Raw genomic sequence first — 72,089 nt, forward strand, 5'->3', positions numbered from 1 at the left:
TGCTTGACAGTCACACACACTTCTTGAGTATCTCTATGCTCTGTTGCACAATGCCTGTGGTGGGACTGCAATATACATTTTTCTCAGCCAAAGAGCAGGTACGAAATAGACGCCATCAGTGAAAGTGTCCTTTGGAAAGAACCATTTACAGCATGAATTTAACCACTGCAAGCTTCAGTCACTTACAGAATATATGTAGCTTGGGCATCAGTAATGTGTGAGGCCCTCTTCCACAGACCAGGCACAACTCAACATCAAGCACCAAACAAAGAACATGTCCAGCACAACAGAATCAGAGCAAGCTTCCTTCCCTTACAAAACATGACATAACATGCCCTATTATGGGTATCAGTAGAGCCAACCTTCCTCACACAAAGAATGAAACAGTGGGTCAAGCATGTATGTATGACAGAACTGGTAACACAAGGAAAGCAATAGTGCAAGCTTCCCTCATTATCATATAAGTTGCAGTGTGGATACCTACAGTGTAGTCCTCACTGCCTCAAGGAGCAAGTCCAGCATGGCCATCATCAGTGCAAGCATCTCCCTTTCAAAGAATAAGCACAGCAAGGGCATGACACCTTCAACCTTCCTATGATGAAGGAACATGCAAAGCATTGACATCACCAATGAAAGCTTCATACCCTCACAGAATATGCATAGAATTAGCACCAGGGGAGCAAGCTGCCCTCCTTTACAGAAGGGTGGAGCACAGGCATCAGCAGTGCAGGCTTTGCTTGCTACAACCACAGGGACTCCATGGAGGGAAGCGGGGCACAAGTTCCTCCCTCTCTGACCATGTTTTACATCTTCCCGCACTAAGCACCTCAAGGGCATCAACTGAGCAAGACTCCCTCACTATGACAAAAGGTACACCTTGGGCATCAACATTGCAGTGTTCACCTCATGATAGAGTGGGCCCAGCATGTCAATCAGAAATGTGTGTTTCCCTCTGTTAAAGAAAATGTGTGACATTAGCGTCACCAGTGCAAACTTCCTCTGATAATAGAACATGTCCTGCATGGACATCACCAGTGGAAGCTTCCCTTGATAATTGAACATATGCTGCCTGGACATCACCAGTGCAAGCTTCCCTTGATAATTGAACATATGCTGCCTGGACATCACCAGTGCAAGCTTCCCTTGATAATTGAACATATGCTGCCTGGACATCACCAGTGGAAGCTTGCCTTGATAACTGAAAATATGCAGCATGAGCAACACCAATGCAAGCTTCCATCCCTCACAGACTATGTTGGGCATCAGCATTGCAGTGTTCACCTATTGATAGAGTGGCCCAGCATGTCAATCAGAAATGTGTGTTTCCCTCTGTTAAAGAAAATGTGTGACATTAGCGTCACCAGTGCAAACTTCCTCTGATAATAGAACATGTCCTGCATGGACATCACCAGTGCAAGCTTCCCTTGATAATTGAACATATGCTGCCTGGACATCACCAGTGCAAGCTTCCCTTGATAATTGAACATATGCTGCCTGGACATCACCAGTGGAAGCTTGCCTTGATAACTGAACATATGCAGCATGAGCAACACCAATGCAAGCTTCCCTCCCTCACAGACTATGTATAGCATGGTCTTCAAAAGTGTGAGTTGTCCTCCCACAGAGAACAGACATAACAAATGAATAGACGTGCATGCTTTACCCCCCACAGAGCAGATGCACTATGGGAATCAGTAATGCAAGCTTCCCTAATACAAAGAAGAAGTTCTTCTTGGACATCAGAAGCGCAAGCTTTACTCCCTGACATAACAGGTAATGCATGGACACCAATAGTGCAAGCTTCCCACACTAATGCAAAAGGTATATCACAAACATTAACAGGGTAAGATTCACTCCCTCAGAGTGCTAGAATGGACATGTGTGATGCAAGATTCCTTTTCTCACAGAACCTGATTCTTACAGACATCAGAAATGCACATTTTCTCCTGTTCAGATAAGTACAGCATGACAGCAGGAGTGTCAGTGTCATTCCCTCACAGAACAGGATTCATATAGACATCAGAAGTGCACATTTCCTCGTGCTCAGAGAGGTACAGCATGGCAGCGGGAGTGGCAGCAACATTCCCTCACATAACAGGTGCAGCATTGACATTAGATATGTAAGGTGCCTCCATTACCAAAACAGGTGCACAAGGGACATTAGTAGTGAGCATCTAGTGGCATCTAGTGATCTTTCTGCCCCCCGGGGGGCAGATTGGGGGCTACTACCCCCATCTGCACCACAGGGGGGCAGAAAGACACTAATTGTGCAGGGGGGTGGGGGCATTGGCATTCCCATATTGGGAAGCCCCCACCCCTAATTTATGGGTTAAGAAAATCCCTGGTTCTAGTGGGCTTTCTGCCCCCCCCTGGGATGCTGATTAGAGCTGGAGCCCCCATCTGCCCCCGGGGGGGGGGGCAAAAAGACTGAATTAACCCTAATATTTATGGGGGAGCAAAGACTCTTGCCAAAGGGGTCGCTCCCCCCTACCTGGTGCCTATTGGATGGATCCCTTCTCCCGTCTTTCTAGGTGCTCAGGGGGCTGAGATAGCTCCCTGAGCACATAGAAAGTTAACTGAAATGAGCCTCAATGCTCATTTTAGTTTCTGTTTCTGTACAAGAAGCTGAACGGATTGGTGCTGGTATCGTGAGCGACAACCTGGCCAATCTGGGTCTCAAACAACTTGTTGACACCCCCACCCATATAGCCGGACATACGCTCAACCCAATCTTCACCTCCAGTAAGCACATCTCCTTCGATCACACCACAGCTCTCCACTGGACGGACCACAGCTGTGTTCACTTCAACTACAAAACCACCTCGACCCACAACCCCCCACAACCTATTCCACGAAGAAACTGGAACAAAATCACCACCGACCAACTCCTCACATCGCTCAATCAAAACCCTCCCGCCCTCTCATCGGACCCAAACCAAGCGGCCACCAAACTCAAACAATGGATCACTCACAGCGCTGACGAACTAGCACCCTTGAAAAACCACCAAACCAAACAGGGTAGCAAAAAAGCCCCCTGGTTCAACAAGGACCTTAAGAAATCCAGGAAACTATGCAGTACTCTCGAGAAAACATGGAGAAAAAACCCAACCACTGACAACCTGACCACCTTCAAGACAGCCACCCGCAAACACCACCAACTGATCCGATCCACCAAGAAGTCAGCATTCAAGGATCGACTTGACAACAACGCCCAAAACAGCAAGGAACTATTCAACATCGTCAAAGAATTTACCAACCCCACCACAGCCTCAAACGACATTACTCCCTCCCAAGAGCTCTGCGACTCCTTATCCTCTTTCTTCTATAACAAAATCGCCGACTTACATAACAGCTTTGAGAACATTTCCAAAGAACAGTCCACTCCACCCACCTCCGAACCTAAAACGCCCTCTAACATCCTTAACGCTGGATCCCAATCACCACTGAAGACAGCATCCGCCTAATGAACTCCTTCCATTCAGGCTCGCCAACCGACCCCTGTCCCCACCACATCTTCAACAAAGCAGATTCCATCATCGCACCCCATCTCCGTGATGTCATCAACTGCTCCTTCAACTCCGCTACCTTCCCAGAAAGCTGGAAACACGCCGAACTCAACGCCCTCTTGAAGAAACCCACAGCGGACTCCTCTGAACTCAAGAACTACCGCCCCATCTCCCTCCTCACATTCCCTGGCAAAGTCATTGAGAAAGCCGTCAATAGACAGCTCGCCCCCTTCCTTGAATCCAACAACTCCCTCGACCCCTCACAGTCCGGCTTTCGAGACAAACACAGCACCGAAACCGCCCTAAGTGCAGCGACAGACGACATCCGAACACTACTGTACAACAGAGAAACAGTTGCCCTCATCCTACTCGACCTCTCCGCCGCCTTCGACACGGTCTGTCATAGCACCATCATACAACGCCTCAGCAACATCGGCATACAAGGAAAAGCCTTAGACTGGATCATCTCGTTCCTCGCCGGGAGAACCCAGAGAGTCCGACTCCCCCCCATTCAAATCAGAGGCCACCGAAGTCATCTACGGAGTACCACAAGGATCATCACTCAGTCCCACCCTCTTCAACGTTTACATGAGTCCCCTCGCATCCATCGCGCGACAACACAACCTCAACATCATCTCTTACGCTGATGACACCCAGCTGATCCTTTCCCTTACCAAAGACCCTAACACCGTCAAAACCAATCTTCATGAAGGCATGAAAGAAGTAGCCGAATGGATGAAAAACAGCCGCCTAAAACTTAACTCAGACAAAACGGAAGTTCTCATCCTAGGATCATGCCCCTCTGCCTGGGAAGACTCATGGTGGCCATCGGCCCTGGGCACGGCACCCATACCCACAGACCATGCATGTAACCTAGGCTTCATCCTAGACTCCTCCCTCTCGATGACCAGACAAGTCAACGCCGTCTCATCCTCTTGCTTTAACGTACTTCGTATGCTCAAAAAAATCTTTAGTTGGATCCCCACCGAAACAAGAAAGACTGTCACCCACGCTTTGGTCACTAGCCGACTGGACTATGGAAACACCCTCTACGCCGGAAACACTTCCAAATTACAGAAAAAACTCCAACGCATTCAAAACGCATCAGCCAGACTCATATTGGACATCCGACGTCAAGCTCACATTAACGGTCACCTGAAAGACCTCCACTGGCTTCCCGTCAACAAGAGAATATCGTTCCGTCTCCTCACCCACGCACACAAGGCCCTCTACAAACTAGGACCCGAATGCCTCAACACACGACTGTATTTCTACACACCTACCCACCAACTAAGATCTTCCAATCAAGCCCTCGCTGCAATTCCACGCATCCAAAAATCCACCATGGGAGGAAGATCCTTCTCCTACTTGGCAGCCAAAACCTGGAATTCTCTCCCCACTCACCTCCGCCTTACCCAGAACCACATTTCCTTCAGGAAGGAACTTAAAACCTGGCTATTCGATAAATAATTCACCCCCTTCCCCCAAGTGCCTTGAGACCCTCTGGGTGAGTAGTGCGCTATATTAATTCCTGTACTTGAACTTGAACTTGAACATCTTCATTTCACAGAAACAACACAGACAGCCTCGGGAGCTGAGGAAGTCCTTTCCCAGCTCCCGAGGTTGTCAGGGGGCAAAAGGTCATCCCTCTGGTGCCTGCACCAGAGGGATTTCCCGTGTCATGTGCGAGGACAGCCGGAAGCCGCCCTGCGCACACAAGCACCGTGGCGCAGGATGTCTCCCGGCCGTCCCACGCATGGAAGGGGTTAAGGGAGCCAGTGTGAATAAAAGCTCCAAGATGGTTTCCAAAATTCCCATTGCAAGACAGGGTATGTGCAAAAAAGATGTGAAAGGAAATAAAACAGTTGAAAATAGTTTGTCTTCTAACAAAAGCTTCACCCTAGTCACTGAGAAACGCCAGAAATGACCAGAATACATCATAAGAAGGCTAAAAGGGTTTAATGTCATGTGTAAGGAGCAATGGCTACAGCACCCCTATCAACGTTCTCTGAAGCCTTTAAATATTTGGACACTAAAAATTAGTAGACAAGTACATGGATCCAGAGTGCATTTCATTTTGTAAATTAGCATAATGCAAATTCAGTTAACCGATTTGAGATGCATCTCTTTTCATTTAATTTCTCCTAATTTTGAACAATTAAAAAATGCCCACTAAGTGGTCCATTTCCTTGGGTCTCATAGTGCTGGACTGCCCCATGGGAGAGAGGTCAGGCCTCCCGGGTTGTGTCCGGTCAGTATATTACAATAGTATTTTCATGTATAAAACAGATCGGAAAAGCAAAAAATCTCCATATAGCTTCTAGACCTATAACAATATAGACCAAAATATCCGTACCTCATCAGCTAAGTAAAATCTCTCAGTTTGAAAGTGCACAACATATAAAAACAAATGGTGGAAGCAGAGGTCTTCAAATTGAGATGAGGCTTCCCTGGTGGATCTCAGTTTAAAATAGGGGGTATCAGCCTCAGCAATGGCTGGGATTAATTCACGCATTCTATCCTTCCCATTTTTAGCTACTTTAGTGAGTTGCCCTAAGAGGGACGGGTATCCTCAGACGTGGGTCCTGTGCTCACGTTGTTAATGGAACCAAGCTATACCTGGCTGATGATCCCTAACTACGGCGGCCACTGTCTTGGGTTGCTTGTGTTCCGGTTCAGGGAGGACATGGCCTGGTAGATTGGCCTGGTCTGTTCCTACTGGAGCAGGGTCCAGACTGATTTGCATATGGCTGGGTCCAAACTGAGGTAGCAAGGTGTGAAAATAATGGAGTGGGATGCAGCCTGCGGAATTACCAGTTGATGTGATTAATTCAGGCATTCCATCCATCAATGTTTGTAGACTTTTTGTAGAGAGCAAAATACAGCTACAATTTGGGAGCATGGGACCCATAACCCCACAAGGCCCAACTCCCACTGCGCTTACTGCACTATTGATATCTCTGCCTTTCAGAGGCACCTCTTGCCCTGGGCTTTGCAGCTATGGACCAGTGCTGAAAGGCCAAAAGCAGCAGGCTTTCTTCCTTATGCCTCCCAGCACTGGATCACGGCAAGTAGGCCTAGGGGAGTATGGACTTTTCCTGACCTTTGCAGATCTGTACCATGGCTGTGCGGTGCATGAGAGAAGGGACCAGTGGTATAGTAATGTAGCCATGGGCCCTAATGCAAGAAAATGATGCTGGTCAGTAAAGCGCAGCCATAATCTGGGTGCATTGGTCCCAGAACATCCATGATCCCGGGTGCACTGTACCTGCTGCACCACTGACAGCTATATCCCTGAGAGAGGCCCCCAAAGAGCCTCACAGCCATAGTCCAGCTCTGCTAAGCACGTGGACTGGTGCCTCCTCCCCTTTGTGTCTAATCAGGGTGGACTTTAATGCCCATTAGAGGGGGGACCTCTCCCATGCCTCACTGATGTGGAACATGGCTGCAATACTCATATAAGAGAGACAAGTAGCACAGCAATGGTGCTATGAGTGCTGGTGCAAAGTGAACGCACCTCCTCACTCTTGCCCACTGGCTGCACAGTAAAATAAAGCCATAATTTGCGAATATTGAGCACGTAATACCCCTGGGCCCAGTGCCACTGCAACCGCTACACTACTGATGGTGATGTCGCTAGCCAATGGCTATGCCAGGGCAGAAAGGGAATGAGTTAGCCCCTCAAATTGCATGCAACATGAAATCACAGGAATTGGCATCACAGGGCATGGACCTTGACATCAACGTATGCACAGAGCCATGGTGCAGACTTGTGAGACAGTTTAAACGGGCCCTATGGGAGGGGCCACATGAGGTGCCCTTCCCCACCTCCTGGGTTTCTAATCCAAGAGGATTAGGGAAGAGAGCCCACATACCTGTGAACCTCGCAGAAGCATAGGGATCACATCAAGGTGCAGGGGAGAGATGCCCTCTTCATGCCCTGGCAATGCTACAACATGGCTACAAGGCACAGGGTCGGGACCTCCACTCTCCTAGGCCTTGCAACCATGTTCTACTGCTGTGCGGCCCCGGAAAGGGATCCAGGATAGGGGAACCCTCTACCATTGGCCTCATAACAATAGAGTAGCACTGCAAGAAGCAGGGATGTTCCCTTCCATGGACCACCTCACCCTGACCCGCAGCTGTGAGACGCATGGGATTGTTGTCCCATCCACCAGCCACACAGCCATGATGTAGTGCTGCAAAGCCCCTGGGATGTGGCCCCACTGCCCAGGACTTCACATCCATTGTCTGGTGCTGCAAGACCTCGAGAAGGAGAGTCCTCTTCCCCGGGCTTCACAGCCATGGTTCCCAGTCATAGCTGCAAGCCCCAAGTAGGGACTTCACAGGAGAATGTATGCTTTGGAGAAACACTGTACATGTGGAGACACATTTTGAGTGCAGATACTTGGAAAAAAGTTTATTGGGGAGGAGAGGAACCAAGAGTCACTTAGCAGATTGTGTGGGTTTCATTCTAAATCTCCCCTCTAAAACAGGTCATGTTAAAAGATAACTCAGCTGGAGATTAAGGGCTATATGTACAATGAAATGGCAGAGGGAGGCGTTAGCCTTCCTGGCTTAACGCCTCTCTCCGCCACTTCTGAAACGCAAGGCTGCACCATATTTACAAGAATGTGGTACAGCCTTGCATTTCCCCCTGTCGTGGCACTAAGTTTAGTAACTTAGCGCCAATGCAGGCACCCTTGCACCATAGTTCAAGGGTGTCTGCATACAGGGGAGGATTGTTTACGTGTAGGAAGGAGACCCTTCCTGCACATAAACAATCCTAAAATGCCATTCAGTCACTTTCATGTGTGCTGCTTTATGCAGCACACATGAAAGTGACAAAATGCGTTTTTTTAGTTTGTTTATGTACAGAAAGGGACACATTCCTGTACATGAACAAACCATGGTATTTTGCTTGTTCCATGTGTGCTGCACGCTGCAGCACACACGGAAAAAGTAAAATGAGCATTGCATCTCTCCCTGTTTCGCCAATTTAAGAACCATTTTTTACCTGGTCTTATTTTTGGTGATGCCCTATGTATGCCACCCTTGTCCATAGGGGGCAGTGTCAAAATAAATGGGTGTTGCGGTGGAACGCCAACTGCAACACCTACTGCCTACCCCTTTCATGCTAACCATAGCGAGCGGGAAAGGGGGCCTTATCAGCAAGGTAGCATCAAGCCATGTTAAGTGGCTTAACGCTGATTGTAAATAAGACGCAGCCCCTATCGACACCACAACATCAATATAGGTGGCGTTGTGGTGGTGATAGAGGTTGTTACATATGCCCCTGAGTTTCTAGAGTGTGATTACTCTTTATGATATGTTTGAGTTCTAATCCTTTTACCACCTATTGGAGTAAGCCTTGACTGCTCACAATTGCAAATTTCGAGCGAGAAGTTTAGAAAAGTCACAATATTAAATCAGTATCTACAAAGCATACTGTCCAGTAAGTACCCACTGCCACAGGACCTGGTCTAACCAGAAAGTTTTAACTAAAGAACTAGTATGTTTGGCATCTAATCACCATGTTTTAAAGCTGAACATGGCCGGAAAGAGAGTGGCAATTTCCTTGGAGAGGCAGCCCCTAACCTTTTCCATCAGACTCACTGACAGCCCCGTGTAGTCTAGTGGACTAGTTGGAGAAATGGAACTAGGAGGCGCTTTTTTCAATCCTTGCCTCCCATTTGGCCACATTTTGTGCTCTTGGGCAATAACTTTTCTGAATTTATTGCCAGGGCCACTGGGATTATGCGATTGATTGGCTGCTGCATTTTCTCATAATTATAGATTTACCACCTAAACCATCATCTGCTGCTTAATCTGCAGGTTTTAATAAAAAAACAAATTGTTTCTAGCTCAAAAGGTTCAAAGGTTCCTATTAACACAACAACACGTGTTGCCTTGCAGCAGAATATCCTTTAAAAATATGGACTGGTTACCTTTCAATGTCTTATTACTAAAATGTAATGTTAAACTGGTACTTATTAAGTGCAACCAATGCCCATGCAGTGTTCAGTGAAAAAAATCACCAAATATTGAAATATTAATATCAAAAATGTGCTGAATTACGCCGCATAATATGCCAATTTTGGTGCATGATTTACTCATCCCTCCCGCACAATTTGACCCTACTCTACCATATTATTCCAATGGCCCTTCTTCTTACTCTGCAGCTCCCTTTTTGGCAAGATTGGGAGTACATTGATTCAATGTGAAAACTGGTAGTCACCGAGATTTTTGAAAATGTACTGAATAATTCCAGAGAGAAGGGAGGTGCCCAGTCATAAGTACTAGTCATCTAAATGCAGTACAGTGGTAACTATATAGTCTTTTCAACAAGTAGCAGTGTACTGCTGTCCTGGGTCTACTAATTTAACAAACTGTTTGATCTTGGGCATATAACACAATCCGTGTGCCTCATCCACTGATCTGACAATACAGCAGCACTTTGAAACAGGATTAATGTGAGAAATAGCCACCAAAGGGGTACTCCCTGGCTCTGGCACAGCTTGAGGTCCAGTTAGAACCACACGTCCATAAAGAGCTGAGCTTTCATGTAGCATCTGCCTGCCACCCTCTGTCTAACCAGAATGTGGCGTTCTGGCTGGAGCTGCCGACTTTATCTGGGGAACCAGGTTCCAGTCTTGGCATCAGCTCAATATCCTATGATTCTGGGCAAATCACGTAGTCTCTGTATGCATAAGAAAAGAAAAGAATGTGTCCTTGTATAATGTAACTGGTTCTCATGTTAAACACTCCAATACCTTCAGGTTGCGTTTGTGCAATATAACATTTAAAAAAATGCTTTTCATCCCTCATTCAAGGTTTTCTGTCCTGTTCTGTTCTGTTTCATGTCCCGGCTGGTACCAAATCACCTAAAACTGTTATTTTTAGGCCTCATCTGTACATATTCAAAACTTCAAATATAAACAGAAAACACATTTAATTGTGCTCTAGAGCTGCACCCATCCCTGAGTAATAATTCAGGTCAACTAAGACAGAAACGACTTGTTATAAATAATACAGATGCTTATGCTTAAAGTGGTAGTTATTAGTTTGTCCCGGCCTTTGCAAACTCCTAAAACAGCAACGAATGGCTTGGATTTTTCTCCTGTGAGGTGACAACCCAATTTGCATCCCAATATTTGAAGCTGATCCTGATACTGCATGGTGCAGGGCCCCTCCTGTGCAGCAACGGCCCTCCCAGACACTGACAAGCATCTCTTCCAAAGCTCATTAGGGCTGAAGTAGTGAGAGCTGCTTGTCATTCTGAAAGGACTTCTCCTGTTCCTATCAGCGCACCACATGCCTGCGAGGCAGGGCTGGACAGGGATCGCAAATCAGCCCTGGCAATTAAGTTCGACCACCCTCCGGGGGGAGGGGAGGGTGCTGGCCGAAACTCCGCTGCTGCTTGGGCTTTTGTTATAAGGGGCTGATTACAAAAACGGTCCCCACTAACAAAAATGACCCCCCCGTCCAAAACCGGCCCCCACCATTCCGGTACAAAGGGGAAAATGCCGGTGCCCGCTACGGCCAGTCCGGCCCAGCTTTGGGGCCAGGAGACAAGTGCCCCTCCCCATGGCCTAGCAGCGTTGGAGCATAGGTGCAAGGCCCCCATATTGGTGGACTGAGTGCAGGGCCCTGGGCCATTGCCCATGCCTATCGCCATCCCTGAGCAGATGATATTTGTCATAAAAGGTTCAGTATTGTAATTCTGTCACACTTTTATTTTGTATTTATATGGTTGAGTGTTAAGTTCTAGACAGCTCTAAGCATGGGCTTTGTTTTAACATTGGCAGGTTCCTTGTCAACTGTTCATTTCCACCCCAATTGGGATAGTTCCTTTGCTCTCAAACCTCGTTTTTAACCATGTAAATCAGACAGTAACAGTTAGAGGTGCATGGTGTAGGCATAATGGTGCCTCTCTGTCCCAGAATATATGTAGCTTGGGCATCAGTAATGTGTGAGGCCCTCTTCCACAGACCAGGAACAACTCAACATCAAGCACCAAACAAAGAACATGTCCAGCACAACAGAATCAGAGCAAGCTTCCTTCCCTTACATAACATGACATAACATGCCCTATTATGGGTATCAGTAGAGCCAACCTTCCTCACACAAAGAACGAATCAGTGGGTCAAGCATGTATGTATGACAGAACTGGTAACACAAGGAAAGCAATAGTGCAAGCTTCCCTCATTATCATATAAGTTGCAGTCTGGATACCTACAGTGTAGTCCTCACTGCATCAAGGAGCAAGTCCAGCATGGCCATCATCAGTGCAAGCGTCTCCCTTTCAAAGAATAAGCACAGTAAGGGCATGACACCTTCAACCTTCCTATGATGAAGGAACATGCACAGCATTGACATCACCAATGAAAGCTTCATACCCTCACAGAATATGCATAGAATTAGCACCAGGGGAGCAAGCTGCCCTCCTTTACAGAAGGGTGGAGCACAGGCATCAGCAGTGCAGGCTATGCTTGCTACAACCACAGGGACTCCATGGAGGGAAGCGGGGCACAAGTTCCTCCCTCTCTGACCATGTTTTACATCTTCCCACACTAAGCACCTCAAGGGCATCAACTGAGCAAGACTCCCTCACTATGACAAAAGGTACACCTTGGCCATCAGCATTGCAGTGTTCACCTCATGATAGAGTGGGCCCAGCATGACAATCAGAAATGTGTGTTTCCCTCTGTTAAAGAACATGTGTGACATTAGCGTCACCAGTGCAAACTTCCTCTGATAATAGAACATGTCCTGCATGGACATCACCAGTGCAAGCTTCCCTTGATAATTGAACATATGCTGCCTGGACATCACCAGTGGAAGCTTCCCTCCCTCAGAGACTATGTATAGCATGGTCTTCATAGGTGTGAATTGTCCTCCCGCAGAGAACCGACATAACAAATGAATAGAAGTGCATGCTTTACCCCCCACAGAGCAGATGCACTATGGGAATCAGTAATGCAAGCTTCTATAATACATAGAACAAGTTCTTCTTGGACATCATAAGCTCAAGCTTTACTCCCTGACATAACAGGTAATGCATGGACACCAATAGTGCAAGCTTCCCACACTAATGCAAAAGGTATATCACAAACATTAAAAGGGTAAGATTCTCTCCCTCAGAATGCTAGAATGGACCTGTGTGATGCAAGATTCCTTTTCTCACAGAACCTGATTTTTATAGACATCAGAAGTGCACATTTTTTCCTACTCAGAGACGTACAGCATGACAGCAGGAGTGGCAGCGACATTCCCTCACAGATCAGGATTCATATGGACATTTCCTCGTGCTCAGGCCTTGGCTCAGCAAAGGTCGGCTGGACAGACACTCTTCTTGTTCAGGTCAGGCAGCCATGAGTAAGACATGCACTTAAGGAGCATGCTCCTGGCTGCCTGATGTGAACTGTGCCAGGCTGATAATTTCACAGCCCTGTGGGCGTGCCCTCTTCAGCCTGGTTCCTCAAGGACTTTCCCTCTTGTCAGGTGGGGGAGCGTCCCTGATTGCTTCCGACCTGGGCGCTTCAGTTTTAAGCCCTGAAGTGCCCAGGGCTGAGTGTTAATCGGGAAGGCATCAGTCCCAACCCTCTTGGGACCTCTGAGGCATTCCTCTCCACAGTGACCGTAAGTTTTATGTTTTTTTTAAATGTTTGGTGCATGCATGCCTGTATGTTTGTATAAATAGATGTATATAAGTGTTGCGAATGGTTGTGAATGTGTGTTTGAATGCATGGGTGTGAGTTAGTGTGTATGTGTGTGTGGGTGGCCCCCCACCCTCCTTCCTGGTAAAGTTACCAGCCGCCAGCGTATTTACATGGTATTGTTACATAAAATGGATCTACATGGAATGGATTTAGTTAAGCAGAGATTTTCCTGAAAATCAAGCATAGATCCAACCTTCTTGGATCTAAGTTGGACATCACTGCCATGATAAATGTATGAGCCGTGACCTGTGGAAGGCGAGGCTTTCAGTTTCAGTGGGTAAAAAAAGTTATTTTAGGCGACCATTGCTTTTATCGTTATTATTTCTCTTGATGACAGGGAATAAGTAAAGTGATACCACAGCAGTACCCATTTACTACTATTAAATGTCTTTGTGAATTGGCCTTAAAATGTTTAACTCCCTATTAGTAAAAGTGCAAAGAGAGTACAGTCTTGTCTATCTGTACTAATTGTATCAATTGATTCAGAAGTTTTGGGGCTAATAGACAAAGGCATGAGAGCAGCCACGGTCCGTGCAGGTAACAACGATAAGGCGGTGGGGCTGGGTTGGGGGGATTTCGAGGGACGATGCTGCTGGATAATTAAATAAATAATACATTTTCCCTCGGCATCGTCCCTCAAAATCCCCCCTTACCTGGTCCCACTACTGTTACCTGCACGGACCGCGGCTGCATGAGAGTACGCAAAAGAATACTACATGGAAACACTTTCACATACTTCACGATTCTTTTGTTCTTTCTGCTTTCTTTGATTGAAAGCCAGTGCAAAATCTTTGTTAGTGGTGAGGATAAAACATTGGACACAGTTGCTGTTGGTGAGCTCTATGTGGGGGTCCGACTCGGACCCCCACATAGAGCGGAACTCTGAGCTACTGACAAGGTAGTCTTTTTAATGGCCAAGAAAAAGATCTAAAGGGACAGCAAAACTACGTACCATCCCATTAGGTAATTCTCGTGAAGGTCAATAGCGAGGTACTCACCAACAGCAACTTACTCTATCCCAAACTTTAAGAAGCTGGGACCTCGCGATATCCGCAGATGGCAATTGTGGCCTAACTACTAAAAAATCAAATGGTCTTCAGTATAACCAATTTAACTTTGGATACTGATATGCAGTGGGGACGATAAATGTTGTATAAAAGCCAAACAGAATATACAACTGGCAGCAGCAAGTCAACGAGCCCCCAGTTGAAGTCTATTTTTTCTATCAGAAATTGATAATTGATCATAACTAGTGACCCTCTACAAAATTCTAGGGGCAATCGTATTTACTCCTTGGTATGGACATATAATCACTTGTCTTGATAAAGGTGGCAATAATAAGGAGACACCACCGAAACGCGTTGACACAACAAACTGTATAATTCAAGCCTCCAACAACATAATTGATATGCTGAGGTGGTAGCGATACCACACTGGTGTTATCAGATCGGAGCAAGAATATACAAATTGTATCCAACAATTTTATGTTGCACTGGTTCTGTCTGTTTCTAATTGTGCAGGTCGCAATTAATTGTACTGTTTTATTGTGTTTTAGATTAGGGATCTAGGTCAGTCATCCCTATTGTGTTTTTTAATTATTCAAAATAAATACATTTTTAACTTTTCTCATGCTTTTGTTGTATGTACTTGTGACTTTGTAAGGTTAATATTTCAAACCTGTGTTTAGTTCTGCCTTAAGGGAAATTCTTCTCTTACCACAGGGATCAGGGACATGATCCAGGGTCATTGTGGGTGTGCAGTGTGCTACACATCATTGTGCATGTGTGCCATTGTGCCCACATCCCCCGTCCCCCCAGTCCCTGGTCGTTACTCATACTGTTGTTGTTGTGTTAGGTCCTCCCGAGCTGTGTCTGGACTCCCGACTCTTTGCACCGTCTCCACACTGATGACTGTGGCCTCCATTTCCTCCAGTACCTCATGTTGCGCAGGACTCCCACCTCCTGTCGCAGTTGCTGTCTTCCTGTTGGCAGTAGCTTTGTGCCTGGTTTACGTTTCACATCATGCCAGCGCCTCTTGGCCTCCTCCATTGGCCTCCTCGACACTCCAACTGCATTTACGGTAGTCTAATCGTGGGTCAGTTGATGGTAGTGTTCTGTCACCTCTGTGACGCTGATCTGGTTTTCCTGTGGACTGCACTCCGTCTCCCTCTCCCTCTTCTCCTTGGCCTTCCACGACCCTGTTGTTCCTTGCTGGTGGTCTGTGGGGCTTGTGAGGCTTGCGTTGGCCTCTGCCCTCGGTCAGGGTGCATCCATGTTGCTACGTACTTTGGATTGTTTCTGGTGTGTTATTTTTGTAGCTTTTATAGAGCATTTTTCCACAGACACGTGGGATTTGCAGGCCTGTCGCTGGTTTTTGCTGCTTTTTGTATCGCGTTTGGCCTCATTGCAACTTTTTTTGCATTCGTTTTTCCCATTATTGCGGTGTGGCGTCGATTTTAACGCAGTCATTTGATGTGTTATCTGGAGCTTATCGCATGGTACCGCCGTGTTGTAAATACTTAGTTAACATGTTGTCATTTTCCTGCGATAGACTGCGATGTTGAGTGTTGCGTTAGGTCACTTTTGTGATGGTTATCACGTTCTTGAGAATATTCCCCTCAGTGTTAACATTTCATGGGGCCTCCTTTTCATGTCTTCTTAAGGCCCTAACCCTACTGCGCCCAGCAAGATCTGCCTAGTACATTTTGTGATCCTTCCTTTGAAACTTTTCTAGCCTAAGCTTTATCCTTTCCTCCCACCACTGTCACATGCCTTATTCCTCATGACAGATTTCTTTCCCTGTTTTGCCCTATCTGAACATATATCCCACTTGGTCCCGGCTCACAAAGCCCTCCAGCTTGCATGGCAGCTCTGAATTCTGGTGCTCCTGCTACCTGCAAACGGTGCAGCTTCATCATTGGTCTGCGCGTCAACTCTAGACAGGAGAAAGACTTCATTCGACAGCCTACTGCTGCACAGAGATAGAAAATATTTTCACCATCTAAAATTTGATTTTTTTAATGCGTTACAGACACTTAAAAATATTTTGACTGAATAGATGATGAAAAGCACTTAAAAGAAAACCCTTATCATTAGAATATCATTGGGTGATGAAGGCACTGTATTTGAGGGACAATGCGCTCTTGAGTTTGGGGTTGAGTGGGTGCTATAAAGTGTATCTTGCATTGTTTAAAAAATTTATATTTAAATTTTGTCCAGACTTAATTTGTGTATCACTAACAATTGATCATTCTGTTATTGGGCAGTTGCTGTCTCATTCCATCCAGACTGTACTGGCCTCCCACTTCCCGGAAGAATTCACCCCTGAGACCTGCGCCTCCTGGGACAAGTATCTGGCTGCAGTGTCTGCTGTCCTTGTTTCTAAGTACAGCTGCAGATATTTAACAGAAGAATTGAAGTTGAATTTTGCACAAGCTATCTTGAGCTTCCTAGTGGAGTGTTTGTGGATAAAGAAGAAACACCCTTATTATTTGTATATAATCAATGAAGAAATACAGTTTTGGAATTACTTATGAAAATTGTAACAATATTTTGATATTTTGAAAGTTTTGCTGTAGGTAATTTTTAGGTCGAGCATAGAGGCAGCGCACATGCGCTGCTCGCATTGAGAGGCATGCAGTAGTCAAGGATGCTGTGGAAGCCTCACCTTCTCCTAGCCTATATTTTTGATTGGCTGGTGTCATTGTCCTTGGTAAATGCTGATTTACGATTGATAATGAGTCTTGGTAGTCCCTCCCTGTTACCGCCATGTCACCATTTGTTACCTTCCATGAGGACTGGATCATTTACTTGTGGCGTTACACGGTCAACTTCATAAGTTGCTGAGCACAATTTTCTTTTTTATTTGCAGCACGGTCCGCTTTCACTTTAGTGGCCGCACTTGTTTATTTATTTAATTTGCTACATGGGCCGAAAGGGAGCTTTTCTACTCACTAATCTAACAAGCATTTGCAATGCAATAGGTCTCACATGTTCACGAGTTTGAGCTATTGACATTGCAAATAGTAATGCCTTTTATTTAAATTTTTGTTTTTAAAACATAAATAAAAGGCATTGTCATTTACAATGCCAATAGCTTAAACCTGCGTAAATGCAAGACCTATTGCATTGCAAATGAATGTGTTTTTTTAAGCAGCACGCTGCCCCATAACATTGATGCCTGCTTTCAATCACTTTAACCCGGCATTATCTCATGTCTTTTTCAACCCCCAAGTAAAATGGAATTAAAAAGGATTTAGCAAATTAAGTCATGTAAATTTTAGGTAACACATAATCGGGTGCTAATGGGCTAAAGCTGACAACAGCACATCTGTGTTACATGTCATCTGTGCTAAAGCCACAACACTGGTTGTTTTCAAAAGCCTGTTTTATTGACAACACCAATACCTCCACCACTACCACCAGTACCACCACCACCAGTACCACCACTACCACTGCCAGTACCACCACCACCAGTACCACCACCCCTACCAGTACCAACACCACCATTAGCAGTACCACCACCACCACTACCAGTACCACCACCACTACCAATACCACCACCAACACCACTACCACCACCAACACCACCAGTACCACCCCCACCAGTACCACCAGTACCACCACCACCAGTAGCACCACCACCAGTATCAGTACCTCCACCATCAGTACCACCAACACCAGTAACACTATCACCACCACCAGTACCACCGTACCACCAGTTCCATCAGCAACACCACCAGTACCACCACCATCAGTACCACCAACACCACCAGTCCCACCACCACCACCAGTACCACCACCACCAGTACCACCACCACAAGTACCAGTACCACCACCAGTACCACTATCACCACCAGTACCAGTACCACCACCACAAGTACCACCATCAACATTACCACCAGTATTAGTACCACAGGACCACCACCACCAGTATCACCACCAGTTCCACCACCACCACCACCACCACCAGTACCACCACCAGTCCCACCATAACCACCAGTACCACCACCAGTACCACCACTACCACCAGTGTCAGTACCACCAACATTACCAGTACAACCAGTACCACCACTAACAGAAGTACCACCACCAGTACTACCATCGTTACCACCACCACCAGTGCTACCACCACCAGTACCACCACCACCAGTACCACCACCACCACCAGTGCCACCACCATTACCACCACCAGTACCACCACTAGTACCACCACCACTGCCACCAGCAGTACCACCTCCAGTGCCACCACCAGTACCACCACCACCACTCCCACCACCACTCCTACCAGTACCACCACCACCACCAAAAGTACCACCACCACTACTAGTACCACCATCACAACCAGTACCACCATGCCACTACCAGTACCACCACCACCATTACCCCCAATGCCAGTACTACCACCACCAGTACTATCACCAGTACCACCACCACCATTACCACCACCAGTACTACCACCACCACCAGCACCACCAGTACCACAACCACCAGTACCACCACCACCAGTACCACCATCACAGTACAAACCACCAGTACCACCACCACCAGTATCAACACATTTACCACCATCACCAGTGCCACTACCACCACAACTACCACCACCAGTACAAACCACCAGTACCACCACCACAAGTACCAGTACCACCACCAGTACCACTATCACCACCAGTACCAGTACCACCACCACAAGTATCACCATCAACATTACCACCAGTATTAGTACCACAGGACCACCACCACCAGTATCACCACCAGTTCCACCACCACCACCACCACCAGTACCACCACCAGTCCCACCATAACCACCAGTACCACCACCAGTACCACCACTACCACCAGTGTCAGTACCACCAACATTACCAGTACAACCAGTACCACCACTAACAGAAGTACCACCACCAGTACTACCATCGTTAACACCACCACCAGTGCTACCACCACCAGTACCACCACCACCAGTACCACCACCACCACCAGTGCCACCACCAGTACCACCACTAGTACCACCACCACTGCCACCAGCAGTACCACCTCCAGTGCCACCACCAGTACCACCACCACCACTCCCACCACCACTCCTACCAGTACCACCACCCCCACCAAAAGTACCACCACCACTACTAGTACCACCATCACAACCAGTACCACCATACCACTACCAGTACCACTACCACCATTACCCCGAATGCCAGTACTACCACCACCAGTACTATCACCAGTACCACCACCACCATTACCACCACCACCAGTACTACCACCACCACCAGCACCACCAGTACCACAACCACCAGTACCACCACCACCAGTACCACCATCACAGTACAAACAACCAGTACCACCACCACCAGTATCAACACATTTGCCACCATCACCAGTGCCACTTCCACCACAACTACCACCACCAGCACAAACCAACAGTACCACTACCACCAGTATCAACACCTTTACCACCACCACCAGTGCCACTACCACCACCACTACAACCACCAGTACCACCTCTAGTACAACCACCAGTACCACCACCAGCACCAGCAGTACCAGTACCACCACCACAGTACAAATCACCAGTACCACCACCAGTACCACCAGTACCACCACCGCCAATACCACTACTGCCATCACCTGTACCACAACCACCACCAATGCCAGTACCACCAGTACCACCATCACAGTACAAATCACCAGTACCACCACCACCAGTATCAACACCTTTACCACCCACCCCATTGCCACTACAACCACCAGTACCACCCGGAGTACAACCACTAATACCACCACCACAGTACAAATCACCAGTATCACCACCACCAGTATCACCACTAGTACCACCAGCTCCACCAGTACCACTAGTACAACCACCAGTACCAATACCACCAGTACCACCACCAAGAACACCATCACCAGTACCACTACTGCCACTACCACCAGTACCACCTACAGTACCGCCACCAATACCACCACCACCACCAGTACCAGTACCACCACCAGTATCATCACCAGTATCACCACCAGTACCACCACTACCACCAGCACCACCACTAGTACCTCCCGCACAACCACCAGTACCAACACCACCAGTGCCACCACCATTAGTACCACCCCCAACTGTACCAGGAGTACCATCACTGGTACCAGTACAACCAGAAACACCACCACCACCGCCACTCCCACCACAATCACTAACAGTACCACCACCAGCACTACCAGTACCACCACCATCACCACCACTACCAGTACCAGCACCACTACCAGTCACACCAGTACCACCACCACCAGTACCATCACCACTACCAGTACTACTACCACCACCAATACCACCACCACCACCACTACCAGTACCACCACCACTACTAACACCACCACCACCAGCAGTTCCACCACCAACAGTTCCACCACCACCAGCAGTACCACCACCACCAGTACCACTACCCTGGCCAGTATTAACACCACCAGTAACACCACCACCACCTCTACAATTACTAGTATCACCACCACCAGTACCATCACCAGATGTACCACCATCACCACCACATGTACCACCAGGACCAGTACCCCCTCCAGTACCAGCACCACCAGTACCACCAGCACCAGTACCACCACCACCAGCACCACCACCAGTACCACCACCATCAGTACCACCACCAGTACCACCACCAGTATCACCACCACCAACACCAATACTACCACCACCAGTACCACCAACACCAGTAAAACCACCACCAGTACCACAACCACCACCAGTACCAGTACCACCACCACCAGTACCAGCAGTACCATCAACTCCACCACCACTAGTATGACCAGTACCACCACCAGTACCACCACCACCAGTACCACCACCTCCAGTACCACCACCACCAGTACATCCACAACCGGTATGGCCACCATGACCACCAGTACCACCACCAGTACAACCAGAACCACTGCCACCAGTACCACCATCACCACTACCGCAGTACCACCACCAGTAGCAGTACCACTACCAGTACTACCACCACAGTTCCACCCGTGCAACCACCAGTACCACCACCAGTACCACCACCATACCTACCAGAACCACCACCTCCACCACTACCAGTACCCCACCACCACTACCACTACCAGTACCACCACTATCACCACTACTAGAACCACTACTACCAGCACCACCACTACCAGTACCACCACCAATACTACCAGTACCACCACCACTACCAGTACCACCACCACCACCACCACCACCTCTACTACAAGTACCAGTACCACCACCACTAGGGCCACCACCAGTACCACCACCACCACTAGTACCACCAGTACCAGTACCACCACCAATACCAGTACCACCACTAGTACCATCACCACCAGTAACACCACCACCAGTACCACCAGTACTACCACCACCAGAACCACCACCAGTACCACCAGCACCATCTCCACCAGTACCAGTACCACCAGTTCTACCAATATCACCACCACCAGTACCACCACCACTAGTGCTACCACCACCAACACCGGTGCCACCACTACCAGTACCGCCATGACCACTGCGGGTACCACCACCACCAGTACCAACTCCACCAGTACCAACACCAGTACTAGTACCACCACCAGAACCACCACTACCAGTACCAACAGTACCACCACCCCCAATATCACCACCACCAGTACCACCACCACCAGTACCACCACCGCCACCAGTACCACCACCACCAGTACCACCACCGCCAGTACCATCACCAGTATCTTCAGTACCACCACCACCTGTACCACCACCAGTACTACCACCAGTCCTACCACCAGTACCACCACCAGTACCACCATCCCCACTAGCAGTACCAGTACCGCCACCACCAGTATCACCAGTACCACCAACACCGCCAGTACCACCACTACCAGTACCAACAGTACCCCACCACCACCAGTACCACCACCACCACCAGTACAACCATTACCAGTACCACCAGTACCACCACCACAAGTACCACCAGTACCACCACCAGTATCACCACCACCAGTACCACCACCACCAGTACTACCAGCAGTACCACCACCATTACCACCACCAGTACCACCATCCCCACTAGCAGTATCAGTACCACCACCAATACCACCAGTATCATCACCACCAGTAGCAGTGCCACCAGTACCACCACTACCAGTACCAAAACCAGTACCACCACCAGTGCCACCACCACCAGTACATTACCACCAACACCACTGCCAACCATACCACCACCACCAGTACCACCACCACCAGTACTACCAGAAGCACCTGTACCCGAACTTTCAGTATCAATTCCACAAGTACTAGTACCAGCACCAGCACCAGTACTACCAGTACCACCTGTACCAGTACCACCACCAATACCACGAGTACCACCACCAATACCACCAGTACCACCACCAATACCACCAGTACCTACACCAATACTACCAGAACCCCTACCAATACCACCAATACCACCAACAATACCAGCACCAATAATACCATCACCACCAGTAGCAGTACCGCCATTACCAGTACCATCAGTACCTGTACCATCAGTGTCATTACTAGTACCACACCACAAGTACCACCAATACCAGTACCAGCACCACCACCACCACTAGCAGTACCACCACCAGCAATACCACCATAAGTACCTGCACCACCAGTACCAGAACCACCAATGCCTCCACCAATCCCATCACCACCACCAATACTACCACCACCTCAGGGCCTCTCACTCACTAGTAATAGCATTAGCACTGTATGAGGCCTGAGCGCAGCTGAGACCATCCCTCCCTCCCTCCATGCGAGCCAGAAAACTCAGCCAGCCCTGCACCAGGAGGTGAAGCCAGGGTCCTATTACAGCTGGAGTGTATATTAGGCCAAATATAGCAAAAACATTATGCAATACCACACTGCACACTCAAATCATAGAGAGGGCAGGAAATAGCCCCCCCCCCGCTCTACCTCCTGAGCGGCGACAGTGTAATCACAGTGCAAAAGGTGTTTGAGTGCTATGTTAGTGTTTATAGCTCGGATCATATGTAACTCTCACATTACACTTTGTGTCTGTGTAATTTACAACACTTACACCTCTTCTTCACTCCACAATTTATCACCACTTTGAAGACGTCGCAGGCCCGTCTCTTCCTCTGATATTCACAACCTAACAAGCGGTCGAAAAGGCCCTTTATTGCAATGCAACAGGTCTCGCGTTTGCGGGAGTTTAAGCTATTAGTCTTGTAAATGACAATGCCTTTTATTTATGTTTTAGATCCCAAAACATAAATGAAAGACATTGTCATTTTCAATGGCAATAGCTTAAACTTGCGTGAATGCGAGACCAGTTGAATTGCAAATGCTTATTTAACCTTCTTATCAAATAACTCCATAGTGTATTTTTACCTAAGATAAACATAAACAGCTGCTCAAACGTTTGACTGCTTGTTCTACCTTGACAATTAGAAGGTCCAACTTTATCCTTGCAATACAATGGAATAGCCTAATTATTAATTGAGCAATTAATCTTGACATTTTGATGCCTACTACACTCAGCAACTTGAATCTCCCTTTTGCTTTCCCAGTCTTTCTTTGTGTTTTCACCCAAACCAAGGTCAACACATACCCAGGGAGCTCCGAACCTAGCGTCTGGTATGTGAGCAGTTATCAACCAAATTGAGCAGGTTGACATGGGACCTCCCCCACCTCATCCGCATGTAATTTTTCGCATAAGATATGTGGCTGTACAATGCATAGAGAAACCACTTTGTGGACTGACAATGTACAATTTAAAAAGCATTCTTTATTGGTGACATGAGAGGGCAATAGTACTCTTTTCTACATGCGTCTGCCACTACACCTGGAAGACGGCAGGAGCCTCTAATTGTAGTGTTATTTCATTACATAGCGTTTATTGCTACTAGGGAGAGCTCTTTACACCGGGCAACACACTGCTGCTGTACCCAATGTTAATATTATTCCAGTGGTCATTATTGCTCATTGGGATCAGTATTGCTGTTAAGGAGAACATGGAATGCTTCACCGTGTTTTATTTGGTGATATTAAATGAATAGGCATTAGGCATGCCTTAGGATTCTATGCATATGGGGAAGTGTCGTGTCCATTATACGATTACATGCCGAAGGTAACTCAACACCATGGGGGTTCTCGAGCCCGTCCTGCGGGCTTGGATGTCTTTTGTTTATATCCATGCAGGTATCGGTCAGAGGAGGACGTCGTGGATCACTTAATGGCAGCCATCTAAGCGACCTGTGTAGTGGTTTGGCACGTGTACAAAATAGTAAATTGATGGTGGGGCATGCCTAGCTGCAATTTACTTAACGTCATTGTTCTTCATGCCGTGTAAGGTCCACACTAACACTGTCTAGGTGGTGTGTATATAGCATATCTTATGAATTACATCGTTAATAACTGATGTATATTAACATCATTGATCATTATTAGCGTATTCCTGGTGTTTCGGAAATAGTGTCTTCATCCATCATTCCTGGCATGATATGCTGGTGCGAGGGTAACCATGCTAGCAATGAATCAAAAGTTTAACAAGAACATTGCGGGCCTACCAGGGGGATTTGGACCTTGCATGAGGATATTAGTGCATGAACTCTTAACAACTTGAAGCCAAACTCTTTGGGGAGAGAGAATAGATTTAATCACTCAGTTAAACTTGGAATGACTGACCCAAGCTTCAAGCTAGAGGCCCGCTACAGAGTAGACAGTGTAATTTTTTTTTTTTTTTTAGAGGTTAAAGGAACCTTGTTGCAGGTTTCTGCAGTTCTATGCGCCTGCCGTGGGAGCACGGACTTTGCCCGTTGGGGGTCAGAACGCTTCTCAAGGGGGTCAGAACCGATACTCCCATAGGTGTTCTCAGTACATAGCCACGTGAAGATACAAGAAGCAAGTTTCAACAAGAGCTGATAGTAGAAGATGTTTGTACTAGGCATTACAAGAGGAGAATGGATCTTGGGTGCCAATTACATTAGCGTATATAGTACAGGTGAGGTACATTCAAGGCGGTCAGTCTAACGTAATAATCAAACGTTATTTAAGCATTGGGGCAACTCGTGCAAACCCCGGATCTAAACAGACTGTTAGAGGTAGCAAGCTGTGTGTTACCAGAGGTTGGTGACGGGCGCATGCGACAACAGAGGATCTAGTCAGTTAGAGGGATAATACTGCAAGAATGGGCAGCCTCTCTAGGCATCAGAACACTTGGGTAGACACCTTCAGAGCCAAGGAGAGGAGTGTTTCGTTTATGAATGGACTTCCTTCAATTATTAAGAGAGGACAACTTTAATTGTGGAAGGGTGCAGGTAATGCTGACTAATTAGTGCTCGTAACACCAACTGCCCTGGGTAGCGTGTGGGGCATTGAGGGCCATGTCTCATTGCAGAGAATGCAGATCGTGGATCGGGGGGGGCATTTTAATGAATATTTTCTGTCTCTAATGCAGGATCCGCGCACGAGAACCGCCCCACCCACATGGGGGGCACCCTGAATTATCAACAGGTATTAAGGATCATAGCACACTGGGGGCAGTGTGTTAGTGTCTGGGATTCCCTTGTTCTCCCCTGTTGTCGTTACTATCCGGGGTGTGGGACGCGTGCTGGTTTCACTCATGGAAGTAATATATGAATGGTAACTGGGAGCTGGGACTTATTAGGCAGCCCTGTGCAGAATTGGAGGTTCTCTCTTACTTGAGTCTAGACAATGCGTTTTACGGTGCAATAATTGGGGTGTTCGCGCTGGATGCAGTGGCAGGACAGGGGCTATTCATGCATTTCATGCGAAAGATATGGGAAAGGTGTTTTCAGCTCATCAACAGGTTGATTTAGGCATGTCATGCATCTCATGTGCATTAATGGATTGCTGTGCCGTTTGTTCTCTAATAATTTTATTAGCAGTTTGAACAACTGAGGCCCCATCCACTGCGGGACGGGTGGGTGCTCTGATACCTGTAGCAAAGTGGAAAAACCCATGTTGGGACTACTCCCTTGGCACAGGCTGATCAGTTCAGAATGGTGGAATTTTGTTTTCTTCTAAGATACCCACAGTTATTGTTTAACAACATTAGGCAATGACCAAACAGCAACAAAGTCTTATTTTCCTGTCGGGCCACAGCTCCTAGGTGACTGGACAAGTAACCTAATGTGTAGAAAGGTAGACGACTGGGCGGGTCCTCATTGTGGGGTACATGGAGGACTGCTCTTAAAATCTCCGGTCTCACAGGGCCAGGCAGTTCTGACTGACTGTGTAATTTTGTGATACTCTATTCAATCTGAGCTACGCAGTCTCATTCAAGACCAGGCACTTTTACTCCCAAGGTTTCGTGCATAGGTTACTGTCTCACACATGCACACTCCAAGCTATGGAATGTCTTACAAAAGCAGCCTGATATCCTTGGTCTGCCTAGAATGCTTGTGGGTCAGATGAGCGTAATTCTGACATTGGGTCTCCCTCATCTTCAATGTTGTGTGCTAGCAAGAAAGTGTCTTTCTTAGTCTTTCAAAGTCACTCATCGTGCACTGGAATAATGGAAATGTCACACATAGCAGTTTTACGTGTGTAGCTCTGAAGGGGGGTGGCTAGTTCGTGGTTGGCTATGCAAGAAAGCTTTAACTGTGGCTTCTTATCTTGGGCAACTAAGCAGCACTGACTGTTGTAAGTGTAGTGCCTCCCTTTTGTAAATTACAGGGAGGCAATTGGCATAGCGGCTATATACCAGGCAATATTCAGCACATTACCTGAACAAGCTGGATAGCCCTGCAGATTATTTGGGCCTGCATGAGCCTCACATTAACTGCTGCATCCTGGCCCACGCTGAGACTATCACATACTTGTACCACAGCATTGCCAGTTTCCTTTACTCTGGCCCATTGGCACTTTGGAGATGCATCATCAGGATGCACAGAATTTTGGGCCTGCATTAGCCACACACATACCTCCTCCAGTCTGATCCCACTAAGACCTCTCAGCTTTGCCTCCACTTTGGATCAGGCCGATACAGTAAGCCTCTACTTGTTATTCATGGGACACAGGTTGGCACATATTTGGCCATGTAAGCGATTGGTTTGGCTGGTTTTACGTGAAGGGTCCGGAAGTGGGCAGGCAATTTTAACAGCAAAAAGTTCAACAACAGGGGTTGACACGTAGTGGAGGGCCCGTGGCTAGGTGCTCAGGTAAGCTTTCACCTAGACAGTATTTATATAGTTGTTTTCAGGTACTAAAGTAGGGATTCCTTTGGCAGTGTTCACATGCCAGGAAGTAAGAGCGAGGAAGGATTAGTTCCTCTCGTTGCACACTTGTATATATAGTGGTATAGGCTGCTTGTTACAAGCTTCACAGGGTCCATCGAAGGCCAGGCACAGGGGGACGACTTGTACAAGTGTCAAACATGAGGAGATCCTCTACACAGTGTTTTAAGCCAACACCAGAACGCAGTTGGCAGGCATAGTTGAGAGGTCATGGACTTACAATTAGGTTCCCATGGGTTGAAGGTTACGTGTCGCCCCAGTGAGGCTAAGCATTGCGAGGAGTTTGTTAGCCTACAGTAGGGTCGGCTTTACGGGAGTGAGCCGCCTGGCGGGACCCTAATGGTGGTATGTCCACAGTATGTCTAAGTAAAGGTGTGAGGCAATATGCTGGACAGGGGACACCATGCCTGATAGGGGCTTGTTGGTTTCTGGACAGCCAGCTGTACAGAATAGGATTAGACTGGGGGATGGCGCACTAGATGGACACCTGCAAAGCACAGTTGGCAGTTAGTTGTAAAGTTCATGGACATCACTGTCACAGTTCCCTGTCCGGAGGGCGGCAGAAGTGAGAAAGAAGTTTGGTTGCGTGCCAGCTTTGCGGTGCTGACGAAGAGAGCAGACTTGTCCTTGCCTGAGCCGAGGGAGGCCGGTGATTGCAATTGTAGTGCAATAGGTTCTTGGTGCCAAGGAGAGGTGGATAGTGTCACCCGATAACTTGGGAGTAGCCTGAAGCATAGGAGAACTTGTTTCATCAGGCTTGGGTTGCTACTTACCAAATGCACTGTGTGCTTTGATGTAGACGGGGTTCATTTACCCGAAGCTGATGTGGCAATCTTCGGTTGATATAGCGGAAAGCACCAGGAGCAGCAGGTTGTACTAATAGGAAGCTAGTAGGTGGGGGACTCTGGGGCGGTGGCGGCCACACCCAGAGCCATGGCGGAGTTACAGGGCGATCCAATGCAGAAAGGTACAGAGGGGTACCCTATACAGGAGCACCGGTGGGTGCGAGAGCAGAATTATCCCTAGGGAGATCCACGCTGGGTTGGACCCTGGAGGAGTGACGGCGCCCCGTTAGTCCTTTGGGCGGTTGTAGACCTGAGCAACCGGGGGTTGCCAACGCTCCGCCCCCCCAAGAGGGAGGGGCGGAGTAATGGGCAAACAAGAGGTTTGCCGGGGGAGGGGATAGACCTCCCCCCCAAAACTGACAACGCCCCTACGGTTAACAACGCGGGGGTTATGGCTCATCAGGTGGGCGGGTCGCGAGAGGCGACCTGCTCTGGATCGTCCGTAAGGTAACCCAACATGGTGGCATAATGTATATGCTAATAAAACTGCAACAACTTTCTCCAACAAACTTGTGTTGTGTCGGTTATTGGTGGAGTGGTGTGTTGTATGAAGAAAGGTCTGGGGTTGGGCCGATATTGGCACTAGGATTGGCTGCCCCGGGACACCAAAGGTGGCCACATACGAGGGCGGCCACCCTTAGTGCCATAGGATGGCACAGACCCTGAGCGGTCTAGTGGTTTGGGGGATTAGGGGTCCCCCCGTGATGTCACTTCCTGTGTCTTGGGGAGGGGGAGTGACTATATAGCCCAGGGGGCGAGGGTCAAGCGCCCTCTTTGTTCCTGGCCGCTGCTCGCGCTGACCCTCGCCCTCCCCTGCCTGGACGCGGAGTGGGTGACTGCCCGTTGCTGTTTTTCTCTCCCATCCGCTTACCCTGCTTTCGGGCAGTGAGTGGGGGGGGGTTGTTTTTGCTATTAATATTACTGTCTTGGTGTTGCAGGCTTAGTTACAGGGCGATCCAATGCAGAAAGGTACAGAGGGGTACCCTCTACAGGAGCACCGGTGGGTGCGAGAGCAGAATTATTCCCAGGGAGATCCACGCTGGGTTGGACCCTGGAGAAGTGACGGCGCCCCGTTAGTCCTTCGGGCAGTTGTAGACCTGAGCAACCGGGAGTTGCCAACGCTCCGCCCCCGAGAGGGAGGGGCAGAGTAATGGGCGAACAAGAGGTTCGCCGGGGGTGGAGATAGACCTTCCCCCCAAAACTGACAACGCCCCTACGGTTAACACTACAGGGGTTATCGCTCATCAGGTGGGTGGGTCGCGAGAGGCGACCTGCTCTGGATAGTCCGTAAGATAACCCAACATGGTGGCATAATGTATATGCTAATAAAACTGCAACAACTTTCTCCATCAAACTTGTGTTGTGTCGGTTATTGGTGGAGTGGTGGAGTGGTGTGTTGTATGAAGAAAGGTCTAGGGTTGGGCCGATATTGGCACTATGATTGGATGCCCCAGAACACCAAAGGTGGACTCTACGAGGGCGGCCACCCTTAGTGCCATCGGATGGCACAAACCCTGAGCGGTCTAGTGGTTGGGGGGATTAGGGGTCCCCCGTGATGTCACTTCCTGTGTCTTGGGGGAGGGGGGAGTGACTATATAGTCCAGGGGGCGAGGGTCAAGCGCCCTCTTTGTTCCTGGCCGCTGCTCGCACTGACCGTCGTCCTCCCCTGCCTGGACCCGGAGTGGGTGACTGCCTGTTGCTGTTTTTCCCTCCCATCTGCTTACCCTGCTTTCGGGCAGGAAGCGGGGGGGTTGTTTTTGCTATTAATATTACTGTCTTTGTGTTGCAAGCGGAGTTACAGGGCGATCCAATGCAGAAAGGTACAGAGGGGTACTCTCTACAGGAGCACCGGTGGGTGCGAGAGCAGAATTATCCCCAGGGAGATCCACGCTGGGTTGGACCCTGGAGGAGGGACGGCGCCCCGTTAGTCCTTCGGGCGGTTGTAGACCCGAGCAACCGGGGGTTGCCAACGCTCCGCCCCCGAGAGGGAGGGGTGGAGTAATGGGCAAACGAGAGGTTCGCCGGGGGAGGGGATAGACCTTCCCCCCCAAAACTGACAACACCCCTACGGTTAACACAGCGGGGGTTAAGGATCATCAGGTGGGCTTGTCACGAGAGGCGACCTGCTCTGGACCGTCCATAAGATAACCCAACATGGTGGCATAATATATATGCTAATAAAACTGCAACAACTTTCTCCATCAAACTTGTGTTGTGTCGGTTATTGGTGGAGTGGTGTGTTGTATGAAGAAAGGTCTGGGTTGGGCCGATATTGGCACTATGGCAGCCCACTGACAAGGCTCAAACAGAGTGAGAGCCAAAAGCCAAAGATCAGCCTTTTCCCTGAGGCCAGGGCTTCTGGGCTTCTATGTCTTGCAGGTTGGTGTATTGTGATAGGTTTTATTGAATTGAATACACCATGGTCTAATCAAGAGAAGCTACTGATGAGATATTGACTAATCAGCACCTAACCTATTATTTTGATGGGATCTATTTATTTGTGACTATAAAGCTTGCATTGCCCATACGCTCTTCCCACAAATGATAACCTTTATCTGACAGATCGTGGTTTCGAATATCCATACATCCCAAAATACTCAGACACTACCCCTTTCAAGCATGTAACATTATGAGGTCATATTACATGCTTGACTACAATAGTGCATAAAGGGTAAATCCATGTATTAATGTGGGATAAGCACAGTCACAATAAACATACCTATGTCAGTCTACACTGACACCTACTGCTACGCCAACTTATGCCCATTGCACTTAGCTACCATACCTCCACACTTGCCCTCCATAGTTCCTGATTGTCAATAATCACCTGGTTTTTAGCCGGCGGAAGGAGGCTCGGGAGGAGAGTGGCAGGTACAGTGCCAGTGAGTATAGCATCTTAGCGCCAATGCAGGCACCATTGCACCACAGTGCAAGGGTTTCTGCGTGCAGGAGAGGATTGTTTATGTGTAGGGAGGTGTCCCTTCTGAGGAAATGTAAATTTTATGGTCAAGATGTGTTCCCTAGCGCGTACCCCACCGTCTCCATGTACGAGTTAAAGTGCATGTAACTTCCCTCCTGTACCAGCTATGAAGACGCAAATACATTTGCGTCCAACGTCAACATGTCCTCTTTTAGACCCACCCTGAATGGGTTGAATGGTCCGTTCCTAAGTATGCTATGCCAACATCTTTTTGTAGTGTACTTCTCCGTTTTTCAGCTCTAGCTGAGTAGGCCCTGAATTTCTGCCACCGAGCCTCTTTTCTGGCTTCTGACTTCAAGGGCCTCTGCCCAGGCTGCCTCTGTACCCGTGAACTCTGACTTACTTTCAGCGCGGCCCCTCGCGCTCAGCTCAGCCTGCTGCCTGCCAAGATTGACTATAACCTTCGAGTTATCTGTTCCGCTCCCCGAAAATACATTCCTGCCCGCTAGCTTCAGTAAACATTCCCCTCAGCTGCAGAGCCAAAGGGCCGACCTGTCTCTATGCAACTAATTCAAGTAATTCATAGCCTCTGTTGCCATGCTCCCATGGAAGGCCCATGCCCCCACGCTTCTCATACAGACACTCAGGCGCTTATGCACGCACTCACAGTCAGTATAGAATAGCTTCTGCCCTAGAGACCTTTCCGCTCAGATAGCTTAGTTCCTAAACACCAGATATCAGATATGATAGAAGCACAAGTTGATCTGACATGCCAGACTTCTGTCTCTTTCCGTCGGTGCAAATGTCAAGTCCCCTGCACCCTCCAGCTTCACGTCAATCACACGTCATGCAGCTGCGCGCGCATCCAAGCTTCCGATTTCTGCTGACATTGCAACATTTCTGTTAGTGCCACCCCTTTTGTGACACCTACCTGTGACGTTTCTAGCACACACCTCTAGTTCACGCCTTCTGATTACGTACTTGTAACACGTGTATACTGTTATCTTGTCTTCTCTCAGCTGTTACGCCTACTATAACTGTTTCTTATGACCTGAATTAAGTATATAAGCTATGTAATGTAATAAAAGAGTGCTCTATCCCTTCTGACACCCCTGTGGTGGTCAGAACATGATATCCTGGTCTAGACCATTCCTTTTTGAGGAATAAAATCCCTAAGAACTCTAACACCACGGACTCTGTTTTCTTTCTTTCCGATTGAGTTATTATTGATTAAGTACTTACCTGCATAGAAATTAAGAGAGTAAATTAATTATTTACGTCATTTTGGCGCCCGAACAGGGACCCCTCCCCCACCTCACGCGCCGGTTGGTGCATTTGCAAGCTATGTCCCCTGCCATCAGTTAGATGGAAACTACGCGTACCGGCAGGATTTCCTGCATCTCCCTCTGACCCACGGAGGTGACGAAGACTGCGATCAGTACCCAGACGAGGCGGTGAGGAGTGCGGAGGATCCCGACCAGAGCCTAGCCGAAAGAAGCAAGGTCCGAGGTGTCAAGAGGCCCACCAGGTTTCCGAAATTTTCCGAAGTTTTCCGAAGTTTTCCGAAGTGTCGAGTCGAGTCCAGTCGAGTTTTCCGAGGCCTTCTGTTTCCGTGCTTCCCGGTGAGTACCATTGCTGGGACGTATCTAGACGGGTTTGGGTACACAAGTCCGGTCTGCACTGTTTTCAGGCAGTGTATCTGTACTGTTTAGCAGTATATCTAGTATTCTGAATTTCTGAATTTCTGCACTGTTACACCAGTGTATCTGTACTGTTTAGCAGTACATCCAGTATAGGGGGTAGTCATCTATGTCTCAAATGTCTTTTCATGTGATTAATGTCGTGGTATGAATGTGAATGTGACCGTTTTTAATGTGAATTATTGTGTTTTTTGTACAAGTAGCTATACCCAGTATTAAGTAAACTAAGGATTGAGCATTCAGTACTAAGTAAGCAAAATGCCGTTTTTCAACAAGTTAAAGCAGATAGGAACTAGGAAAGGGATACTAGAGGAAGAAATTCCTATCCCCCCTAGGGACACTCCAGGTAACTTTATGTACCATAAGCACGGCATAGACGCCATATTGTATCTAGACTTATGGACTGACTACACTAAACACCTAGACGAAAGACACAGATGGCCCGTTAACGGAACATGGGATGCCGAGTGCATCATGAAGGTAGAGGAAGCACTATGGAAAAAGAAAGCCAGACAATCTCAGAAAGACGCCATAGAATTTTGGCGTAAGGAATCACATAAACGTGCTGAAAGAGCACTCCGTAGAGAAGACAGACTTAAAGAATCCGAGAAAGCCCAAGAAAACGAACTAGTTACTGAGGGGATCCGAGTAAAAACTGAACAGATAGACCGCGCACGACATAATCTTGTAAACGGTATGTATCTTGCAGCCGAGGGTACACCTGAGGCCCTATCAGAAATACCGAAAAACTTACCGTCACCATTGATCCCAACTAAAGTAATGCATAAGACTACTAAAGATATATTCCTAAATTCTTATCTAGAGGATGTAGCACCGGCTTACACCAATCTGCCTGTTCGCACCTTGCCTACTGACGGGGACGGGGGCACCCCGCCCCCAGATCATGTTCCGCCAGTACCGCGACAGACCTCCCCCGTTCCGCCAGCCCCGCCACTTCCCGCACCCAAAATAGACCTACCGAAACCACGTTTACCTGATCTAACTAAACGACAAATTCAAGTTCAGATACCGACTCCACAGGGAGATACTGCACAAGCCTCCGCTTCAGGAGGTGCGACCGCGGGTCCTCGGACCCCGCCATTGACACACAGATTAAATCTCAGGGATATGCAGAGTCCTCTCACGTTCAGGTCACCCCGCTTTGACGCATTTAAAGAAAACATTTCAGTTTGCAGATACGATCCAGTGCCCGGAAAAGACGATCTAATGATATTGGCATCACTACGGTTAAGATCTGCTACTGATATCTTGCTATGCTATGTAGGAATGAAGGATCGTCTAGATAGAATATATGAGTTTGTTCAGACAGGGAAAGACCCTGACAGTATTAAGGAGGCCATGGAGAAACAGAAAGTTGACATTCAAGCACAGATACTACGATTTTTCATAAACTGTCTAATAAGAGAACGAGATAGGCCTGGAACAGATCAGAGTGAATTAGATGCATTGAACAAGTGGGGTCAAAATATAGCTGAAGGAAAACATGATAAGGGGACTTGCATAGCCACTATGTACAGGAAAATTAGGAAAGCAGTGCTAGCAGTACACCAAAAAGAGAAAGAAAAAGCTTCCTCCGAGGAGGAAGAAGAACTTGAAGAACCAGAAAGAGCTGCAGATACTATAGCATATGTAGGTAAGGGAAAGTACCTTAGGAAAGGCATCCGTCCAGAAAGCAAGAGAGTTTTTTTCTCTGCCTTGACAAACCCGAATTCTGCTGAGCATCAGTTCCAGGAAACTGATAAAAGGCTTCGAGATCGAGTTGGGTACCACGTGCTCAATTCTATGGATGAACAAGAACTAGCCCGATCAGCCGTATCATGGGCCGAAAATCCAGACATATATAATGATGACACTGTAGCGCAGACATTTCTGAACCTCTCCCCAGACGAGCAGAAATTAGCAGGTGTATACATGATTCAGCACCTCCTCATCAAATACAGAAACCATCATTCTGATCCAGGTCCCTTACACGAAACACTAGAAGCACTACTCATGGATAGATGGAGAGGCTTAAGTACCAAATTAATTCAAATAATTCTAGAACAACGCCGTAGATATGACACTTTCATAAGCTCCGAATATGTTCCAGCCCCGCCTCCAGAAAGAAAGATGTATCACATGCAATGCGGGGGTGGCATTGAAAGTCAGAACCCCTTACGAGAAGTACACCCTGTTATGGGTACGGATCACCTTTTGAAGCGTGTATATGTACACACGCCTCTGACCAAGTTAGAACTGTTAGAAATGAAGAAACTAGTACCGTGTCATGATAAAGATCCCGCAGGTTTTCACAGAGAGCTTAAAGACATGTTACTGATGGGGGATTACACATATGATGATATCATGAAAATGTTAAAAGTACTGTTGCCCACGGGCATCTACGAGAAACTAAAGGAAAAGGAATGGGAGGTGGGAGACACAAAGATTGCCTGGGCAGAAATAGAAGACGAAGAAAGCAAACGTATCCCAGGGGTAGGCCTTGGGGATAAGACTAAAGCATTACCCGGTTTGATAGTACAGGTCCTGCCAAGATTATTGACAACTAGAAAGGAAGATTGGGACGCCATCTCGTCCTGTAAACAGAAACATGATGAAGATACTAGTGACTTCTATTCAAGATTCGAGAAATGTTTCATTATTAATAGTGGCCTCAAACCAAGTAGCGAGTCATATCCGCATCTTTTTGTATCAAAACTAGTCGAGAATTCCCTACCATTAGTTAAAAACCGAGTGTACAAAGTTGAAAGTACTTGGCAGGCAAATACGCCATCCCAGATGTTACAGATGCTCCAATATCATCAGAACAGAATTAGAGAAGAGCAAGATCAGGAGCAGAAACGCATGAAAGACACGAAGATGAAAATGTTAGTAGCTCAGACGGTCCCAGCCGACGGTCAGAGAAAGGGTGGGACCCAGACAAGTCACACTACAGCTCCCGTTAAAGGGACATGTAATTACTGTAAGCAGCCAGGTCACTACGTACATGAATGCCCAGTTTTGAAACATAATATAGCAACAGGTAAAACTAAAGAAAGACCGCATCCGCCTAGACAAGACCATAACCAGCATCAGTCTTCACCGAATACACAGAATACACAGCCTATGTATGCTTCTTCACCTCCAGCACAGACAGTAGCGGTACCACAGCCACAGCCCATTGCCGCGTCTCAGCAAGTTTCACAGCAGATGTACCAGTATGCCCAGTCCGCATATCCAGATTATCCCCGATATACATGAAACAGCCTAGAGAGGGAAGGTGGCTTGCCTCTTATTGAAATTCCTGTAGATCAAGAAGGTCCTTATGTACACAGTCACGTATTGGGAAAAGACAGAAAGTTTTTAATTGACACAGGGGCAAGTCGCACTACGATCAGCCATGATGAAGTCCCAGGGGCACCCCTCTCAGGCTCACAGAATGTTTCCCTTGGTTTTTCAGGACAACCTATTGTAAATGAGGTATCAGAACCAGTCCCCCTGGCTGTGGGTCCATTATCACGTGTTACAGACTTGTTACTTACAAAATCATGTCCAGAAAATCTGTTAGGAATTAAAACATTGAAGGCTCTAGGAGCCATAATCTGCTGTTCCCCGGAGGGAGTTAGACTCTTTCTACGGGATTTCAAGGGTCATTATGTTTTGCGAGAATTCGATGTCAGATTGAAAAATGTGCCAGATTACTTGTGGGCAAAAGGCCCAACTGATGTAGGTTGCATGCATATCACCCCATACCGCGTTACACTCAAGGCAGGTGTTGTTTTACCGAGAATCAGACAATACAAGTTACCACCCGATGCTGTAGTGGCTTTACTGAAAATCATTGAAGAGCTCATTGCCCAAGGAGTGGTCGTAGAGACCGACTTCAATGTCTGTAATTCACCGATCATTCCGATTCTTAAACGTACCGACCCCAATGCACCGCCAGTATATCGGCTGGTGATTGATCTTCGAGAACTGAACAAATGCATTATACCACAGTACCCTGTGGTTCCCGACATCTCATCCCTATTGACTGCTATTGATTCAGAAGCAACTTCTTTACTGTAATTGACCTCAAGAACGCCTTCTTCAGCGTGCCTATTGATCCAGAGAGCCAATATCTCTTCGGATTCAGTTTAAATGGACGCAGCTTCAAATTTTCACGCGCACCTCAAGGATTCACAGAAAGCCCCAGCATCTACAGTCAAGCACTGAAAAGACAACTAGATTGTATTCAAATGCCAGTTAACACCGCTTTACTGCAATACGTCGATGATCTACTGATCACCGCACGAAGTGAGCCCGAATGTGAACAAGCATCACTGACAGTTTTACATTTCCTGGCCGACAAGGGACACAAGGTGTCTCCTTCGAAGCTACAATTCTGTGTTCAGCAAGTTGTGTACTTGGGTCACTTGCTGTCCAAAGTGGGGAGACAGCTCACTCCCGATCGCATTCAGTTAATTGTAAATATGCCACAACCTCAGACACAAAAGGAAGTGCGGGCCTTCATAGGCCTCACCTCATACTGCAGACAATGGATTCCTCAATATGCATTTCTAGCTAAACCACTCATCCAGTTAACGACACAGGAGGCAGCGACTTCGACTGTCCTCCCTTGGACTCAGGAACACACACAAGCTTTTGAAGAATTAAAGAAAGCCTTATGCCAAGCACCAGTTTTAGCGACACCATGTTACAGCAAACTGTTTACACTTTTTGTTACAGAACGTGATGGTACAGCATTGTCTGTCCTCACTCAAGATCAAGCAGGTTCACATAAGCCTTGCGCTTATTTCTCAAGTACATTGGATTCAGTAGCCCAGGCACTCCCTGCGTGCTTGAAGTCAGTAGCAGCAACAGCACTAGCCATCAGACAGAGCGATTCAATTGTTTTAGGCCATCAATTAACAGTACAAGTTCCACACTCTGTAGAGGTTCTGTTAAACAGAACCCAGACTCAGCACTTGACTATAGCACGACTGACAGGTTATGAATTAACGTTATTCCAGCCACACATAGAAATCAGGCGCTGCAGTATTCTGAACCCCGCAACACTGTTACCTACAATTATGACAGATCCAGCCCCGCATGATTGTATAGAAATCATTAATGCAGTAACAAAGCCACGACGAGATTTAACAGATGTTCCACTGACAAACCCAGACCTGACACTTTATGTGGACGGTTCATGCCTGAGAACAAATACAGGAGAATTAGTGGCCGCGTATGCAGTGACCACTGAAACTGAAGTTAAAGAAACACATCGTATTGACACACTGTCCGCTCAAGCAGCAGAGCTCATCGCTCTGACCCGAGCCTGTATACTAGCCAAGAACAGAAATGTTAACATATACACTGATTCCCGTTATGCGTTCGGAGTCGTACACGACTTCGGCATGTTATGGCAAGAACGAGGTTTCCTGACCTCTCACGGTGCCAAGATACAACACGGTCCCCTCATTCAAGCACTGTTAGAAGCAATACATTTGCCTTCGGGCATATCAGTCATGAAGTGTAAAGCACATACTAAGGTCACAGATTCTGTTTCCCAGGGTAACGACCTGGCAGACCAGACAGCAAAACATACAGCACTGACTCACACCCAGACAACTGATGTGACAAAGACAATAGTACCGACAAAGTGTATGGCAGTCAAGGATCCCGCTCTAGATGTAATTGATATTCAGGCACATGCTACCCCAGAAGAAATAAAGAGATGGATTGAACTAGGAGGGATCCAGACAGATCAAGGTTGGATGACGAAGGGAAAATCTACATGGTTTCTCCCTGACTCTATGGTTCAAGTCATGATTAATACAGCACATAGCCTAGCACATCTAGGAGAGAAAGCGATGTTAGACAGTTTACAAAATCTTTGGAATAATAAACACTTACGAGCAGCCGCAAAACAGAAAGTGCGTACTTGCATGATCTGTTGTCAGTTCAATCCAGGTAAAAGCGTCCCTGTAGAGCAAGGTGGATTTCATCCTCCCGATCACCCTTTTGAAGTCCTCCAAATGGATTATATCCAGATGAACCGTTGTCGAGGATTCAAGTATGTCCTTGTAGTTGTTTGTGCTCTGTCCCGCTGGACCGAAGCATACCCAGTCTCAGACTATACTGCTCCGACCACTGCCAAGCAGTTGGTTCGTGAATTCTTCCCACGATACGGTTTGCCTCGTGTTGTGTACTCAGATAACGGACAACCCTTCTCGTCCGAGCTAATGAAACAAGTTTCTTTACTGTTAGGATATCAGTGGAAGTTTCATTGTGTTCGACATCCTGAAGCCGCAGGCCTTGTAGAAAGGCATAACCAGACACTAAAGATACGCCTTGCAAAGATATGTCAGGAGAAAGGGGTCGACTGGATAGTCGCCCTGCCAGTGGCACTATTCTACATGAGGATGGTCGCCCACTCGAGATCAGGGCTATCCCCATACGAAGTGGTTTTTGGCAGACCACCGAATATGTGGGGGACGCCCATTCCGAAAAAGATCACTGATGTTGATTGTAACATGTTGACAGATTACCTTGCCTCCTTGATGTCTGCACTCCAATCATGTCGTTCACAGGTTGCCGCAGCCTTCCCTGACAACACTGATGTAAAGCCGCACGAGGTCCGTCCTGGGGACCTGGTACTGGTGCGAAATTTCGACAGGAAGAGTCCGCTGGAGCCCCGCTGGAAATCCCCGAAGACCGTCCTTCTCACCACGAGGACCGCCGTAAAGATCAAAGGGAGAAAGGGGTGGGTCCATACGAGTCATGTGAAAAAATTTCATGAACTGAAACCAGACCGAGACTCGTCCACCCCCACCAAAGACTGTGTTGAGCCAAAAGACTTTACAGTTACCGAACGAGAAAAAACTCCCCAAGAGGAGTACAGGTCGAAACTCCGATCTAGCAAGTCAGACAGTTTAATTGTTTAAGTCCTCCCCTAGGTGAATCGGTTAAATAGTTTCTGACATGTATCCCCTAGATCGAGATAGAGAGAGAGAGAGAGACAAGTTAAGAAAAGTGCATATTGTAAATCACTTCGTAGTCACTGTATAGTGACACTATTAATAATGTTTATTCTGAGTATCTTAGTTATTGTTGCTAGCATTCTGCTACCTATCTACTGGCCTATTTTCAGGCGTGAACAATCTGTTTACAATGTTTCTGCTGAACATTCTTTTAGTGAATTACCGCCACACGAACTCTCTTACAGACTTGCGCTGCGCAACAATACATTCATTAGTATGTTACACCATTCCCATCAGACTAACAATGCTACAGACTGCTGGATATGTGGCCGACTCCCTCCCTACCAGAATTACAAGGGAGCTCTGCCCCTCTTTCCGTACCCGTTCACTCACAATGGCTCCTGTGGTGCATGGTTTAAAATAATTAATTCCTTAGATCCTGATATTGCTGTTTTCGATGGGGGCTGGGTTTGGGGAAACTTGAACTTAGTCCTGCTCGACGTCTGTTACCCTGATAAGGAGGGACTCCCCACTCGAATAGGAACTGATCTAGAAAATGAAGTATATGGATTAGGTAACTACACAATTAGCCTTATGATCCTTACTGTTGAATCCGAAGCTGCACCAGTCCTGCCCCATATGCTAGTATTACCAGTCACTGGTGAATTATGTGTCCGAAAGAAAGGTTCAGTACACTTAGGTCATAGTAAATGCACTACTGTGGTCGAATTCAGTGATCATGGTAAATCTTCCTTCAAAGCTATCAGTCACTCCTATTTTGTTTGTGGTCATACCGCATACATACGTCTGCCTCCAGATTGGGATGGTACCTGTTATATTGCATTCCTTCTGCCACCTGTTTTTCTAGCTCCCCCTGATTACCATAGAAATACAAATCTAGTAAAGCATAGACCCAGAAGAGATATCCCACTTGTCGACTACACAGAAACGGCATGGGAACAGTACACCGATTTTAATAAGGGATTCTTTTTCTTTTTAGGCCCCGTCCAAAACAGTAAATTAATACGTAGATTAACCAGAACACTTGAAGTTGTAGTACATGAAACTGCCTCCGCCTTAGGTAATTTAACAGAGGAGCAATCTGCTATACGGGTTGTTGTCCTTCAAAATCGTCTTGTTATTGACGTCATCTTGGCAGATAGAGGTGGAGCCTGTAAGGTCATCGGGTCAAGTTGCTGCGTTTTCATCCCACAAAACGCGCCATCTGTCTATCAAGCTATTACCCGTCTGCATAAAATTGCAAATCAGATACATCAGAATCCAGGCACCTGGACTTGGTCCGGTTGGTTCTGGACAACGTTAACTGCTTGGGGATGGAAGATCCTATCCTTCCTAGGTTTTGGCCTTGTCATAGTATTCAGCTGCTGCCTGTGCCTACAGTGTGGGCCGGCGATATGTGGACTGTGTGCCACATCGTGCATTGAACATTCCAGTTTTCTCTCAAATAGACAACGGAAGAGAGATGAGCAAATGATGCTGCAAGAACAAACTGATCAATTTATCATGAAGGGTCCGTAGGGAACAAGGAGGGAATGAGGAAATGTAAATTTTATGGTCAAGATGTGTTCCCTAGCGCGTACCCCACCGTCTCCATGTACGAGTTAAAGTGCATGTAACTTCCCTCCTGTACCAGCTATGAAGACGCAAATACATTTGCGTCCAACGTCAACATGTCCTCTTTCAGACCCACCCTGAATGGGTTGAATGGTCCGTTCCTAAGTATGCTATGCCAACGTCTTTTTGTAGTGTACTTCTCCGTTTTTCAGCTCTAGCTGAGTAGGCCCTGAATTTCTGCCACCGAGCCTCTTTTCTGGCTTCTGACTCCAAGGGCCTCCAAGGGCCTCTGCCCAGGCTGCCTCTGTACCCGTGAACTCTGACTTACTTTCAGCGCGGCCCCTCGCGCTCAGCTCAGCCTGCTGCCTGCCAAGATTGACTATAACCTTCGAGTTATCTGTTCCGCTCCCCGAAAATACATTCCTGCCCGCTAGCTTCAGTAAACATTCCCCTCAGCTGCAGAGCCAAAGGGCCGACCTGTCTCTATGCAACTAATTCAAGTAATTCATAGCCTCTGTTGCCATGCTCCCATGGAAGGCCCATGCCCCCACGCTTCTCATACAGACACTCAGGCGCTTATGCACGCACTCACAGTCAGTATAGAATAGCTTCTGCCCTAGAGACCTTTCCGCCCAGATAGCTTAGTTCCTAAACACCAGATATCAGATATGATAGAAGCACAAGTTGATCTGACATGCCAGACTTCTGTCTCTTTCCGTCGGTGCAAATGTCAAGTCCCCTGCACCCTCCAGCTTCACGTCAATCACACGTCATGCAGCTGCGCGCGCATCCAAGCTTCCGATTTCTGCTGACATTGCAACATTTCTGTTAGTGCCACCCCTTTTGTGACACCTACCTGTGACGTTTCTAGCACACACCTCTAGTTCACGCCTTCTGATTACGTACTTGTAACACGTGTATACTGTTATCTTGTCTTCTCTCAGCTGTTACGCCTACTATAACTGTTTCTTATGACCTGAATTAAGCATATAAGCTATGTAATGTAATAAAAGAGCGCTCTATCCCTTCTGACACCCCTGTGGTGGTCAGAACATGATATCCTGGTCTAGACCATTCCTTTTTGAGGAATAAAATCCCTAAGAACTCTAACACCACGGACTCTGTTTTCTTTCTTTCCGATTGAGTTATTATTGATTAAGTACTTACCTGCATAGAAATTAAGAGAGTAAATTAATTATTTACGTCACTTCCTGCACATAAACAATCCTAGAAATGCCATTCTGTCACTTTCATGCGTGCTTCATGCAGCACACATGAAACTGAAAAAATTGCATTTTTTTTTAAAGTTTGTTTATGTACAGGAAGGGACACCTTCCTATACATAAAAAAAACATTGGCATTTTGCTTTTTCTATTTGTGTTGCACAATGCAGCACACATGGAAAAAGGAAAAATGAGGAGAAATAATGCATCTCTCCTCGTTTCGCCATCTTAAGACTAGGTTTTGCCTGGTCTTAATTTTAGTGCTGCCTCCTATGTATGCCACCCTTGTACATAGGGGGCAGCATCAAAATAAATGAGCGTTGTGGTGGAACACCCACCCCAAAACTCACTGCCCACCCCTTTGACCCTAACCATAGCTTGGACGGGGGACTTATGTACAAGGTAGAATTAATACAAGGCTACCCCCGATGAGAGGTAGACTCCCCAGTGCACTGCTTAAAAATGACACAGAGGTCTAAAGATTTGAAGCACACTTCATATGTAAGTTCAATCCACAAGGTTCAATGATTCTTCATCTTTTATTGCATACACATTATGCTCCATGTATAAGTCATCATGATCCAAACATTGGTAATATATATCATCAACAAATTATAATCCGATATTCAATGCTCCCAATGCATTTCGGGCTGAAACGTAGCCCTTCCTCAGGGGATAGCTCTACAAACAAAGGAAATACCTTCATAAGGTCTAGTTCAAGCGTCACATGAGAATTATTAAATGTACAAAAATACTAGGTTATCAAAATGTATCAGAAACAAGCATTCAAGTAAAACACGAGGTGTAGTTACCTAGAAGAACCAAACTTCCCACAGTGCGTGCACCAGGTAAGAAAACGTGTAGAGAATAAAAAGAAAAGAAAACAATCCACGTTTCCCATTCTAATCTTGACTCGGATTTGCAGGTACTGTTGATGGAACTATTGGTCTTCACCCTGTACCATAGTTACTTCACAGTATCTGATAAATGGTTTCATCAGCTCTGCGGGACGGCCATGGGCAATTGTACAGCGCCGTCGTACGCTAATACCTTTATGAAATCTTTTGAGGAATCTCATATATTGAATCAGACTGCCTGGATCAATTGTGGGAAACTTTATTTAAGATTCATTGACGATATTTTTATGTTATGGTCTGGCACAGAACAAGCTCTCTTAGATTTCCTGAATACATGGAATCAAATCAACGATCGCATACAGTTCACCTGGAGCTTTGATAGATCAAGCATTCATTTCCTTGATGTGAAGGTAGAAAGACATGCAGGCACAGTGACCACCACCATTTTCCGAAAACCTACTGATCGTAACTCAATGTTACACTACCAAAGTTTTCATCGATTTGGGTTGAAACAGAACTTACATCTTTCCCAGTTGATGCGCGTCAAACGCATCGTTACATCTGATGAGACCTGTCAACTTGAAATGAACAATATGGTTGAGAGGTTCAAGGCTCGTGGCTACCCACCACAAACTCTTCAAAAGGCTGTCACCCGTTGTGGGAACATGACTCGTGATGAACTACTACAGGTTCGTACCAGAACTGAAAACACCCGGATGGTAGTAGTATCCAAGTACACCGTATTGAGTAAACAATTCAAAAACATCATTTCTAAACACTGGACACTACTGAGCCTGGAGCCTGACTTTCAGGGAGCCTTCGCACAACAGCCTTTGTTTGCATACACAAGGGGAAGAAACTTGAAAGAGATGCTATGCAAACCCAAATCTGAATGTCAACCAGTGACCTACAAGGGCCTTCGTCCTTGTTATAACTGCAGTAACTGTCACAATTGCATATTGGGGAACATTGTGAACCACCCCATGAAGGGTTACCCTACTAAACTGCGTGTTAATGCCACGTCCAACTCTGCGAACGTCATTTATCTACTGAAGTGTCCTTGTGGCAAGTGTTACATTGGACACACTGAACGGAAAGTCAGGACACGCTTGTTGGAACACAAGAGTAACATAAGGACTGGCAATATAAAATCTACTGTTGCCGCGCACTTTCTGGATCATAATCATACAGTTGCCCAGTTGAAATATCAAATTCTGGAACAAGTATCAGTGACACATGACAACAAAAAAACTTTACTGAAGAGGGAGAACTTTTGGATCCGGTACATGGCGACCATGCAGCCGCACGGGCTCAATGATCGCATGGAATTTCTGTGTTATCTCTGAATTATCTTGATGTGTGCTTTCGTGTGTCACTCTGAGTCTATTATCTTGTTGCTTTTCCTTCTGTCTGTTACCTTCGTTTTACTCTGCTTTTAGCTTGTGTTTATTCTCTACTTCTTTCTGTCTTCGGTTTTGTTGATGTTCATTGCAAGGGTTTTCTTTTGAGTGTTGTCATGTGTTGTTTACCACTCTAAGATGGCGCCCACAGTTGGACGCCTCACTGTCCATCTTCTATGTTCACCAGTGTTGTTTAAACCGGTTCTACACTTGGCGCGTTTGTATCTTGGTCACCGATGTTGAATGTGTGATTGCGCTGACAGCGTTCCCTGTAAGTACCTCTTGGGGGGACTGTTTTCTACCTTGTCTGGTGTACAGTTACGGTCCGTTTTCTCTGAACCGCTCGCCATACAACCTGGGGTGTACCTTCGCTCCGTTTGACTTTCACTGTAACGGGATCTTTACATGTTCTGTACACGCATTTGATCATACCGCTAGCTGGGAGTCTGGGGTTCTGGCGGTTTCTTGCTGCGTTGTTGCACCATTGTCTCGAGTGTATTACAAGCACTTTAAGTCTTTCACGTGGATTGTTTTCTTTTCTTTTTATTCTCTACACGTTTTCTTACCTGGTGCACGCACTGTGGGAAGTTTGGTTCTTCTAGGTAACTACACCTCGTGTTTTACTTGAATGCTTGTTTCTGATACATTTTGATAACCTAGTATTTTTGTACATTAAATAATTCTCATGTGACGCTTGAACTAGCCCTTATGATGGTATTTCCTTTGTTTGTAGAGCTATCCCCTGAGGAAGGGCTACGTTTCAGCCCGAAATGCATTGGGAGCATTGAGTATCGGATTATAATTTGTTGATGATATATATTACCAATGTTTGGATCATGATGACTTATACATGGAGCATAATGTATTTGCATTAAAAGATGAAGAATCATTGAACCTTGTGGATTGAACTTACATATGAAGTGTGCTTCAAATCTTTAGACCTCTGTGTCATTTTTAAGCAGTGCACTGGGGAGTCTACCTCTCATCGGGGGTAGCCTTGTATTAGTCTTTGAATATACGCTGACCGGTTCAGACAGCGTTCACCCCTGGTTGCACGCCACACATCGTTACCTGTTGTAACTTAGATCACCTACAGCTGAGCAAATACCTCCTTCCTAATCTTTGCAAGGCAGAATTAAGCCACGATTTGTGGCTTCACGCTGCCCTGTAAATAAGGCGCAGCCCCTATCCCCACCACAACGTCATTATAGGTGACGTTGTGGTGGCGATAGGGGCTTGTACATATGCCCCAATGTGTTTTATGTGGATAAAGGGGTAAACTTGCACCATTCATACAAAAAAAGAGAACACAGCCGAAAGTAAGGAGCCAACACGTTTGTAAAGTTTATTTTCGTTGGATTTTGTTGTGCTGTGTTTTTTAGAGTATATCAGCAGTTTACGATTTAACTTTTTACTAGAATTTGTTAAACATTTACAACTTATGATACTTTACAATAAAAACCTATAATTGCTACAATATCCTATTATTTTCGACAGGGAGTAGAAATACAAAGTCAAAAAACTGAGAGTTGAGAAAACATTTTGTTCACAGGGGACAATAATTTGGCTTTTCATAGACTTGGTTAACACAAGAGGAAATCCCATTCAGTAGAAAAATGAAAATACACCTTGGTCTTACAGTGCTCTTCATGGTTCAGATATGGGACACAATATCCAATGTTGTAGAAAATGATTCAGATCAAAAAATTGGCTTGACAGTAATTTATAGACATGTTGCAGTTTTAGATACATTCTTTGTAACTAAATAATTAGGAAGGTTCTCGACATTTTTAAACACTTTCATAAAACATCAACATGTGTGAGGAAAAGCAATATATACCGCTAAGGCCTTTGGTGACAGGTGTCCAAGCATTGACTGTTGATGAAGTGCAAGAACCTGACAATACTCACTGAGCATATGTCTATTGGAAGGAGATGAGCTGAAAGCTTGGACCAGAGGACTCCTATGTGGCAGTGAGTTGGCAATCCACAGCACATAAGTGCTACGGATGCAAGTGTTTGCGGTAGAGCAGTGGGTGGGACCTACTCCATTGTCCAGGTAGTGTCCCTACCCCAGACACCAACCTCAGCAATGTGCTGGCTAGAGGCTTCCTCGCCTGGTCCTCTAGGCATGCAAATCATTAGTGGACCAATCAAGGATTCAGTTGAGGTGGAGCCTTTTACTGGCTTAAAATTTCCCTGCTGCTGCTTGACTGCTTGTTACATGTGTACCCTCATGGTAGTTGGGGGGAAATCCTAGGCCTAGATTGTTGCTAGGAGGGTTGAAGTGCCACAGTATTTTATGTATGACTTTTTTTTTCCCCAATTCATGTGTTTCAAGCGTAGACATGGCTCTGATCCTGGGGTTAATTAGATTGCGACGGTACTGGGATGTTGGCCAACATAAGAGCAGTGAGGATTTAGAAATGGTAAATAACAGAGAAGTAGTACTGGTAGTGCAAAATGATGGGGCTATGTGGGAAGATTGGCAGTGCAAAGTGGTTACACTGAGGTCAGTAGGCCAAAGCCTGTGGCAGTTGAGGTGAAAGTGGTGGGATTAGGATAATCTCTGTATGTGTCCATTGGTTAGGCTGATTTGGTATGTGACATGGTCAGATGCAGCAACTACCATAAGTGCAGACGTGCCACATTAAACAACATTTTAAATTTTTCATGTCATATCTCCCCAAGTTGAGTTTTTTGTAATCAGTTGAAATACCTCTTACTACCACCCTGTGTGTCTATGCAGATAAAAAAATTCCTCGTTTAAGCAGTTGTAACTAACTGCAGTTTTCTATGAGGAAGTTCATCCGTGTGAGGGAGGTAGTGTTAATTGTGTAGTAGACAGTTGTGCCAGTTCTACAGCGGGAGTTGGTGCCTATTTCATGGTAGGGAGCAATGCCAATTTCAGCTAGGAGGTAATGCTAATATGTAAAGTCCAGTCCGTGTTCCTTGCTCATTCAAGCCTGTTTTATATATCTTGGTGTTGAGTAACACATGGGAGTTGGAGCAATTTAAGATACAAAGTCTAGGATCCGGAACAGGAAGTCCTCAGGAAATAATGAACCAAGGTAAGCTTTGAACTGAACTGTATAGGAAAATGAGAGGTGATACGGAAAGTAGGAAGTTGGTTCAAAACACCAAATTTTTAGACATATCATATTCGACCTATTTAGCTCTCATAACTTTATACAGTAGAAGTAAGTTCTTCAGGTAAAAATGATGCTGTTCTGTAGCAATCTGGATAGATGTGTGAGGGGACTCTACCTGTAATGACTTCACTGCTCTCTGTGACATCTGACACTTTGAGGCAAGATTAATTGCTCTTTAGAGTGTATGTGCCCCTGAACTCCTTTGGACCACTAGATGGATTTCTCTGTAGAAGTGACGTATAGCTTTACAAAGGTGGCAGAACTTTGAATGTTCTACGGCCTCCATAATGCCCAGCACAGGATAAAGGGAGATCAGTGTGAAGGAATTACAGTTTTTGCCAGACAGCCTTGCCAGGGGGCTCAGATAAAGCTTCTCTGTGAACTGTACATGTGCTCTTAGCAGACAAGGGAGCTCTGTTTAACAAGGGGACCATTTCCTAAAAAATTCTAAAGTGTTGGCTAAAAGTATGTGCTTATTAGCTGATCAATTAGCTGATCAATTGCCTCTTGTGATCTGCTCTAGTGGCATTCTACAATGACTCTCTATTAGAACGTGTCCTTTTTGGAGCTGGGCAAAGACAAACATAGTCTTGCTGCTTCCTCTTCCGGCTGCCACTGCAGCAGCTGCTGCTGTTGCTTTCACTGCTGGTGCTGTTCACGTACCCCTGGACACTCCTCCCACAGCAAGAACATACTGTACGTGGGAGAGAAATGAGACCTTCTCGCTTTCTCTTCAGACGGTCGCGCCTCTCTGTGGCAGCATCAAGCCTGTTGCTCACCATGCGCAGCCTTCTTCTCATCAGTTTCCACCTCTGGAAGAACACAAGGCAGCTGAAGTCCCCCCTTAGTCTGTGGATCACGTGAGAGAACAGCATGTCTGCTGACGCAAAGGCTTGCCAGCAAGCAGCACACCTATATGGGAAAAGCATATTACGTTGCACCTGCGGAAGAAAACATTGCACAAATTCCTTGGTAATGGGAATACTAGGAGGGAAATCTGAGATCGGTGGATGACAAGGAACAACTTCCACATCATCACTTGACTCACACTGAATGTCTGAGCTATATGTCATCCGGCGGCTGTTGTTCTCTTCTCTGTGGCATGTACACCTGGGTGGATTGACTAGTGAGAGAGGTTCAGTGGTAACCTCATTTTGATCCTCTGCTGTTCCTGTGGTGTCAGACCCTATTACAATAACGCGATCTTCAGTTTCATGCCAAACACAGTCACTGGCATCAGAAATAGTTTCAGGCTCAGCAACAACCGCTTCATTTCCTCCATCCTTCTCAGATTCAGTGTTCTCTGGGGAGGTTTCATCTGCATTGATTCCGTTTTCACAGGCATCTGAGGAGCTAAGTTGCAGAGCTGGCATCTCCTCAAGTGTAGTGACTAGGGGAAGAAGCAGGCATGTTATGCATTGTTTTTGAAATAGAGGCAAAGCACTTACTAAGTTTACTAAAACATACATTGAGTTATCAAATACATTCTGGTGAGTTGAAAAACAGTTCAAATCAAACAAATGGCTGCAAACAAACTGTCGTCCTTCACTGCAGTAACCCTGCATGAATATTCTCCTTAATCTGTTGGGTCATGGTAGGAAAACATTTAGCATGAGTGACATCAAGATGCATGCCTACTGCCTTCATAAGGGCCACTGTTGGGTTATAATTAACCGAAATCCATAACCTCAATCAAGAGTGTCTAAAAATTAAAGGAATCAGAAATCATAATACATAACATTCACTTCACGTTCACCGCAAAGGGTATCTTTGCATTTAATAACAGATGTTTATTGTTACCTAACTTAATGGTATTCATTTTATCGATGTCAGAAGGACAAAAGGCTAAGTGGACCCAACAAGATTTTAACCTGTGAGCGTAAAGTCAAACACAGCTCCTACTGTGGACGCAATATTCCACTAAGCACCAGATCCAGCAAATAAAGAGTGAATGAAGCCATAAATAAAAAGTAGAGATAACACCAAGGCTCGCTAAATAGAAAGCAAGTGAAATATACATTATTATTGGGGAGAGACACTTCTTTCAGCCCCTTCAATAACCCCTTGGCTGCGGGGCGTTTTCACCTGCTGTGCTGTGGGGAGGGGGCCGCGCGCGGCGCCGCCATGCTTGTGACGAGCTCAGCTCGTCATGAGACACAGTGGAGTTGCACTCATGACGAGCTGAGCTCGTCACGACCACACCAGTTTTGGAACACTCAGCACAGCGGGGAAATTATCCCTGCGTGTAAACGTTCCAGCGGTCATGATGAGCTCCGCTCATCATGAGTGCAGCTCAACCGTGCCTCATGACGAGCTCAGCTCATCATGAGCACGCAATGGGATAATTATCTACAAAATGTAAAGCTCTGCGGTCTGATTCCCTCAGCTCAGTACCTGAATGATATAATGAGTGCTGAGCAGAACTGAAGAAAAGTTGGCTCCACTGCATGTATGTAGTGCCCATTGCCTTTCTGTTCTGCCTCTAGCAGTGTCACTTTTGCACTTTTAGATTCAAACTACTCTAATGTCTTGAGACTACAAACCCAACCCAACGGACCCATACATTTGTACCAGTGAAATTATATAATACTTGGTCTCAAATGAAAGGCTACCATAATCAAAGGCCAGCATTTGCTTGTAAGCTTTAATTGGATTTTGAAGGTAGCATATACCTTAGTACTAATGGACTGCCACACCCTTTAGAGTCTCATCAGAATGTGTTGTTATAAATGAATTCCACAACAGAATGCAGAATCTTTGCAAATTATTATCCAATAAATAGAAAATGTGTATCATTTGCCCAAGGAGTATCTCTTGAAGGCGAGGAGGTGTAATCTCAGAGCTTAATTGGTTGGGTGTAAATTTCAAGCAGTGAAGCTTCAAAAATATACCTTTCAATTAAGTATCGCCCACACCACCAGGAATATACTATGTTACATCGCAGTGTTCACACCGCGATACCTTTACAACTGAGGCATTACAACGCAAGACGTTACAACAACTTGCACTGGAGGGCGCTGGACTTAGGAAAAGAATGATTTACTATTCCAACTCCAGCCTACGTTACAGTAGGGAAGGTGTTGGTATAGTAAATCATACTATTCTTTAGCTTAGAGCGCCATCCAGCCCAAGACATTGTAATGACTTGCGTTGTAAAGCCCACATTGTAAATGTATTGCGGTGTGAATACCGTGATGTAACCAATGTTTCCCCACCACCACTTGTGTTGTTTTTCACTCACAATTGGAAATCTGAATCCTCTTATTAAAAACAACTGTTTTTACATCCCCTGTTGCCGGCAGTTCAACTGACATTGCGTATTACAGACATACATGACTTTAGGGGGTTCTGTGAATTCGAGCTTACTTTATTGCTAAGTGAAGCTGTAATGTGGTGTTGTGCTTTGGAATGTAGTATTATGGCATGGCAAGGTAGCTCAGGAAGTTCAGCTATGACTGCTGGTGTCTGTGTGTGACTAATTGGTGTCTTAATTTTGAAACTCAGTAAGTCCTAGATCAGGCTTTTTCTTTCACAATTGACAAAGAAATAAGTTACTTACCTGCAAATCCGCTCCACCATTGGTGCCTTTCATAGATTCACATGCTTGAATCGTTCCCCCGTCGCCACAGAGAATGATATTCTTGTATCATTCCCCGTGGCAACAGGAAATGACTCAAGCATGTGAATCTATGGAAGATCAAATGCTTGAGAAACTTAGCAGCATGGTTACTAGTAAAGTGGTGAACCGTGTTGTTAGGCCAAGAAGGCTAACAACACACTCTGTCACTTTAGAAATGCATGGGTACACCATATGGTGCAGCCCTGTGTTCCCCCCTGCACTGTCACTAAATTTGCCCTGGCGAGCGGCACCGTCATCATTGTGTGAATATCACTTTCAGAGCCTATGGCTGTGGGAAAAATACTAATTTGAAGGGGTTTGCTACCTTCTCAATGGCCATCTCAAAGTGTCTTCCCTGGGAAAAGACACATTTCAACCCTTCATCCTAAATTTACAGCTGTGGGGAATTATACTAATTCTGTTAATCATATTCCACCATTTGATTTCACTGAAAGCACCTGTAGAGAACCCAAGAGTCAAGCTAGTGTTAAAACATTTTGTAATAAATTGGAGTTCTTCATACAATAGCTTATGCACACCTCTGCTAAGATATTGTTCACCGTCTTTGTTTATCTAAACACCCTTTAGAGCCAATCCTCTTGACCCACCCCATTTTAAACATGTTCATATCTAGTTTGGAAATCCAGAATCCGCTGTAGTCCCATCACTCATTCTTGGGCTGTGTCTTTTAAAGAAAAATATTGATTATAACAAATACAGACCCACCTTTGCATTACAAATTTTTTTGAGCCAAGTTCTTGATGCACAGTTTGCTACTTGTTTCTCCAAATTGATGCCACGTTACATTTTAACACCAACAAGAGGATTAGTTTCTCACAATTCAGTGACTCATCTGCAGCTTCTAATCTATCGTGATCCATTTGTGACTCATGACTTCTAAAAATATTACTGCCAGAAGGATGTTGGCCAGATATGTTTTTATTAAGAGAACCAATATTTAACCATTATTGTAGGTGCTAAGTTGGTTATAGGTATTTACTATTGAATTTCAGTGGGTTCCTTCACCTAATATTGGAATGTACATTAATCTGGGGGGCATGACTAGTGCCAGAATCAGCTACAAACTACTTAGATGTGCATTGTATCCCAGATGCTATCACCTTCCAAAGAAGCCAAAGATCATTAGTTTTGATTCACCAAAGTACATCTAATGCTTCTGTGAAATCAGTAAGAAGCTAGCTACATTAAAGCTGACTCACATTGTTAATCAGAAGCAGTGTGTCATCAGCAAAGAACATAGCAAGAATGAACTATTCTCCAAAGTTAGGTTGAATCACCCCAATCATAAAGAAAGAAAGAGTGAGGATCCCAAATGCATACACAACCAAAACCAGACAAATACACCACCTTTTCCTCGATGCAACCCAGGCAGCCCACTAAGACCTCCTTGACCCAGGATCGTGTAAATCTACAGAGGTAGCGAGGATTTTCCAGGCAATTCAAAGTTCTTACAAAGCAACATCGTTTAGAGAAATCAAAGCCCTTTCGGGGTGGATGAACTCGCTGGGTCTATGTGATGTCTGGAGGGCCTGGCATCCTGGGGCTAACACATATGCACATACCTCAACATCTGTTAAAACCCTCTCACATATTGACCTCCTGCTTCTTCTAGCCACCCTCATAAAATGTGCCATGGCAGATGGCATCCTCCACAGAGGGATATCAGACCACTCACTTTTTACTCTCATCATGGGGACCCTGCACACCACAGGAGGCCAACTTGGCATTTCAATGCCTGATACCTGATGTATGAAAAGTTAATGGAGTACCTAGCTACAGAGCCTAATTCCTACTTTGAGATAAACTAATGCTGGGTGATTGAGACAAGCACTCTATGGGCAGCTAACAAAGATGGAATTTAAATGCTTGGCCAAAGCATACCTTAAACAGGTAGAAAGAGAGAAACATAGCCAACTTAATGACCACAATGTCTGAATCATAGAGCTAGAGAAACAAAGTCGACTCCTCTGAAACTCTCTTGTCGACAACTCAAACTTGACAGAATCTTGTTGCGGCAGTGCATCCTGGACGAGGCTCAACAATGCTGGAGGGAATCTATCTGGCTGGCTTATGAAAATGGGGACAAGAGTGGAAAAGTTCATTACTGGTTGGCCACTAGAGATATGGGCTCCAAAGTAATCCCTCCATATCACTGATCTGGAGAGGTACCACCTGTATACATCCATTGAAATAGAGAGATAATCGCAGGCTACTATCGAACACTACATGCATACTACCCTAGGATGGTCCGGCTGGACCTCTTCTAGAACTAACAAGTGCCCGAAGGGATTACCTCAATGCTCCCCTCCCAGTGGAGGAAGTTGGGACAGCAATAGAAGACATGCAAACGAGCAAGACTCCTGGCCCTGAGGGTTTCCTTATTGAGTACTATATTAAGTTTTGTGATAGGATTATCCTGCGTCTACTTAAATTCTATACAGAAGTGGTGCGAAAAGGTCTCCTCCCTCTTGATTAAGATTGCCACAATAGTAGTGCTCCCCAAGTCCAGACGTCCGGGAGATGACGGTGCCTCAATGTCCCATTTCTGTAATTAATGTGGATATAAAAGCATTTGCTGAGATACTAGCAACCAGGCTGCACTGGGTTCCGACCACTCTGATCAGTCCAGCTTTATGTCAAACTGTAGCAGCCATCACTACATTTGCCATGTCAATACAGCTATAGCTGGACTACATGACATCCCAGGCCCATTGGCACTCCTACTTGTGGACTTTGAGAAAGCGTTTGATATGGTCAACTGGTTCCATTTATATCAGGTCCTCATGGGTATGGGATTCAGTCCCAAATACCAAATGCATGTGACTATCTATATCAGCAAGTCCTCATGAATGGGGTACAGTCGTAAATGTTTCAAATTCGATAGGGTACCAGGCAGGGGTTTCCGCTGTCCCCTCTCCTGTTTGTTCTCGACATTGAACCTCTTGCTCGAATCATCTGCTGTGGCGCTTAAGTACAGGGCTGGCACTGGGGATTATCAATGGAAGATAAAAACGCACTATACACAGCTGATACACTCTTTGTCGCCTCGAATCCCCAGGTGTCAGGACCACGAGCATTTGAAATCTTGAAAATCTATGAGGAGCTGTCCGGTCTCTATGCAAATTAGGGAAAATCCCTTTTGGTCTCCCTGAAGGGAAATAACTCTGCTTTCGGTTGGCAAACAAACATTCCAATACACTGCTTAAGTTTTAAATACTTAAGTATGCATAAACCTGTGGTGCCGAATTGACCCACAATCTTAACCTCACACCTCTGCTGAAAAAGAATTAAAAGGACCTTTACAAGTGGACTACGCTCCCACTTAATGTGATGGACAAAGTGGCCTTATTTAATCAATCAATCAATCAATCACAGCATTTATATAGCCCACTACTCACCCAGAGGGTCTCAAGGCGCTAGGGGAGGGGGGTCCGCTACTGCTCGAACAGCCAGGTCTTGAGTTGCTTCCTGAAGGTGAGGTGGTCCTGGGTCAGGCGGAGGTGGGTCGGGAGGGAGTTCCAAGTCTTGGCGGCGAGGTAGGAGAAGGACCGTCCCCCTGTGGTGGCTCTTCGGATGCGGGGGACGGCGGTGAGGGCGTGGCCGGTCGATCGAAGCTGGCGTTTGGGAGCGTAGAAGTTGAGGCGGCTGTTGAGGTATCCTGGGCCTTGGTTGTGTAGGGCTTTGTATGCGTGGGTGAGGAGACGGAAGGTGATTCTCTTGTTGACCGGGAGCCAGTGCAGGTCTCTCAGGTGTCCAGAGATGTGGCTGCGACGGGGGATGTCCAGGATGAGTCGTGCTGAGGTGTTCTGGATCCGCTGGAGTCTCTTCTGGAGTTTGGCAGTGGTTCCGGCGTAGAGGGAGTTGCCGTAGTCCAGACGGCTGGTGACGAGGGCCTGGGTGACCGTCTTCCTGGTCTCGGTGCGGATCCACCGGAGGATCTTACGTAGCATGCGCAGGATGTTGAAGCACGACGAGGAGACGGCGTTGACCTGTCTGGTCATGGAGAGGGAGGAGTCCAGGATGAAGCCCAGGTTGCGTGCTTGGTCCGTTGGTTTGGGTGCGTTGCCTAGGGCGGGGGGCCACCAGGTGTTGTCCCAGGCGGAGGGTGAAGATCCCAGGATGAGGACTTCCGTCTTGTCCGAGTTCAGTTTCAGGCGGCTGTTCTTCATCCATTCGGCTACCTCTTTCATCCCTTCGTGAAGGTTGGCTCTGCCGGTGGCGGGGTCGTTGGTGAGGGAGAGGATCAGCTGGGTGTCGTCGGCGTAGGAGATGATGTTGAGGTTGTCCTGGCGTACGATGTCTGCGAGGGGGCTCATGTAGACGTTGAAGAGGGTTGGACTGAGCGAGGAGCCTTGAGGAACGGCGCAGATGACTTTGGTGGCTTCTGATCTGAACGGGGGGAGGCTGACTCTCTGTGTCCTTCCGGTGAGGAAGGAGATGATCCATTTCAGTGCCTTCTCCTGGACTCCGACGTTGCTGAGGCGCTGCACTAGTGTACGGTGGTAGACAGTGTTGAAGGCCGCGGAGAGGTCTAGGAGGATGAGGGCTGCTGTTTCTCCGTTGTCAAGCAGGGCTCGGATGTCATCGGTGGCTGCGATCAGGGCGGTCTCGGTGCTGTGGTTGGCCCGAAAGCCAGACTGCGAGAGGTCGAGGGATCCGTTCGTCTCGAGGAAGGCGGCCAGCTGCTTGTTGACGGTCTTCTCGATGACTTTTGCAGGTAACGGGAGCAGCGAGATGGGGCGGTAGTTCTTGAGGTCGGTGGGGTCGGCTGATGGCTTCTTTAGTAGAGCTCTGAGTTCGGCGTGCTTCCATCTCTCCGGGAAGGTGGCGGTGTTGAACGAGGTGTTGATGATGTCCCGCAGGTGAGGTGCGATGACAGCTTCGGCTTTGTTGAAGACGTGGTGAGGGCAGGGGTCGGTCGGAGGCTCCTTCCATGTTTCTTATATGTGTTACAGAATTTCCTATTCCACATCCCCAATACATTGTTTAGAATAGTCACAGCCTAGATTTGTTCCTTTCTGTGGAAAGGCCAGCCACCACGTATTGTGATGGTTGGGTAGGATGCTTGTCTGTTTTACCTAAGTTTTTTCCCCAATTTATGTGTTTCAAGCGTAGACGTGGCTCTGATCCTGGGGTTAATTAGATTGCGACGGTACTGGGATGTTGGCCAACATAAGAGCAGTGAGGGTTTAGAAATGGTAAATAACAGAGAAGTAGTACAAAAGGATGGGGCTATGTGGGAAGATTGGCAGTGCAAAATGGTTACACTGAGGTCAGTAGGCCAAAGCCTGTTGCAGTTGAGGTGAAAGTGGTGGGATTAGGATAATCTATGTATATGTCCATTGGTCAGGCTGATTTGGTATGTGACATGGTCAGATGTAGCAACTACTATAAGTGCAGACATGCCACATTAAACAACATTTTAAATTTGTCATGTGATATCTCCCCAAGTTGAGTTTTTTGTAATCAGTTGAAATACCTCTTACTACCACCCTGTGTGTCTATGCAGATAAAAAATTCCTTGTTTATGCAGTTGTAACTAACTGCAGTTTTCTATGAGGAAGTTCATCCGTGTGAGGGAGGTAGTGTTAATTGTGTAGTAGACAGTTGTGCCAGTTCTACAGCGGGAGTTGGTGCCTATTTTATGGTAGGGAGCAATGCCAATTTCAGCTAGGAAGTAATGCTAATATGTAAAGTCCAGTCCGTGTTCCTTGCTCATTCAAGCCTGTTTTATATATCTTGGTGTTGAGTAACACATGGGAGTTGGGGCAATTTAAGATACAAAGTCTAGGATCCGAAACAGGAAGTTCTCAGGAAATAATGAACCAAGGTAAGCTTTGAACTGAACTGTATAAGAAAAGGAGAGGTGATACGGAAAGTAGGAAGTTGTTTCAAAACAACAATTTTTTAGGCATATCATATTCAACCTATTTAGCTCTCATAACTTTAGACAGTAGAAGTGAGTGTTTCAGGTAAAAATGATGCTGTTCTGTAGCACTCTGGATAGATGTGTGAGGGGACTCTACCTGTAATGACTTCACTGCTCACTGTGACATCTGACACTTTGAGGCAAGATTAATTGCTCTTTAGAGTGTATGTGCCCCTGAACTCTGTTGGACCACTAGATGGATTTCTCTGTAGAAGTGACGTATAGCTTTACAAAGGTGGCAGAACTTTGAATGTTCTACGGCCTCCATAGTGCCCAGCACAGGATAAAGGGAGATCAGTGTGAAGGAGTTACAGTTTTTGCCAGACAGCCTTGCCATGGGGCTCAGATAAAGCTTCTCTGTGAACTGTACATGTGCTCTTAGCAGACAAGGGAGCTCTGTTTAACAAGGGGAATTAGCTGCGTAAGTAAAGTGCCTCTTACCTATCAACATTGTCCTATTGGTAATGGGTTAGTAATGTGCTAAACCTACATGTGTATGAACATTTCCTAAATAATTCTAAAGTTTTGGCTAAAAGTATGTGCCTATTAGCTGATCAATTGCCTCTTGTGATCTGCTCTAGTGGCATTCTACAATGACTCTCTATTAGAACGTTGCCTTTTTGGAGTTGGGCAAAGACAAACATAATATTGCTGCTTCCTCTTCCGGCTGCCACTGCAGCAGCTGCTGCTGTTGCTTTCACTGCTGGTGCTGTTCACGTACCCCTGGACACTGGACACTCCTCCCACAGCAAGAACATACTGTACGTGGGAGAGAAATGAGACCTTCTCGCTATCTCTTCAGACAGTCCCGCTTCTCTGTGGCAGCATCAAGCCTGTTGCTCACCATGCACAGCCTTCTTCTCATCAGTTTCCACCTCTGGAAGAACACAAGGCAGCTGAAGTCCCCCCCTAGTCCGTGGATCACGTGAGAGAACAGCATGTCCGCTGACGCAAAGGCTTGCCAGCAAGCAGCACAACTATATGGGAAAAGCATATTACGTTGCACCTGCGGAAGAAAACATTGCACAAATTCCTTGGTAATGGGAATACCAGGAGGGAAATCTGAGATCGGTGGAAGAAAAGGAGCAACTTCCACATCATCACTTGACTCACACTGAATGTCTGAGCTATATGTCATCCTGGGGCTGTTGTTCTCTTCTCTTTGGCATGTACACCTGGGTGGATTGACTAGTGAGAGAGGTTCAGTAGTAACCTCATTTTGCTCTTCTGCTGTTTCTGTAGTGTCAGACCCTATTACAATAACATGATCTTCAGTTTCATGCCAAACACAGTCACTGGCATCAGAAATAGTTTCAGGCTCAGCAACAACTGCTTCATTTCCTCCATCCTTCTCAGATTCAGTGTTCTCTGGGGAGGTTTCTTCTCCATTGATTCCGTTTTCACAGGCATCTGAGGAGCTAAGTTGCAGAGCTGGCATCTCCTCAAGTGTAGTGACTAGGGGAAGAAGCAGGCATGTTATGCATTGTTTTTGAAATAGAGGCAAAGCGCTTACTAAGTTTTCTAAAACATACATTGAGTTATCAAATACATTCTGGTGAGTTGAAAAATAGTTCAAATCAAATAAATTGCTGCAAACAAACTGTCGTCCTTCACTGCAGTAACCCTACATGAACATTTTCCTTAATCTGTTGGGTCATGGTAGGAAAACATTTAGCATGAGTGACATCAAGGTGCATGCCTACTGCCTTCATAAGGGTCACCGTTGGGTTATAACTAACTTAAATCCATAACCTCAATCTGTCGCGTTCTAATCTAGGACCCTGATCGATACTGTGACCTTATGCCCCTATACGGCTATAATCCCTTTGTACCCCTATTTTGGCATAACCGATCAAATGCAATATTCAGAAACTCGTCTCTGGCCTCACACGTTCAGAGCCACATTTCAGAATCACTTCCTCTGCAGCTTCCTTTGCAGCTCATTAGTGCAAATGACACAGCAGAAGCCACTATCTAAGATTCCTAGATTACACTCCGAGTTCTTCAACAAGATAAAACTCAGCAACCTGGGAAAGCCCCGCTTGCTATGTTTTGATTAGTAATAGAACTCTAATGAGCACTGAGAGACGATCACTTCCTAGTGACATCTTTATTGACGTCTTATGTCCAAAAACTTACGTCAAACCAGGTACCTTTCAGGTATAAATATTACCAACGTTGCCTTAAGTAAATGCTAGCTGCCTCATAGACATCGCTGCCGTTATCGCTGCTGATGCTATCGCTGCGAACGAGCGAACGATGGTGTGGTGAACAGAGGAGCTGAACAGCCGTCCCTTGCAGAGCCCAGCAGATGCAACCAGCCCACGGACGCTGCCCCACCTCCTCCTCTTTGACGCGCTGAGAAAGACGCTGTCTTTTCTCCTGCCGAGAAAATCCAGCTCCGGCGTTTCCAGCCTACTCTTGCGAGTGACTGGGATATCGAGTACTGAAGGAGATACAAGCCCTCCAACATTCTATTCCAGAGGTATGGTGTTGACTAAACCCTTAGAGAGAATTCTTGAAGCAAACCTTGGCAAAACCAACTTAACTAAAGCTACTTACTTACTCCCCTTCCAAGTATTAGGCTTAGGTCAGGTACACTGGGGTAGGCATAGTTAGAAGCACCAGTTGAGTACGTTAGTCAAATGTATATATGAATGTATATATGTTTTATTCTTTTTAAACCATTGTATGGCTAAGAAACCATATCAATGCTTTTCCAGTATTATTTCGCAATACTCATTTTACTGTACGCACTTTTTATAATAACAAGTCTTGCAACTGTGGCAATTCATTTCTCTTGTATGAGAAGAAAGACTGTTCAATAAATAATACCTTTTATTGAAAACGCCCGTCTCTCTATTCTCTACATATTGTGAAAGTAATCTGCACAACGACTGACTGAGTAAAATAACTGTCTATTGTTTCACACAACTCTAGAGATTGACTCTTATCTGAGGAGCAAAGTTGTCATCTTGCATGGTTGTTGGAAAACTGAATCCCTTCTTGGCTGTGCCAGGGAAGCTGATCACTTCCTATTCAGTCAAGAAAGTTTCCAGTGACCTCTGAGCTAGTTGGTAACAAACCCAATTAAGTTTAGCATAGTCAGTAGAGGCCTGGAAGATCCGCACTTCTACGTCGATACTACTGTTTATGTTATTCCAATGCGCAGGGCCTATTGGGAAAATAGGAACTACACTACAAATCAAGAGTGTCTAAAAATGAAGGAATTAGTAATCATAATACATAGCATTCACTTCACGTTCACCGCAAAGGGTATCTTTGCACTTAATAACAGATGTTTATTGTTACCTAACTTAATGGTATTCATTTTATCGATGTCAGAAGGACAAAAGGCTAAGTGGACCCAACAAGATTTGAACCTGTGAGCGTAAAGTCAAACACAGCTCCTACTGTGGACGCAATATTCCACTAAGCACCACACTCAGCAAAAAAAGAGTGAATGAAGCCATAAATGAAAAGTAGAGATAACACTAAGGCTCGCTAAATAGAAAGCAAGTGAAATATACATTATTATTGGGGAGAGACACTTCTTTCAGCCCCTTCAATAACCCCTTGGCTGCGGGGCGTTTTCACCTGCTGTGCTGGGGGGAGGGGGGCCGCACGTGGCGCCGCCATGCTTGTGACGAGCTCTGCTCGTCATGACGCACAGTGGAGCTGCACTCATGACAAGCTGAGCTCATCACGACCACACCCGTTTTGGAACGTTCAGCACAGCGGGGAAATTATCCCTGCGTGTAAACGTTCCAACGGTCATGACAAGCTCAGCTCGTCATGAGTGCAGCTCAACCGTGCCTCATGACGAGCTCAGCTCGTCATGAGCACACAACGGGATAATTATCTACAAAATGCAAAGCTCTGCGGTCTGATTCCCTCAGCTCAGTACCTGAATGATATAATGAGTGCTGAGCAGAACTGAAGAAACGGTGGCTCCACTGCATGTATGTGTTGCCCATTGCCTTTCTGTTCTGCCTCTAGCAGTATCACTTTTGCACTTTTAGATTCAAACTACTCTAATGTCTTGAGACTACAAACCCAACCCAACGGACCCATACATTTGTACCAGTGAAATTATATAATACTTGGTCTCAAATGAAAGGCTACCATAATCAAAGACCAGCATTTGCTTTTACGCTGTAATTGGATTTTGAAGGTAGCATATACCTTAGTACTAATGGACTGCCACACCCTTTAGAGTCTCATCAGAATGTGTTGTTATAAATGAATTCCACAACAGAATGCAGAATCTTTGCAAATGTTTATTCAATAAATAGAAAATGTGTATCATTTGCCCAAGGAGTATCTCTTGAAGGCGAGGAGGTGTAATCTCAGAGCTTAATTGGTTGGGGTGTAAATTTCAAGCAGCGAAGCTTCAAAAATATACCTTTCAATTAAGTATCGCCCACACCACCAGGAATATACTATGTTACATCGCAGTGTTCACACCGCAATACCTTTACAACTGAGGCATTACAACGCAAGACGTTACAACAACTTGCACTGGAGGGCGCTGGACTTAGGAATAGAATGATTTACTATTCCAACTCCAGCCTACGTTACAGTAGGGAAGGTGTTAGAATAGTAAATCATACTATTCTTTAGCTTAGAGCGCCATCCAGCCCAAGTCATTGTAATGACTTGCGTTGTAATGCCCACGTTGTAAATGTATTGCGGTGTGAATACAGTGATGTAACCAATGTTTCCCCACCACCACTTGTGTTGTTTTTCACTCACAATTGGAAATCTGAAACCTCTTATTAAAAACAACTGTTTTTACATCCCCTGTTGCCAGCAGTTCAAGTGACATTGCGTATTACAGACATACATGACTTTAGGGGGTTCTGTGATTTCGAGCTTACTTTATTGCTAAGTGCAGGTGTAATGTGGTGTTGTGCTTTGTAATGTAGTATTATGGCATGGCAAGGTAGCTCAGGAAGTTCAGCTATGAATGCTGGTGTCTTTGTGTGACTAATTGGTCTTACTTTTGAAACTCAGTAAGTCCTAGATCAGGCTTTTTTTTCACAGTTGACAAAGAAATAAGTTACTTACCTGCAAATCCGGTTCTCCTCCATTGGTGCCTTTCATAGATTCACACGCTTGAATCATTCCCCCGTCGCCACAGAGAATGATATTCTTGTATCATTCCCCGTGGCAACAGGAAATGACTCAAGCATGTGAATCTATGGAAGATCAAATGCTTGAGAAACTCAGCAGCATATTTACTAGTAAAGTGGTGAACCGTGTTGTTAGGCCAAGAAGGCTAACAACACACTCTGTCACTTTAGAAATGCATGGGTACACCATATGGTGCAGCCCTGTGTTTCCCCCTGCACTGGCACTAAATTTGCCCTGGCTAGCGGCACCGTCACCATAGTGCAAGGGTGTCTGCATTGTAGGGGGAGATTGTTTATGTGCAGGACGGTATCCCTTCCTGCACATAAACAAACTTTGAATATGGTTTTGTAACTTCTATGTGTGCTTCTTAGTGCAGCACACATAGAAGTAGGAAAACGTCATTTTTTAAAAATGATTGTTTATGTGCAGGATGGAACACCTTCCTGCACATATACAATCATTGGCATTTTGTTCCTCGCTTCGCCAGGGTAAGACCAGGTTTTCCCTAGTCTTAATTTTGTTGCTGCACCATATTTACCCCTCTGTCGTAAATATGGGGCAGTGTCAAAATCAATGGGTTTTGCGGTGAAACACCCACCACAACGCCCATTGCCCCCCACTTTCACGTTAAGTGTATCATGAAAGAGGGTCTTATTTATATTGTAGCGTTAAGTTAGCGTTAACTGGCATTAACGCTGCGTTGTAAATAAAGGGAAGCCGCCATCGCCACCACTAGTCCTGAAAAGTGACGTGGTGTGGCAATAGAGGCATGTAAATATGCCTCTCAGTACCTTAAACTAGATCAATAGTAACACCTGTATTTATAGTGCATAGAAATAGCAAGAATTAACTAAAAACCTGTCGCAAACAGGCAGATTCTCAGAATCTGCACCTTTGTGACCCGTATTTTTGCATTTGGGATGCATCATCCCAAAGGCAAAACTCGCAAATTGTGATTGCATTTAAGGAATCTCAAATTGGGATTCCTTAAATGAATTGCTAGAAGCAATTTAAAATAGCGATTTCGCAATTAGGGGTCGCAAATTACTGGGGGGAAAAAATGGTCAGTAATTTGCAAAAACTTTTCAAAAATGCACTCAAGTACATTTTTCAAAGTTACATGTTACACACACGCACACACACATGACCTTGGGGCATGTGTGTGCACAACATGGGTGCACATTACAATTTCAGAGGTGCAACAGGGTGTCCTTTTGGCACCCTTGCACCATTGAAATCGCATGCCCAATTTGCAAGTACTTATTTGGTACTCGCAAATTGTGCATGCAATTCCCGTTCATACCTAGGCCCATAGGAATGTTTAGGAATCAATATTTTTTTAGCGATTCCTACATGCTTAGGCATTTGATATTCATTAATTGGGATTCCGTAATAAACACAATTTAGGAATCGCAAAAGCCATCCTTGATGCATATGCCAGCTGGTGCTTTCAAGAAATATGTTATTATTCTTTGAATTGAAAAGACATATAGCATGCCGACCCCCAAGGTGGCACAGAATGTTATGGCAATATTATTACTGGTTTCAAATGCATTAAAGACAGTATATGAGAAACAGGTCAGACAGCCACAGCTTTGTAAAAGCACATGATGCTGTCGGGTGTGACACGTCCTATATCATCTCGTTTATGTAGCTGTATTCTAATACTAATAAAGATAAAGGAAAAAGCATGAGCATGGTATATTGATTAACCCATCTTCAAATTATAAGGAGTGAAGAAGGGCTCAGGGAGGGCATTCTTACCATTAACTTTTGTTTTGAAATCATCATTCATTTTTAGTCTTCTGGACACTGAAGAACACATCCAGTGAGAATGAGAGGGACACTAGGGACCTCTCGGTAGAAAAAGACTAGGGTCAATGATGAAAAATAAAATGCTTTTTTTCCTTGCTCCTTTCTGATGTTAACGTATAAATTGCACATCACGTATGGAACGAGCAGTGGCAAAGACGCCCCACCATGGAGTCACGGAAAGCAGGAACCCTTTTCTGACTCTGGCACTCACAACTAATCAAAAATAAAACAATATCTGTGTGGATACTGGATACATTATAACAAACCCTTCTGTGGTGATTCAGGTTCACTCATTCCTTAGTGAGCTTGTGACACTCTTAGTCAGGGACACTGCTTCTTGAGCAGAGTTACTAACCATGAGGTTCACAAGTCTATCTTTTGTTAAGAGTGTATTCACAGTAGGCTGTCGAAGCATGGGTTGCCAACAGTTTCGGAAGCTGGGAGAGCATACAGTGATGTAGAACATTTCATATTTGCTCGCCAAATTGAAAAAGAAGATCTCTCACCTTCTTCAGCATCAGTCACATTCTCTGGGGAGAAAGCCTGGCAATCAGAAACATCAGGAGATGAAGGCCATTCTGTAAAACAAATTGTATCAGCAGAAGGTCATATGAAGGCAAGGTGTGGCGACTGAGACTGTACTGATCATCAAACAACTCCATAGTCATAGGCTGACCACCCAGTGAAGTCCTATCTCATAGAGGAGTGCAATATGACAAACTTTATGAGAGCGGTCTTGAAAGGAAAATGGTTGAGAGACTCATCTCCGTTGCTTCAGAGTTGCTGAGAGTAGGTAGGACAGGAATGCTTGGTTAGTAAATAGCTTTTCTTCTGTTTCATTTTGTCTACACTGATCTGGTGGATTTATAATGACCACAACCTACAAACCCCTTCTTCCAGGAGATTGAAGGAAAAAGAGATATGTCTGGGTTGTTTATGTGTGTGTCCTCCTAAAATAGAATCCACATAAAAAAAAAGTGAACAAAACATAAAGGATAAGGTCTACGCCTGGGAATAGCCAAATTCTGTAAGGCCCTTGAGACCTGTATGACTATAAGGCTTCCCTCGTCATACGCCTCCATGAGGTTTTCCCAATTTATGGTTAGGGACCATATAATATTTGCTGAAGAAGCATTCTAGCATCCAGCAATATCAGAATATTGGGTATTGTGTGTATGCCAGCTTGTGTTGATTGCGTATGTGCTAACAACATAGGACAATAAGGATCCCCAATCCTCACAATAACTGCTGCCTTTGGATGGAGCCTTGGTTGAACCATGTTAAGATGCTGAATGCGAGAATAATAATTATTCCTGTGCATCCCCTCAGTTTTTAATCATCTCGCTGCCTTCTCAAGAAACTAAAGGAAGTCATTATGAGGAGGCAACCATGACTCATATTCTGTCATTTTCAGATCCAATTCCTATTGGATTTGGCCCTCTCAGCGGTGTCATCCTCAAACCTTTTTCCTTCACCCCTCCTGTTTTTGAACCTGGTTTTGGTGGCGTTTTTAAATAGTTTACAATCAGTTGTTTACAACAAAACAAATTGACTGCACCACGGAAATCACAGAAGTGGATGTCAACCATATCCATTGCCATTTTAAAAGGCAGTCTTCCATTTTTTAAGCCAACTTCTAAAATTTACTTTTGGTGTACAAAATTGCATTTATATCCATTTTATTGAAAATTAAAAGATAATCCTTAGTCTTGAGGATACATAAACAGTGCCCCGTTTTTCAAATGTTATGCTTCTTTGTGCACTTAAGAATGCAAAGAAGCCAAACACCCTCTATAAAGTTAAATACCTAGAGCACTGCCTCATCACTGAATTATATCCATCAGTACTGGTTCAGTGAGTGAGGGTATCTACATAGCGTAATATTCTCCGATAGGCATCTTGGAGATAAAACTGGTGGTAAAATGGTACTACACTAAATCTAAGACTAACAGGCCAAGACCTTGTCTATCAGAATAGATGGTATTTCAGGGCCTTGTGAAAAGGTCCATATTAGAAAATGTGTTAAAGCGCTGGAGATACGTCGTTCCAAAACAATTGCAGAAATATCCCTACTACCAAGGTAGGCTCACTAGGCAAAAAATAATCATGTGCATTGTGTTTGACTAATTCTTCATTAAATGTTGAAAATATTTTTCATGATTCTGAATAGCCAGGAAGGCAGTAAAGATTTAATTACTACTCATATCCTCATTTCTGATAAGTTTTGATGTAGCTACCTTGAAAATGTTGGATGCTGAGTATGTTAAATATAGTCTGCCACAGCAAAGCGAAGACATGATGAATTACACCTATTTTATGTCACATCTTGGCCATCCACATAGTTCACAGCAGTGGCATAGCAAGCGTGAAGGATTCCGCCCCAGGCGGAACGGGTTTTGGGGCGGCGGCGGCCCATCTTGCTTTTACCTGTGCACTCCGCGATGACAAACACAAGGCCCGCCATGTGCGGCCTAAGGCCTAGCTATGCCACTGGTTTACAGTAGCAATGGGTAACTCATTTTGAGCAAGAACAAAAAAAGGACTTTTGTTTGCCTTTTTACCACCCCAAACACATACGCATATGCTTCAGTCTCATCTTTTTTGTGATCCTCTGCATACTCACTGCAGTAGATCTTCTCACGTTCACAGAAGCTGACACATTACCAAACTTCTGTAAGGAAAACATTATCAGAAAATGATAAAATATTGAGAAATATGAGGTCTTTAGCGTGCTGCAATCACACAGAGGGATCACTCCCCCTTCCGCTCAAACTTCCTAAACAGAGATGGGCAAATATTCAAGCACTTCTCGATGATTAGCAAATACAGGAGACCATCTATGGAGCTTAACGAGGTGGTGAAGAGTTTTAAGACATTAAGGGGCTCATTAGGATGGCGGACGGAAGTGCCTCCGCAGCCCTGGAGAATGCGGAACATGCCTGATATGCGTCCGCCTGTCGCGGTCACTCCGTCCGCCATATCAGGATAGGAAAGATTGCCCAAATTCCGTCCGCGACAGAAGAGCACGCTCCGCGGGCCATCTACACCCGACCACGCGGCGGACGTAACCAATCCAGAGACACCGCCGTATGGACTGATGTGTAGGACCGTCCTCCAAATCAAGATAGCGGAAAATACACATAAAAGCGCTGCGGAAAAACAACCTGCCTGAACACTGCGGATTCCCCACAGCGAACATACCCACCACGAGCTGCTCGCCGACATGGACCCAGCACTACACGCTTACCCTGAATGTCTGAGCTATATGTCATCCTGCAGCTGTTGTTCTCTTCTCTTTGGCATGTGCACCTGGGTGGATTGACTAGTGAGAGAGGTTCAGTAGTAACCTCATTTTGCTCCTCTGCTGTTTCTGTAGTGTCAGACCCTATTAAAATAACATGATCTTCAGTTTCATGCCAAACACAGTCACTGGCATCAGAAATATTTTCAGGCTCAGCAAAAACCGCTTCATTTCCTACATCCTTCTCAGATTCAGTGTTCTCTGGGGAGGTTTCTTCTCCATTGATTACGTTTTCAGAGGCATCTGATGAGCTAAGTTGCAGAGCTGGCATCTCCTCAAGTGTAGTGACTAGGGGAAGAAGCAGGCATGTTATGCATTGTTTTTTAAATAGAGGCAAAGCACTTACTAAGTTTACTAAAACATACATTGAGTTATCAAATACATTCTGGTGAGTTGAAAAACAGTTCAAATCAAACAAATGGCTGCAAACAAACTGTCGTCCTTCACTGCAGTAACCCTGCATGAATATTCTCCTTAATCTGTTGGGTCATGGTAGGAAAACATTTAGCATGAGTGACATCAAGGTACATGCCTACTGCCTTCATAAGGGCCACTGTTGGGTTATAACTAACCGAAATCCATAACCTCAATCAAGAGTGTCTAAAAAAGTTAAGGAATCAGAAATCATAATACATAACATTCACTTCACGTTCACCGCAAAGGGTATCTTTGCACTTAATAACAGATGTTTATTGTTACCTAACTTAATGGTATTCATTTTATCGATGTCAGAAGGACAAAAGGCTAAGTGGACCCAACAAGATTTGAACCTGTGAGCGTAAAGTCAAACACAGCTCCTACTGTGGACGCAATATTCCACTAAGCACCAGACCCAGCAAATAAAGAGTGAATGAAGCCATAAATAAAAAGTAGAGATAACACCAAGGCTCGCTAAATAGAAAGCAAGTGAAATATACATTATTATTGGGGAGAGATACTTCTTTCAGCCCCTTCAATAACCCCTTGGCTTTGGGGCGTTTTCACCTGCTGTGCTGGGGGGAGGGGGGTCGCGTGCGGCGCCACCATGCTTGTGACGAACTCAGCTCGTCATGAGGCACAGTGGAGCTGCACTCATGACGAGCTGAGCTCGTCACGACCACACCTGTTTTGGAACGCTCAGCACAGCGGGGAAATTATCCCTGCTTGTGAACGTTCCAACGGTCATGACGAGCTCAGCTCGTCATGAGTGCAGCTCAACTGTGCCTCATGACGAGCTCAACTCGTCATGAGCATGCATTGGGATAATTATCTACAAAATGCAAAGCTCTGCGGTCTGATTCCCTCAGCTCAGTACCTGAATGATATAATGAGTGCTGAGCAGAACTGAAGAAAAGGTGGCTCCACTGCATGTATGTAGTGCCCATTGCCTTTCTGTTCTGCCTCTAGCAGTATCACTTTTGCACTTTTAGATTCAAACTACTCTAATGTCTTGAGACTACAAACCCAACCCAACGGACCCATACATTTGTACCAGTGAAATTATATAATACTTGGTCTCAAATGAAAGGCTACCATAATCAAAGACCAGCATTTGCTTTTGAGCTGTAATTGGATTTTGAAGGTAGCATATACCTTAGTACTAATGGACTGCCACACCCTTTAGAGTCTCATCAGAATGTGTTGTTATAAATGAATTCCACAACAGAATGCAGAATCTTTGCAAATGTTTATCCAATAAATAGAAAATGTGTATCATTTGCACAAAGAGTATCTCTTGAAAGCGAGGAGGTGTAATCTCAGAGCTTAATTGGTTGGGGTGTAAATTTCAAGCAGCGAAGCTTCAAAAATATACCTTTCAATTAAGTATCGCCCACACCACCAGGAATATACAATGTTACATCGCAGTGTTCACAACGCGATACCTTTACAACTGAGGCATTACAACGCAAGACGTTACAACAACTTGCACTGGAGGGCGCTGGACTTAGGAAAAGAATGATTTACTATTCCAACTCCAGCCTACGTTACAGTAGGGAAGGTGTTGGAATAGTAAATCATACTATTCTTTAGCTTAGAGCGCCATCCAGCGCAAGTCATTGTAATGACTTGCGTTGTAATGCCCACGTTGTAAATGTATTGCGGTGTGAATACCGTGATGTAAGCAATATTTCCCCACCACCACTTGTGTTGTTTTTCACTTGGTTGGAAATCTGAATCCTCTTATTAAAAACAACTGTTTTTACATCCCCTGTTGCCGGCAGTTCAACTGACATTGCGTATTACAGACATACATGACTTTAGGGGGTTCTGTGATTTCGAGCTTACTTTATTGCTAAGTTCAGCTGTAATGTGGTGCTGTGCCTTGTAATGTAGTATTATGGCATGGCAAGGTAGCTCAGGAAGTTCAGCTATGACTGCTGGTGTCTGTGTGTGACTAATTGGTCTTAATTTTGAAACTCAGTAAGTCCTAGATCAGGCTTTTTCTTTCACAGTTGACAAAGAAATAAGTTACTTACCTGCAAATCCGGTTCTCCACCATTGGTGACTTTCATAGATTCACACGCTTGAATCATTCCCCCGTCGCCACAGAGAATGATATTCTTGTATCATTCCCCGTGGCAACAGGAAATGACTCAAGCATGTGAATCTATGGAAGATCAAATGCTTGAGAAACTCAGCAGCATATTTACTAGTAAAGTGGTGAACCGTGTTGTTAGGCCAAGAAGGCTAACAACACACTCTGTCACTTTAGAAATGCATGGGTACACCATATGGTGCAGCCCTGTGTTTCCCCCTGCACTGGCACTAAATTTGCCCTGGCTAGCGGCACCGTCACCATGGTGCAAGGGTGTCTGCATTGTAGGGGGAGATTGTTATGTGCAGAACGGTATCCCTTCCTGCACATAAACAAACTTTGAATATGGTTTTGTAACTTCTGTGTGTGCTTCTTAGTGCAGCACACATAGAAGTAGGAAAACATCATTTCATTTTTTTAAAATGATTGTTTATGTGCAGGAAGGAACACCTTCCTGCACATATACAATCATTGGCGTTTTGATCCTCGCTTCGCCAGGGTAAGACCAGGTTTTCCCTAGTCTTAATTTTGGTGCTGCACCATATTTACCCCTCTGTCGTAAATATGAGGCAGTGCCAAAATCAATGGGTGTTGCGGCGAAACACCCACCACAACACCCATTGCCCCCCCTTTCACGTTAAGTGTATCATGAAAGAGGGTCTTATTTATATTGTACCGTTAAGTTAGCGTTAACTGGCATTAACGCTGCGTTGTAAATAAAGGGAAGCCGCCATCGCCACCACTAGTCCTGAAAAGTGACATGGTGTGGCAATAGGGGCATGTAAATATGCCCCTCAGTACCTTTAACTTGATCAATAGTAACACCTGTATTTATAGTGCAGAGAAATAGCAAGAATTAACTAAAAACCTGTCGCAAACAGGCAGATTCTCAGAATCTGCCCCTTTGTGACCCGTATTTTTGTATTTGGGATGCATCATCCCAAATGCAAAACTCGCAAATTTGGATTGCATTTAAGGAATCTCAAATTGCGATTCCTTAAATGAAATGCTAGAAGCAATTTAAAATAGCAATTTCGCAATTAGGGGTCGCAAAATACTGGGGGGAAAAAATGGTCAGTAATTTGCAAAAACTTTCAAAAATGCACTCAAGTGCATTTTTCAAAGTTACATGTTACACACACGCACACACACATGACCTTGGGGCATGTGTGTGCACAACATGGGTGCACATTACAATTTCAGAGGTGCAACAGGGTGTCCTTTTGGCACCCTTGAAATCGCATGCCCAATTTGCAAGTACTTATTTGGTACTCGCAAATTGTGCATGCAATTCCCGTTCATACCTAGGCCCATAGGAATGTTTAGCGATTCCTACATGCTTAGGCATTTGATATTCATTAATTGGGATTCCGTAATAAACGCAATTTAGGAATCGCAAAAGCCATCCTTGATGCATATGCCAGCGTGTGCTTTCAAGAAATATGTTATTATTCTTTGAATTGAAAAGACAAATATCATGCCGACCCCCAAGGTGGCTCAGAATGTTATGGCAATATTATTACTGGTTTCAAATGCATTAAGGACAGTATATGAGAAACAGGTCTGACAGCCACAGCTTTGTAAAAGCACATGATGCTGTCGGGTGTGACACGTCCTATATCATCTCGTTTATGTAGCTGTATTCTAA

Source organism: Lissotriton vulgaris, chromosome 10, assembly GCF_964263255.1.
Source record: "Lissotriton vulgaris chromosome 10, aLisVul1.2, whole genome shotgun sequence".
Lineage (NCBI taxonomy): Eukaryota > Metazoa > Chordata > Amphibia > Caudata > Salamandridae > Lissotriton > Lissotriton vulgaris.